The 72,089-nt window shown below is 33.4% G+C and overlaps 3 protein-coding genes across 6 annotated transcripts; 1 reads left to right on the top strand and 2 right to left on the bottom strand.

Annotated features, from left to right (window-relative positions):
• Positions 1–32,928: 32,928 nt before the first annotated feature.
• Positions 32,929–33,261, bottom strand: LOC148573226 (uncharacterized). Its single transcript, XM_088504986.1, has one exon. The coding sequence runs from the start codon at positions 33,238–33,240 to the stop codon at positions 32,929–32,931; it is 312 nt and encodes a 103-aa protein (XP_088361112.1). The 5' UTR covers positions 33,241–33,261.
• Positions 33,262–37,719: 4,458 nt separating this feature from the next.
• On the top strand, positions 37,720–52,848 carry LOC107624998 (uncharacterized). 3 transcript variants are annotated; one of them, XM_088504985.1, is made up of 19 exons: positions 37,720–37,964; positions 38,786–39,116; positions 39,368–39,520; positions 39,691–39,774; positions 40,093–40,152; positions 40,739–40,783; positions 42,026–42,225; positions 43,324–43,794; positions 44,470–44,596; positions 44,674–44,871; positions 47,070–47,159; positions 47,500–47,562; positions 48,932–49,006; positions 49,104–49,154; positions 49,563–49,640; positions 50,467–50,601; positions 50,938–51,045; positions 51,627–51,692; positions 52,638–52,848. In XM_088504985.1, exons 1-19 carry the CDS (start codon positions 37,957–37,959, stop codon positions 52,638–52,640), a joined length of 2,346 nt encoding a protein of 781 aa, XP_088361111.1. In that variant the 5' UTR covers positions 37,720–37,956; the 3' UTR covers positions 52,641–52,848. The 3 variants fall into 3 exon arrangements, with proteins under 3 accessions (XP_088361111.1, XP_016182988.1, XP_088361110.1); XM_016327502.3 differs by having other exon boundaries at positions 52,186–52,848; XM_088504984.1 differs by lacking the exon at positions 52,638–52,848 and adding an exon at positions 52,246–52,468.
• A 13,425-nt stretch (positions 52,849–66,273) lies between these two features.
• On the bottom strand, positions 66,274–71,817 carry LOC107624999 (protein PHOSPHATE STARVATION RESPONSE 1). 2 transcript variants are annotated; one of them, XM_016327504.3, is made up of 9 exons: positions 71,481–71,817; positions 70,202–70,257; positions 69,437–70,085; positions 69,128–69,338; positions 68,967–69,043; positions 68,848–68,887; positions 68,245–68,302; positions 67,449–67,518; positions 66,274–67,070 (listed from the first exon to the last, which is right to left on the bottom strand). In XM_016327504.3, the coding sequence occupies exons 2-9, from the start codon at positions 70,243–70,245 to the stop codon at positions 66,711–66,713; spliced, it is 1,509 nt and encodes a 502-aa protein (XP_016182990.1). In that variant the 5' UTR covers positions 70,246–70,257; positions 71,481–71,817; the 3' UTR covers positions 66,274–66,710. The 2 variants fall into 2 exon arrangements, with proteins under 2 accessions (XP_016182990.1, XP_016182992.1); XM_016327506.3 differs by having other exon boundaries at positions 69,128–69,326.
• Positions 71,818–72,089: the final 272 nt, after the last annotated feature.

The following is a 72,089-nucleotide window of genomic DNA, read 5'->3' as shown; positions in this document are numbered from 1 at the left end:
CCTTTATGTGAGTAGAAGAATAGAAGAGTAGAATGAAGAAGAGAGAAGATGAAGAATTCGAACACAGAGAGAGAGAAAGGGTTCGAATTATAAGAAGAAGAGAAGTATTAGTAAATAAATAAATAGAAAGAGATGAGAGAGAGAGAGAATTCGAATTTTAAATTAAAATAAAAGAAAAATATTTTTTTATTTTAATTATTGGTTAGTATTCGAAAATTAAGGGAAGAAATAAAAGTAAATTGGAAGCTAAATTAGTTAATTAATTAAAAAGATTTTTGAAAAAGTGGTTAGTGATTTTCGAAAATTGGAGAGAGAAAAATAGTTAGGTGGTTTTGAAAAAGATATGATTGAAATAGTAAACTTTTAAAATCAAACAAAAAGTCAACTAGTTAATTGAAAAAGATTTGAAAATCAATTTTGAAAAGATAAGAAGTTAGAAAAGATTTTGAAATTGATTTTGAAAAAGATATGATTGAAATTTATTTTGAAGAAGATTGAAAGATAAATTAAAAAGATTTGATTTTTGAAATTAAAGTTGATTACTTGACTAACAAGAAACTAAAAGATATAATTCTAGAATTCAAAGATTGATCCTTTCTTAATAGGCAAGTAACAACTTGAAATTTTTGTATCAAAACATTAATTGTTAGCAATAATTTCGAAAATTATAAAAATAAGAAAAAGATTTTAAAAATCAATTTTTTGAAGAATTTTCGAAAAATAGGAAAGAAATTGAAAAAAAATTGATTTTGGAAGAGATTTAAAAAAGATAGAATTTTTAATTTGAAATTTTGACTTGATTAACAAGAAACAACTAAATTTTAAAACTTTATGACTAAATCAATCTAAAATTTCGAAAATTATGAGCAAAATAAGGAAAATATATTTTTTTATTTTTTTATTTTTAATGAGGAAAGAGAAAAACATCAAAATGAAACATGACATAAAAATTATGAATCAAAACAAGAAAAATATGCAAGAACACTTTGAATGTCAAGATGAACACCAAGAACACTTTGAAGATCATGATGAATACCAAGAATATATTTTTGAAAATTTTTAAGAAAAGAAAGACATGCAAGATACCAAACTTAAAGATTTTTAAACTTTAGATACTAATAAATCAAAAATGCATATGAAAAACAAGGAAAGACACAAAACAAGAAAATGTAAAGATCAAACAAAGACAATCATCAAGAACAACTTGAAGATCAATGAAGAACACATGCATGAATTTTCAAAAATTTAAAGAAAAATTAAAAAGATGCAATTGACACCAAACTTAAAATTTGACACAAGACTCAAACAAGAAACACAAAATTTTTGGTTTTTTATGGTTTTATTAAATTTTTTTGTATTTTTCAAAAATATTTTGGAAAAAGAAAAATAAGAAATTCAAAATTTTTTAATGAGAATTCCAGGAATCATGCAATGTTAGTCTAAAGCTCCGGTCAAAAAATTTAGACATGGCTTAATAGCCAGCCAAGCTTTATGTGAAAGCTTCGGTCCAAAAGATTAGACATGGCCAATGGCCAGCCAAGCTTCAGCAGAGCATTACATACAACAGCCAAATTGATGGGAATCAAAAAGCTCCTGCAATGTTAAGTGGAAGCCTCGGTCCAAAAAAAATTTAGACATGGCTTAACAGCCAGCTAGACTTCAACAGATCATGATGAAACTCTAGAATTCATTCTTAAAATTCTGAAGAATTTTAGAAAACTAAGTATTATTATTGATTTTTTTTTGAATTATTTTTCGACAATAAAATTTAAAAAAATGCTTAAACATAAAATAAAATTACCTAATCTGAGAAACAAGATGAACCGTCAGTTGTCCAAACTCGAACAATCCCCGGCAACGGCGCCAAAAACTTCGTACGCCGGAATCGTGATTATTCATTCCCCGGCAACGGCGCCAAAAACTTGGTACGCCGGAATCGTGATTATTCATTCCCTGACTATAGCGCCAAAAACTTGTTATGGGAGAACGTGATCTCAAGACTTCTTCACAATTCCGTGTAACTGACCAGCAAGTGCACTGGGTCGTCCAAGTAATAAACCTTACGTGAGTAAGGGTCGATCCCACGGAGATTGTCGGCTTGAAGCAAGCTATGGTCATCCTTGTAAATCTCAGTCAGGCGGATTCAAATGGTTATGAGGTTTTGATTATTAAAATATAAATAAAATACAAAATAAGATAGAGATACTTATGTAATTCATTGGTGGGAATTTCAGATAAGCGTCTGGAGATGCTTTGATGCTTCTGAACTTCTGCTTTCCTACTGCCTTCTTCCAACCATGCGTTACCTCCTTCCATGGCAAGCTGTATGATCCTCTCGGATGAAAACAAATCCATATGCGCTGTCACCGCATGACTAATCATCTGTTGGTTCTCACTAGCGTTGGAATAGGACCATTGTCCTTTTGCACACTGTCACTGCGCCCAACATTCGCAAGTTTGAAGCTCGTCACAGTCATCCCTTCCCAGATCCTACTCGGAATACCACAGACAAGGTTTAGACTTTCCGGATCTCAGGAATGCTGCCAATGGTTCTAGCCTATACCACGAAGATACTAATCTCACGAACTCGGTCCATGTATTAGATATCCAAGAGAGTATACTCCAGCTGTCGTCCAATGACTACGTTGAACATCATGTAGATCGCTTTGTGGTTGTCAGGCACGCGATCCTGGCTAAGCGAGTAACGAAGATTGGGTGATTGTCACGGGTCACCCCTTCATTCTGACTTAACTGAATTAAGTACGAGAGTATATCTTGGAGAAGAAGTAGGCGTGAATTGAATAGAGAAACAGTAGTAATTGCATTAATTCATGAAGAACAGCAGAGCTCCACACCTTAATCTATGGGGTGTAGAAACTCCACCGTTGAAAATACATAAGTGAAAAAGGTCTAGGCATGGCCGTGAGGCCAGCCTCCAAATGTGTACAATGCTCTCTAAGATCAAAGTGATCAAAAGATATTCCCAAAGATGTAAAATAAATCTCTACAAGTAGTTTTTATACTAAACTAGTAACTAGGGTTTACAGAAAATGAGTAAGTAAGTGCAGATAGTGCAGAAATCCACTTTTGGGGCCCACTTAGTGTGTGCTTGGGCTGAGCATTGAAGCTTTTTCGTGCATAGACTGTTCCTGGAGTTAAACGCCAGCTTTGGTGCCAGTTTGGGCGTTTAACTCCAATTCTGGTGCCAGTTTGGGCGTTTTACGCCAAGATGTTTTAGGCTTACTTTGAATACCAGTTTGGGCAATCAAATATCGGGCAAAGTATGGACTATTATATATTGCTGGAAAGCCCAGGATGTCTACTTTCCAACGCAATTGAGAGAGCACCAATTGGGCTTTTGTAGCTCCAGAAAATCCACTTTTAGTGCAGGGAGGTCAGAATCCAATAGCATCTGCAGTCCTTTTTCAGCCTCTGAATCAGATTTTTGCTCAGGTCCCTCAATTTCAGCCAGAAAATACCTGAAATCATAGAAAAACACAAAAACTCATAGTAAAGTCCAGAAATATGATTTTTTCATAAAAACTAATAAAAATGTAATAAAAAGTAACTAAAACATACTAAAAACTATGTAAAAATAATGCCAAAAGGGTATAAATTATCCGCTCATCAGTACCTCATCAAGTAGGCATATAACGGGAGTTTCGTACACAGGATTTAGGTTAAAGTTCGCATACAAACGGGGTACAGACGTTAGCTGGTCTCACAATATATACATATAAACAGATAACGAAGTTCACTCTAGACTCAGAAGACTACCTAGAGCGGAATCCTCTTTGCGGAACGATCATCAATGAACTACGGAAGGGTACTCTTGCTTCCATCTGAAAGGGGAAGGGAGAGAGAAGGGGTAAGAACCGGAGAGTTCTTAGTAGGGTCGGGGTTATTAGTTACGTTCATTAACTTTGTGTTGCTCAGTAGAATACAGAGAAGCAGTTAACAGAAGATACAGATAAACAGAAAAATAGAGAAAATTGAAAACAGAACACAAACAGAAGAATACAAGAAAATAAAACACAAACACAGAGAATAGAATACAAAAAAAGAAAGCATACATTCATACGACAATCATAACAGAGGAAATGCACAACCAAGTATGATGCATGTCTAGCCCTAGTACAGGCCATGAGCTCATGTGTCGGTTAGCTGCCTGCAATCCCGATATTTATCCGGTCACGAGTCCACGATTTCTCGGATACGATTTTCCGTTCCTAATAAATGTGCATATAATAATAGTTACTCATTTGAGACAGCCTCTGCTTTTTATTCGCAGGAAAATATATATGTACTCTGCTTTGCTCTGGGGAACGGAAAATGGCTGTAGGTATATTAGATTCCCTACAGAACTCTGGGTTGCTTCCAGCAACAATCATACAAACAAATATATCTTTGTTATATTATTCTTTTCTCTTTATCTCTTTACTCTACTCTGTTTACTCTTTTTTCTGTATCTCTTTACTCTGCTCTGAACTCTGATTACTCTCTTCTCTGCTCTAATTACTCTGTTTGACGTTTGTATTTAAATCTTATGTAAATTTCGGAATGAATAGTTAGCCTGTCCCAAGTATAGGTTCATTAAGTCTATACTGAAACAGTTTATTAACTTTTCATATTATACCTAACCCTAGGCGCAACTCAAGAACTAACTATGTTGCTCCTAGTTTGTTCACTAATCTCTGTTTGTTTCTGTCACTAAAACTTTACAGACTTTTTCTTCAATTTTTATCTATTCTCTAACTCTTTAACTTTTCTTTATCTTTGTCTCACTAATATGTTATTACCACTCCCTAAGTGTTTTATGAAGGTAATTATGAGATTTTACGCTTAAAGTTGTCTTTCTAAAACTTTTACGAAAAACTGTCTTTTCCACATTATTTTATTATTTTTTATTAATATATTTTCAAAAATTATCCCTTTTCAACTTTTAACCTTTAAAAATTTATTTTTTACTATCCGTAACTTTTAATATTTCTACTTTAACCATCCTAACTTTTGGAAATTACAAAATAACCCCCCAAATACCAAAGTAATTACTTCCTTGCCCTTTTTAAGATCTAAAACCTGTTCTTCATTGTTCTTCACCACACTCAAAGTGTTCTTCGTGTTCTTCGTAAATTCTTCAGATTCTTTCTCTATTTTCACCCATTTTTCAATCTTTTCAGTAACCGATTTTTACCATAATTCATAATAAATTAGTAGCCACCAAAATCCCATATTTTCTACTTGATTTTAACACAAATTAAACCCCAATTTGAGGGTTAGGGTTTTGGTTTTCCAGCAGCTCCAAGAACACAAATTCATAACTTGAATTTCATCAAATTTCATCAAATTTTCATCAAAATTTCAACAAGAATCACTCATAAAAACTATCAATTTCAAGCACAGCCAAATCATATCATAATCACATAACTCAAACACAATTAATTAAGATTAATTTTATCCAACCCTACCTTGATTTGCTGCTCCAAATTCGGTTACTCCTTGAAGTGTTCTTAAAGCACTTTTTCCTTCTAAATCACATCAAAAACAACTTTAAACACAAAATCCCTCAACTGACCGAACCTTTATATGAGTGTTAGGATGAGATTCCTCACCTTACTCTTGCTGGAAATTGAGGTTTCTTAGCCCTCAAGTCAAGTTAAGCATGATTTCTAAGGAAGAACATCAAGAAAATACGTGTTTAAGCATGTTTCCTTGAAACCGAAGCAAAAGGGACATGGTGTAGCCAACTCACCTTGATTCCAGTCTTGATAAGTCATATGGTTATGTAGAGAAAGAAGAGAGGATCATTTTGGTTGGATTGGAATCTTGATTTGAGTTTTAGTTCAGAAGAAATCAAGTTTTGAAGATCAAGTGTTCATGAAGTTTTCTCTCTTTCCTCTCTTTTCAATTTCGGCCAAAGGGAGAAAATGACCAGCCTTGGAGTGTCTTGGGGGTGTAAGGTGAGTTATGATTGGTTGGCTTGGAGGTGGATTAAAATAATATTAAAATATTTCAGGTGTATAACTACTAAAACTAGATGTATCGGAACACTCGTAAAAACATCTCTAAAAATTCTTTTCTGAGCTAGTAGCATAAATGACACTAGTAACATATTTAATATGAGAATAAAACATGTATGATGAGGCATTAGCATTGGTAAAGTCATCGGAGAATGCTGGTGCTAAGCTGCACCAATAAACTGTGAACCCGATTAAACCGATTTTCTATTTTTAACTAAAACAGACCAGGTAACCTTATAATATCATTCAAGCATCTTCTAATACTAATATAATGATAATATTATACTATTATCTTTCTTCTCTCATGAATCGAGTATGGTTCATCAAACTGAGACTATTTACGAAAATCAGAATTAAAACTCCTAACCGATATGGTTCAAAAACTAGGTTTTTCGTGATTGCGTTGTCGAGCTTGCCCCAAAAGAGGTTCTAACTTAAAGATGACATAATGATAATGATAATCAAAATGCTTAATGATACAGCAAAGGTGTTTTTTTTACTGATCTTCCAAAAAAATTCGTGTCTTCAGAAAAGATCTCGCGTACTCGAAAACCGGAGTTGTTATAATATGAGTTTTTTTTATTTCCATTTTTTGTGATCTTATTTCATAGTTTTTTTTTTTTACAAAACTTATTCTTCTTCATATTAAAAATAAGTAAATATTTTCTTTTTCCTTTTTTTTTGGTTGATAAAGCAAAAAATAGCAATTAAAATTTTTTTTTTTTGTATTTATTATTATCGTCTACATTTTACAATAAGAACTAGCTTGAGAACATTTTTACATCTGAAGAAATATATTTGACATGAATATAAGTATGAAGTAAATATGCGTTAACATTATGAAAGAAAAATATCATGTTGATGCTATTCCTTTATTCTGCCTTAACTGCTAACTGTGATCTTTTCTTAAAAAAAAAATATTTGTAGGAATTTTTTTCTTTTTTTATCTTTTTCTTTTTCTTTTTCCTATTTTAGTTCTTCCTGTTTTCTTATTTTTTTCTCGTTGTTCTGATCTCTTTAAAGTTATAGAGTACAAGATGATCGATATCATTGAAATTATTTTTTTACCAATGTCTTTAGCGGTGATATTTGGTAAATTATTCTAAAACTTTTTCACTGGCTACTAGAACATGTTTCGTGTCACTATTACTGCGTCATTTCTCGTCATCATCATCAACTTTTGATTTACTGAATTCTCCTTCTTTTTTATTTTATATATCTTTTTCAATCAAGTTGAATATAAAAATTTATTATTTTTTATTTTTTTAATCAAACTAATCAACAATATAGCAGTTATAAGGATATTCTCATTATTGTTTATCAGTTACTTGTGATGAAGTACTGTTATTGTTGTCTTGTTTTTTTTTATTATATTAAAAACTTATTCAAAAAAAAATTGTTATTATATTTTGAATATATATTTAAATAAGTTCTTGAAAAATTTTGTATCAGACGTTTTCGTCTCTAAAAATTTTTTATTACATTGAAGTCTTTAAACTTTACAAAAGTAAGATATATAAATCACTATCTTAGCTAGATTTATTATTTTTATTTGGACAAATAAGTTTTCAAAAGCGTGACGGAATGACCTATATATCTTATTTTTATAAAATTTAGGGACCTCAACGTAATAAAAAAATTTTGGGGACGAAAATATCTGACACAAAATTTCTTAAGAATCTATTTGAGTATATATATACTCTTATATTTTTTGGATACTAAAATAATAAAATAAAAATATATAATTTGATTAAACAATAAAGATAGATGGACATTTAGATATCAGCAAAGAATGTTAGGACCTAGAACATACACAACCATCATAGTAGTAATAATAGTATTGAATCATGGAATTAGTGTTTCAGGTTCAAATTAGTTATATAAATTAAACTGAAATAAAACAGTTTTTTATTTTCCATAATATTTTTTTTGACAAGCCAATGACTAATTCGTTACAGACTGAAATTCTATTTAAAAATTTTCGGCTAGCTAATAAGTTGCTACATGTACAAGATAAAATTCGAACCCTAACACTTACTTATCAGACAAATGAGCTATCCACGACCAACCCAAAATGATTACAACATCTAATTATACAATTGAAAATAAAAAAAATAAAACTTACAGTTACCAAACTGCTCCATATCAAACAAAGCATTTCTTAATGCAGTCCCTCCTCATTACCCTATTACGTGCATAACTTCTACGACATCCAATGAAACAGCTTTTTTTAGATGCAGTATAATAAGATGGAGTCCAGTACTTTTCTGGAGTAATAATGCCATGAGACTCTACGATAATGGCAGAACAAATAATCACTGCAATAATCAACATTACAATTATGTTTCTAGCTATAGGCATCTTTTTTCTTTTGTCTTACAACAAGTTTACGACAATTGATTAGGTTTATATAGGTCTAAAAATAATTCAAATAATATGATTCTGCTAGAACTAGGATATTGCTTACTTAGGTTGTGTATGTCGCTTTTCGATATATACCAAGAGTTGCAAATTATAAATTGAAACAAAACAAAAGAAGTTCTCGCTATAGTAAAGTGTTGTTTTAGATTTGTTTATTGTTTTGATCAAGTTTAATTGTCTCTTGATGAATTCAATGAATTTTCAAAAGTACTCATTATTATATCATAATGCTAATTGATTTTCTGTAAGAATTTATTATATGGTAGTGATAAAACTTATATATAATGGCAAACTAAAATCCAATTGTCACATTTATTAAAAAATTAATTGCGAAATGATCATGTGATGAATTAAGGGTTAAAAAAAGGGAAATACAATCTAATGTTTTAATTACTAGCGTGTCAATATAGAAATCAATTTTAACGACTAATAAAAATTAATAGCAATCAATTTTGTAATCGATTATATTTTTTCATTTAGAAACTGATTTAACAATAACCACCATAAAATTCATTCTAGTTGGTCGCTAATTTCTTTTTTAACGACCAAAATGAAAACCTAGGCTTTGAGAACTTTTGGTATTAGAAATTAACGACTAATGTAAAACTAGGTCAAAACATAATTAGTCGCTAAATCAGTAGATAAAAAACTGGTTGCTAAAAATTAAAATAGTGACGAATTTCACAACAAAAAATAAGGCATAAAACAGTTAACCGCTAATTTTTAATTTAGCGACCGACATAAAATTAGGTTAAAAATTGTTAGTCGCTAAATCGAGTCTAATGATTAAAATAGCAACAGATTTTGCGGCCAACAAAAAATAACGTATAGAAGCAATTGGTTGCTAATTTTTTATTTAGCAACTAAAATACACTAGGGTAGAATAAAATTTGAAAAATAGAAAATAAACAAAACATAATCTAATCTCCTTTTCTCTTCATAAGTTAGTCTTAGTCATCTCCTCCTCAACAAAATTTGATTTACCTTTTTTATTTATTAAATATATATAACCATAAAATCCGTGGATTTTGGTAGAGTAGGAAGAGTCAGTTCGCTGCGCCAAACGTTATTTATTTATTTTTTTTTTAAATAAAAAAATTATTAGTGTTATAAAAATTAAAAATTATATAATTTTTAAATACATTTTTTTATTCTTCTTTTTGTTATTAAATTTATTTATTTTATTTTACACTTTCATATATTTACTCAAATTATGTGAATTACTTTTTAAAATAAAAATAATTTTATTGATGGATATTCTAAAAAATCCTATTAAGGTTAAAAATTTGGTAGAAGATAATGGAAAAGTTGTATAGTATTCTGACTATTTTTATTTGTATTAATTTTTATATTAAATTTTAATTAATTTTAGTAATCTTTTTGAAAAAATAAAGTTAAGCGGGATTAGTCTATTGGCTAGCTACTTTGCCAAAAATTGGGGCGAGTTAGTATTTTGAGTCTATTTTACTTGACAGAGGGGGGTGGGACAGAACTTGGCGGGACAGACCGGGACGAACTACTTACTTTGTTACTCCTAAAATTTTTCTAAAAAGAGGTTGTGCATCAAAGAGTCAACAATTCACCTCAATAAAAATGTTATTTCTTTATCCTAGCTACGTAAAAATAAGTTTGGATATAACTAACTTAGGTTAGTTGAGTGGCCAGTTTGTAACATCCTAATTACCCTAAGTCTTACCTCATGCCGTAAAGTAAAGAATAATTAAGTGCCACAATAATTCTAAGACTTATACGATAATATATATATATATATATATATATATATATAAAGGAATAATAATAATAATACGAGAAGTCCGATGAAGAATTATAGCTCAAAACAGAATAAGAAAAGCGCGAAGCATTCACACGATAACTAAAAGCGTAAATGCACAAGATACACATAATACTTTAATAATCAAGATAGGTATATAAGTATGATAGTCAAAGGAACACTAGTCATAGCCCGCGGAGTTTAGGCCGACTAGTCATATACAGACAATACAAAATTTTTGAAAAGTTAAACAGCAACATACAACTTATCTCTCAAAGTCAAGCCTCTAAGGCAACAAAGATACAAAAGTGAGAGAGAGTCTATAACAAGGTAAACCAAAATGCAAAATAAAGCAAAAGATCCTTCGTTCCGTCACCATCTCGCAACTTACCGAGATGGGTCACGACCTACATCTGAAAAATAACAGAATATGGTATGAGAACCGGAGGTTCTCAGTATGGTAACAGTGCCCAGTATGTAAGACATAAGGTTCCGGGACGCCAAAGGCAATCCTAGAACTTCACATCAAACTTAAGATTCAACCTTAAAGTAATGCTAAATTTAAGACCATAATTTAAAACCATAATGAAACAGGGTAATCTAACTTAAGGAATTTCTAACTAAACTAACACCGCTATGTCCCACAGCCTACACCAACCTAACCTCCACATGACCCTTTCGTCACCGCCTACCGAACCTCTTCAACACCAGTGGCAAACACAAATAAATACAAACAATTAATACACATGTAATATAACATATACAACAAGGAATTCAAGAAGCATATATAAACATGTTATACAATTAGGCAAAACAATACAAGTAGGCAAAGCATGCAAACATATAGAAAATGCACGTGATGAATACCTGTCCTATTGGTTGTGATATCACATTGTCGGTTCAACTGCCAACTCGATACATTCCCATGGGAATGTAGCTTTCGGTCACGTTTATAAATAGGAACCCTCTGGGATATAGTGCTCGACTCACTTTTCCTGAGATATAGTGCTTGGCCACTCTTATGACCGAAAGTATGTGAGCGGGACTTTTACCACAGCCCTCACACCTCAGCGTAAGCGGGACGAACCCCACGCCCTACGCCTACAACTCAACATAAGCGGGATAAACTACTGCCCTTAAGCCTACATTTTATTAATATTATTCAAAAATAGTTTAATGATTCATAGTAAAATCTCTCAGCTCATTCTGAATCTCATCATGCTCGGCATTCATACCTTAATGTTCTTAATCTCAAAATAAGGTCATCGTTATATCATGTGTCCTCCATGCAATATCAAAAAAATCCCCACCAACTCACTCAGACTAATTCATCCACAATTCATAGTATGCCTAAGTCTTCATCTTCTAAGATTTAACTAACTTTATCTAATTTAAGCCTTCTAACTCTTTCTCATTGCTCTCAAGTGTCAGTTGCTAGTTAGCAATCTTAAACAGTCGTTAAAGGAGTTTGGAAGGCTAGAGAATCCTTGAAAAGTGAAGAAAAATCATTTTTCAGTAAACATGAGTCTCGCGTATGCATGCCCCCTATCCACGTATGAATGCCTTGAAATTTGAGTGTTCATCTACGCAGAACCCATTCGCGTACGCCTGTGTTCCAAAACAGAATTGTATGCTCGCGTCGCGTGTAAAAATTTGCGTACGCAAAAGGGTAAAATTTGGACTTTCACGTACGCATGCGGTGCTCGCATACGCGAGATTCCCAGACATTGGAGAATATTCGCATCGCGTGCATTGTGCCGCATACGCAAGCCTCACCAGACTCAGAAAAATTTAAAAGTTGTAGAATTCAGATTTTTGCACCGAACTTCAAATGCGCATAACTTTCTCGTTTTAAAATATTTTCTGTTCGTTCTTTGAATGCCTTAAAGCTCTCAAACCCAATTTTCATAAAAATTAAGTTTCATAAAAAATGGGAGTCTAGAGGCCAAGTTATGTATCGCCAAATTTCATCAAAAATCAAGTTTTACACAAAATCATCAAAGTTCTCTAGTTTCCAAATTCTAAAATCAAACCAAACCAAAATCTACTCAATTTCATTACAAATCACTACTACATACAACAATATACCATTCCATTGCACTTTAATCAATTCAACACCTATTTCACTCAATATTTCTATCCCTTTCTACCATAATTCCACAATAATCCACAAGTTCTCAATCAAGATTCCAACCTTCACAATTTTACACAATTTGACTCTTCACCAACACAATTCATCATATCTCATCATAAATTCACATAGTTATCATTATTCACCCCAACATCAACAATTATCATCATAATTCATCAAAATCAGCACAAGTATCATTAATCATAATCCACTATCAACAATTCAAACCTATATATCCTATAGTCCACTAGCTTAAGGTTCACGAAACATTATATATTACATAAAGGAAACCGAAACCATACCTTGGCCGATTCTCAATATGCACAACACCTCAAAATTTGGATCCCACAATCTTTCAATCACAACCAAGCCACCAACTCAAATCCAAATGCTTCCAAATAGCCAAGACAACTCCAACAAGCACCAATGCTCAAACTAACATCATATATTTCATCAAAATCAATACCTAATATTTAAAATATGACAAACTACAGTGGTTTTTGAGAAACTTTACCTTATCCACAGAAATTGGGGATGAAACCCAACAATTTGTCACTAATGGTTAGTACCTAAACAACCAAAACACAAAAATCACTCAAAACTCAAACCTTAATTTTCGAAATTCATAGAGCTGCAGAATGGGAAGGGAGTTTCAAAATCTTACCAACAAAATTTAGATAGAACTAACGGGTTCGGCAAGAGTTTTGCATGGCCGTAAATCGTTTGCGAACCGGAGCACCGTACCTCGAGTTATGGTCAAATGAAGGTGAGCGTGAATAGTGTTTGATGAAACCCTTGCTCTCTTTCTCACTTGAGCAACTCAACCTTCATATGTGTGTGTTTAATGAGCTGAATGAGTCTCATTAACACACTTATATATGTTGGACTTGGACTCAATTTGAGCCCGGTATATTCTGTTAGTATTTTTGGCCTGTTTAGTCCAATTTTGGGTCAAACCTTTAGAATTAGCATCTGGTTTTTCAACTTTAATTGTTTTCCTAAGTTTTTCTACAGTTTTTATTACTTTCACGCAATATCGGACAGACTTAAGTCGGTATTGCCGGCTAATTTACCGCTACGCATTTTTACACAATTTTTTCTATAAAAGTACATTTTCTAACTCAGAAAAATTTATTGAGTCCAAATATCATATTTAAATTTTTTAATTAACATTCTAAATTTTGAACCTATTTCAAATAGTTAAATTATTTTAATTAAGCGGTTAATTAATTGCAGTTCTTACATAGTTCACTCGTCTACTTAAAAAAGGATTAAGAGTTCAAATCTCATATTGTGTATTTAGCAATTTATTTGCCAATAATAAACTATTAAATGAACTTTCAATGCACGACAAATTAATCATTAACTTATTAATCAAAGGATACGGTAAAAAACCAAAAAATAACTTTGGAGTTTGGATGCTTCTTTGTTTGTTTATTTCTATAGGACCGATGTAATCCTTTTTAAGAAATAAATTTTAAAAAAAATAACTCAATATTATTGCCAATTATATTAATCCTGCATCCTATGGGCTGCGGATGGTCCTTTGGAGTAATCGAATGCAATATAAATTATTTTGGTCATATTGTATTTAGTTTAAATTAAAAGAGTTAAACTTACTACAGATTATTTATTTTATTAGTTTGTATTATTAAAAAACGATGTAAAATTTAAACTTGAGCAGGCAATTGCGAATTTTTCCAAAATACGAATTAAATATACTTTTTAATGCAAATATTCTAGTGGATTATTTAATACCCCCAAGAGTCACATTGACCAAAGAGATATGAAAAAAAATCCAAAATATCTTGCTCAACATTCGTCACTCGTTGCATAAATGGACTCACATCTGAAAAAGAATAAATAAGAAAAACATAACAATTAATACATGTATATATTAAGCCAATAATATAACATCATATTAATTAAGCCAATAAAAAATAAAAAAGCAAGAAAAGAAAGCACGAATACTACTCTCTCATGGTGTGGACGGCGGGAAGATAGTGTGAATTGTCAGAAATTAATTTATTTATGGAAGTGAAAAACGTGATGTGCAGCAATATTGTATCATGGTGAGTAATTTACAGATGTGAAACTGGTGTATTCAGTAACCTGTAAAATGTAGGTTACGTTTTGACTGAGATGATTTTAAAAAAGCTGCATGCTCTGCAAAACGCAGCTTGCGTTTGGTATGGGAGGAGAACCCAATTTCGAAATGTGTCTCTGTGTTCTTTGTATGCCAACACCTCGAACCTCCAAAACGTAAGATGTGTTTGGCAGGTGCACAGCAAAACACAACCTGCGTTTGGCAGTCTCCTCAGCTACATGTGTGACACGTGTGAAGGAGAGTGGTGGTGGAGTCTGCCTATAAAAATCAAAACGCAGGCCATGAGAGTTTCAGCTTCCCTTTTGTGTTACATGCTTTCCTTTCATGTTACATGCTTCCCTTTCATGTTACATGCTGTGAGTGAGTTTTGAGAGTAAAAGGGTGGGGTTAAGGGCGAAAGGGAGTGAGTTTGTGAAGAGGAAGAATTAGTGAAGATTTGGGATTTTATTTAGTAAAAAAAGAAAAATGGTTCGTAATTTTACTTTACCAGAAGAACACATTATTGAATATTTGAATCATCCTCAATTGGTGAGTAATTTTTTATTTAAGTTTATGATAAATAAATATTTTTATTTTTATGTTCTGTAGTGATATATTTTAACTTATAAATTTATTATTATTATTATTATTATTATTATTATTATTATTATTATTATTATTATTATTATTATTATGATATGAATAGTAGTTGTGTTTTATCATACCGGCATTATTATTATTATATTATTATCATGTCTATTATATGAAAAATAGTTGTGTTTTATCATACGGTAGTCATGAAATAGTTATTATTATTATTATTATTATTATTATTATGTTGTTACTGTTATTATAATAATTATTTTTTAAGATAATAATAGTAGTAATAATACTATTTAATTACCGTATTATTATTATTATTATTATTATGAATGTTACCCATAATAGAATATTGTATAATAATTATTATTATTTTCTAATAGTAAATAAATATTTATTATTTTTTAATAATTTATTATCATTTTTTAATAATTTATGATTATTATTTAGAATTTAATAATTATCATTTTATTTATTGCAGGCTATCAGGAATTTGTTGCCCAGAAAACTCGATCTGCCAGATACTTTTAACGAGGTAGCAGCAGAGGCACTAGCATTAACTGGGTTTCAACATGTTTCGCGAGTAGGCGAAATGAGAGGTCATACTGCGCTACTGAGTGCCTTGGTGGAACGCTGGAGGCCGGAGACTCACACGTTTCATCTTCCTGTCGATGAAGTGACAGTGACGTTGGAAGATGTGAGCTATATTCTTGGTCTCCCGATTAATGGGGAGGCTGTTACCAGTAGATCAGATAGCAGTCACCAGTTTTTGGTGGAGAACTGCATTGCCTGTTTTGGTCGGGAGCCCGGTCCACAAGATCACGTGTTAGGGAAGGTTAATCTCGCATGGGTCCGAAGGTGCAGAGACACTGAGCCTTGTGACACTCAGGAGTCTGTTGAGCGGTACGTCCGGGCGCACATTTTCTGCGTGCTCGGAACAGTAGTGTTTCCGGATAAGTCGACCACTTCATTGAATTCGAAGTTTCTACCGCTACTTCGAGATTTCCACCGGATTTCAGAATACAGTTGGGGGCAGCCAGTCTGGCGCACTTATACAGATCGTTGTGTCGTGCTTCACGACACAACTGTAAAGAGATGGACGGCCCACTGATACTGCTTTTTGTTTGGGCGTGGGAGCGTATGCCGCTCCTGGCACCTATACCCCGCGATCAGCTCGGCGACGTCAGTATTCCACTTGCGCAAAGGTATTGTTTTTTATTGTTATTATTGTTGTTGTTATTATTATTGTTATTATTATTATTATTTTGTTATTCTTATTAATATTGTTATTGTTTTTTTATGTTAGGTGGAGCCATTGGCGCCGACATACACGATATATCTGCGGCTCAGACTCATACACAGTGTAAGCAACTCCTCTAGAGATGGTGTAGCTTTTGATTGCAGATATCACCGACTCTTTCGAACCAAATTCCATTCCGACACTAAACTCGCCATCTTCCGCCGCAACGTTGCCTTCACCTACGACATGCGCACCACCATCAGTCAAATAAGGTAAATAAATTAAGCACTATAGGACACTTGAGTTAATAATCATAACATACCCGTATTCGCATACTCAGAAAATTCCGGGGCATGCATGGCTTCGAGATCTAGAGTCCGCATAAAAGACGGCACACCAAACGGGTGTTGGCTTACAATGGCATCCGCCTCATTCTGCACCGCCGAATTGCCTGCCAAGTCTCCGTCATCATTTTCGTCATCGACTTCATAGTTAACTTCGAATTCCTCTTTGCTGTCATTATTTTCTTCTTCCCAATCTATATCCCCGAGCTCATCAACATTGACCTCGTCGCCGACCGTACCCATCCCCGACTGCTGTTCAAACTCAACGTACAGCTCTATCACCGGCACGTGAAATCGGATTTGTCGATAAATATAGAACATCTACTGCATGCTTGCATCGTCAGTGATAGACATTATTTGAAACTGTATCAGTCCACCAAATACTTGCATAGGATTCCTATACAAAATATTGCTCGCCCTTTTCGAAATGTGACTTTGTATGTTCACACAAAGACCATTTTGCAACTCTATAAAACTCGTGCCGTATGGAATAGCAAATGAAAATGGACATTCACAAACAAAACTCACTCCTTCGTGTGTATTCGGTATAATCTCACCGTTATAATACACTCGTATATTTGCAATATCCTCCATATTCTCACTTTTTTTACCCTTTTAATAACCAAAAAATCTCACAAGCATCAGATACAAGAAAAGAGAATGGGAGTAGAAGTGAAGAAGAGAAGTGAGGTGCGAGTTGAAATTAGCTGTGTTAGCTATTTATATGTAAGGCTCTTTATTAAAATATTATTTCGCATACAAAACGTAAGCTGCGTTTTGTACATTTCAAATAAAAAAATTAGGCCCAAATAAAACGCAACCTGCGTTTTCTCTTCTTTTAAAAAAATTTGAACAGTCCATCTGACAAATCGTAGCCTACGTTTTACTTTTTTTTAAAAAAAATTAATAAAACTTTTCTATCAAACGCAAGTTGCGTTTTTGCTTTTCTCATAAAACAAAAAAAAATTCAAATGCAAAACGAAAGTTACGTTTTGTTTAATCTGAAACAAAAAAAAAATGAAATGCTAGAGAATGAAAAACAGAAGCTACGTTTTTCTCCTGACACCCATAGTAGTGAACATTTTTGGTGTGGCTCCATTTTATGGTGTTACACCATGAGCTTCTCCATTTGCAAAAAAATGAGCCGTGAATTGTGAAATGACACCAAGAATCAATGGTGATTCTCAGTATTCATTATTAGATTATATTTCTTATCTATTATAATTAAATTATAAAGATTGATTTCATCAAAATCACACGGAAGACTTTAAAGTTCTTAACCTATAGATACGTATTTGACATTCATAGAAAAAAATTGATTATACTTGCTTTTGTTTATTCTATTAAGATAGGTTTAATTATTTTAGTGATGGATTATTTTATTTAAAAATATATATAAATATATAATAATTAATTTAATTATTAATTTTTATTTTTATATTTTTAATATATATTTTATATTTTAATATATATTTTATTAGAATTGTATACCATTAATGTGAAGGCTAAATCACTGAAATAGGGAGTGAGCTGGCTTTATGTTTGCTATTGCTATCTTAATCAGGCCTCTTAAATTCCTCCTTAAAAGATAGGTGTATGTTATGGTATCTATATATAGATATATATCTAATTTACTAAAAAGAAATAAAAATTAATATTTAATTTAAAAAATATAAAAATAAAGAATGAATATCCTATCCGATCCCTAACAATTATCTCGAAAGAACAACTAGGGCCCCCCAAAAAAAAACACCCAATTCAACCCCTGATCTTTTTGTTTTTGGGACTGATTAGTCCTTGTGCCAAAAAAAACAACATTAATTTTTTTTGTACAGGAGCCTCGTTGTCCTTTTAAGATAATTGTCAGGGACTGGATTGAGTTTTATTTTTGTCAAGAACCTCATTGTCTTTCGAAGTAATTGTCAATGGCTGTTTTGGATTTTTCTCAAAAATAAATAATTTTTAAATATTTAAAACTTATTATAAACGATAAGTTCGACAATTTTGACACTAAATTTATAGACACAAAAAAAATTTACCTAAAAGGTAATGGCTTGATAGAGAGTCTCTGTTATCTACTCATTTTCCAAATATTCTCTACGAGCCATGTCAGTAATATTGTTGTTTCATGCCTCTAAATTATGTTGTTTTTCATTTTGGTTCTTTTTATTTTTTTATTATTTAGTGTCTTGGGTTTAATTAATTTAAGAGTGCTTTATGGTTATATTCATGGATTCTTTGTAAACTCAAATTATTGGTATTGCAAAGTTTTGCTGAGACTAAACACTTTTTTTTGTTAGTACGCCATGAATTGGTATTATATTTTTATTTTACACCTAAGTATCTTTACATCTTTCATATTTGTTATATTGACTTAGTTATATTTGTTATATTTTTACTTCGCACTTAAGTATTTTTCTCATTTCCAATCTTTCTGTTTTTTTTGCGTTTTTGATCATGCTTCCAAGGTTTCAAGACATATTTCTTGCATTATTCTTGCTTCTTTTACTTTACGATTGGTATTCCCTTTTCTTTATTTTTTTAGTACATATTCTTCTTTATTTTGATGTATCTATGTAGGCTCTGTTTTCTTTCTTTTAAATTTATCCCTTAAAGTTTTGAAAACGCTAATAGGAGAGTTAATAAAAAATGTTGATAGAACACGTTGCTAGCCTTTTTACAATTCTGGAAGCTTTGATAACTTTTTGAAATGAAGTTTTGTTGAAATGAGATCCTGGATGATGTGTTTTGTTTACACGACAAGAAAAACGCTAATTACTATAGGTTTTATTGTCAGATTTAGCATTTAACATGTCAGTTTTACTGGTAGATTTTGTAACGATTGCAACACTAAATTCGTTATCCACAAGACGTTACAGTCGGATTTATATTTTTGACCCTAAATGTGACAATAAAAAATGGCTCGAAAATAAATTTAGTTGGCACACATTTTACTGTCGGATTTAGGGTCGAAAAAATCCGACGATAAGGCAATTAAATGAAATATGTCGTTTTGATCACGGACCCAACATTACCAGCAAATTTTTCTTTTGATAAATCCGATGGTAAAATGGATCCTAAATTCGAATTTGCAAAACCTTCTCCTTATTTTTGCAACATCATCAACATCACTTATTTTTTCTTTCTCTTTTGCCGTCAACCCCACCATCCCTACCATTCGCTGTCGTTTTGCCATTTCTCATGAGTTATTATTGTTGTGCAGAGCCTTTGGGGCTCTCCTTGCCCCTAGTGGTATTGTCACCTCTGATGACATCGTCACTAGTTATTTTTTGAATTTGGTTGTTCATACTACCCCTCCCAGCGTTGAGAATAGCAAATGTTACTTATTTTTAATTGTTAAAGACGATCCAACCTATATGCGATAGACCGACTTCTACTTTTACATGTGTTTTGCTGTTTTTTCTCTTTTAGGTATACCGGCCTATATGTCTCATTCTGTAGTTAACATAATGCCTTCTAATATTCCTAAGGGATTGGATTGGGTAGATAGTACTATACTAAATGTTGTTTTTGTAATGGATAAGGAGACTTTAAAGAGATTCTGACTTGCACACCCAATCTGTGGGAATTGGGAAGACGAAGAAAACTACGTCTTAGTTGCCCCTTAGCAGCATCAGAGTTTTCATGGCAAGCTTTCTTCTGACCCATATTTCCTTACCCTCCTGTAGTCTTTTCTTGCCCGTAACATAAAGAATATTCGTACAGACTATTTGTTCTAATTTACTCTTCTCTGGTTGGTCTATTTGTCCATGTTGCTAATCTCTTTAATGACAAAGCATTATGCTCCTTCAATCCCTCTGATTCTCCTATATTCCGTAGAGAGCAGTTTGATTCTTCCCCAATTTTCTCTTTTCATTCTCAACCATTATGAGTGGCTCTTTTTGTGTAGTAAATTTTCCTATTTGAGATTAGTTCTTCAACATCTCTTCCTCCATTCTCTTCGAGCTACTTTCATCCATTGAAAAACTGGCTAAATCTTTTAGGAGACTAACCGAATTAGGATTTTTCTCCCTCATAGACCACCCTTCTTCATAAGAGAGTGAGTTTGGATGATTGTTCTCCTTTGAATTCTGTTTTCTTCTACCTGCCTGTTTCGATCGGAGCCACTTTCCCCATTCTTACTCTTCCAACTGAATGTTGTAGCCACGTACTTCACGCCCCAAGTGACTGCAATAATTGTAGAATGTTTTGATTCTTTCATATTTGAGAGAAACCTCAATAAATTTTGTTTTGACCTGTAATTCTGGTAGATCTCTTTAGTAGTTTTGTAACATCCAAGTTAATATAGACATTTATAATTCTGTTCTTCTTTTCCACACTTGAAAAATCTCCATCCAACACATCTTTCACAGAATTACCAATTTTTCAGCCTAACTTTTTTGTTTTATAGTATTCATATAATTTGGAATTGAATCCACACTGGCACATAAGAAAAATCTGCATCTTCAATTGGTTCATCTTCCTTCCATCACCGTTTCAGATTCAAAATGTAATCTTTAAATAACCATAGGACTCTCTTATCAATTTGAATCACATCCTTATCCTCCTCAATGAAAAATTAGAATAAGATCTCCCCATGATCAACCCCATAACCCTACAGGTGTCCTCCAGATCGCCTGCATCACCGATTCAATAGTACTTATTGAAAAGGTTCAACAAACTCCTCGTAGAATTTTCAACCCCAACCTCAATATCCTCTGCTTCAAATGTGATAATATCCTCTTGAGCCTACATTCTTCTTCCTGACTTCCTAAGCCACCCCTGCACATGATTCTCATTGCTTCATCGCTCTCTCAGTCGCCTTCTCCTTTTCTCCTTTTTCTGTTTTGTTGTGCTCAAACACATCCTCCATCTGCCTCCATGGAACAAAAAATAATCCACACTAAAACAAATTTTCCCATTCAAAATCCAAATTAATTTCTCTCATGAAGATAATGAAACTGAAAATCATAACAGAACAAAAGCAAAACTACCAACTTCAAATTAGAAACTAACATAGATTTGCATGTGAGAAAAATCACAATAAATTCCACAAATAAAAACAAAAAGATTAAGACTTTGAAAAAAACTCACAGATTTCATGGGTTTAAGAGTGAAAGGTGATTCACCATAAAAAATTTCAATTGACCAAGAACCTTTATTGTCCTCTTGGCAACCCACGGTAGAAAGACCCATATGAACAGCGGGTAAGAAAGTGAGCCACCCATAAAGAATCGCAATCGATTCGAAGAAAACAAAGCACCCAAAGAAGAAAATGAAACCTGAAGAGAAAATACAGCTATAGTAGCTCATGTCACAGTAACCACCGCTGCCACCATTATTAGAACCTATGTCACCGCCACCATTTTCGTTTACATGACCCGTACCCATCTTGCAAAAGGGTCGCCAGAAGAACTCCAAATTAAGGATTTTGAACATTGCAAGATCTCGCAGTTCCACCACAATGCACTACCTCAGACACAAGCATTTCATGCTGAAAAAGAAAGAAAAAAGAGAGAGATTTTTGGAGCGAAAGAGAGGGATGTCTGTTATGAGAGGTGGTGATGGGGAGAAACGTGGCTGAATATCCCATCCTGGACATCAAACGGCATTGTTTCAACCCTTGAAGGCAAAAAGAACAAAACTACGTCGTTTTAGAGTGTGTTACGCTGTCAATTAAGGTTCAACGTCAGCAAACGTTAGCCATGTCATCAACTGAGATAACAGAAGGACGAACTCCACCAACGCAATTATCTTTCGGGGACTAATTTGATTAATTTTATATTTTAGGGACTAAAATGGAGATCGGATAATCTTTCAAGGATGATTTTGACTAGTAACTCATAAGTTGAAGGACAAACATGGAAGAAAAAGAATAACTGCCAGAATTCTTCTCTATAAATAAGAGGGCTGAAATTAACACAAGCATGCATTTCAACCCACTTTAAGCCACATTAAAACTCTACAGACCCACAGAAAAAATGGAGTGCTTGTACATATGAGTATTGAGTGTCATCACTTTTCTTTTATTTTCCTTTATTTTCTATTCATTTCCTTATTTCATTTGTCTTTCTCCTTTTCGTCATATTTGTTTTACTATTAATTTCAGTTATTTCCTTTATTTCGTTTTCTTATTATTTTCAAGTTATCCTTATTACGTCATTTATTATACAAAGTCTTCAAGTGCAAACTATCAACTGTAATTTTTGTCATACATCAATCAATCACTGCAATAAAAACGGTAATTTGCGGCAGTTTTAAACCGCCGCAAAACGAAATTCCAGCGGTTCCATAAGCGTCGCCTATTAGGGGGTGGTTATTTGATTTTACGGCGGTTTTTCAAAACCGCTACTAATCAGGTTGCTGATTTTGCGGCAGTTTATAACCGCCACTATTTTAGAAAGCAGATTTTAAAAAAAAATTGCGACAGTTACAAAACCGCCACAAATTTATGTGCATTTTAAAAAATATTGCGACAGTTTTAAACCGCCGCAATTTTGTACACGAGCTTAAAAAAAACAAATTGATCAACTACAATAGTTTATACCATTTTTTTTACTATAACCTATTTTCTTTACATCATATTTATTAAATATGAGATATTAATATAAAAAAATACTAAATAAATAATATAAAACTCGTAGATAATTCCAAAATATTAACGGAGTGACCTAACCAAATTCAAGTAAGTATCAAAGTAACTTAAAAACAAAAGCTTTGAGTAGCAAGGCTCCGGTTTTTCTTTTTTTTTTGTGGTTGCTGGACAGGATCCAGATTGGGGATTTTCTTATCATTAAAAGACCAAACAAAAGGGTGACACAAATTTTTCACTCTATACAATTTCACTATTAAACATTTCCTTCCAATGTCTCTACTCTGCAAAACATACCCTATGATACATCATATAACTTATCTTGTAGCACTATAACAGTAACTAAGGCAACTAACAATTTGAAAAGAAAATTTTGAATCACTGGCTTCAAGCAGACATCACTCATACATTATGCAAAACAACTCATCTCACTCAGGTTGTCTCATAAACTTGAAGAATACTTTTAAATTTTCTGTTTCAATTCTATTAATATTTACTAGTCCACTTAACAATCTTTTCTAGTTCCACAAAGAGGGGGGAGGGGGGCAATGCCATGACTTTTAGCTTGAATTCAACAGAAGAGAGAGGGAGAGGGATGGAAACATAACCTAAAATACAAAATGAATAACACTGCTACTCATTAAAAATCAGTACCTTAAACCCAAACTATTTCCATAATTTCCTATGAACTCAACTGGGATACCTTATATCCCCTCATACATCAATCTACATATTTTCTAGGCAGTTAAACAAAATGATTTGCCACCATCATGAAAATAAAACTAATAACTCTTTATGTATTATTATTTTATTATACTTATCAGTTGTCTTCTACTCTATCTACACTAATATTCATAAGATTTTTACTTCATGAACTGTGACAAATACCTCATTCTCCAAATAAATTTCAAGTAAAGAAGGAGCAAATGACATAATGGGAAAAACAGCAGTTTAAATATAAAACTGTGTAGTCTTTTAATAATAAGAGAAGTACTACATGATTTTCTATGAAAACAATAACACACCAAATGCACCTTGGAGGAGGACGTAGAATTGCCACCGAATAGATGTGGTGTTTGTTCTTTAAAGAGTTGAATTCCAACTGGTGTTGGAGGTTTAATATGGTCTAGGGAGGGAGATGCCCATGGAGGAAGTGAGCGTATATATGACTTCGCCACATCCATAGGTGATCCTTCATCTGTGGGAACCTGCTTAGAGCCAGGTATACAGATTTGTAAAATATAATCATTGTGAAATCATATAAACATATAGCACGGAAGAGGGATATTTGTCAACAAATTTAAGAGGAAAGAAAAGTCACTAACTTGAGTTAATGTAACCAAATCCAAACTATGTCTTCCATAACCCAAATCTGAGTTTGGTTCTAATCCTGACTTCTTTTTCTGCAGCCATTTCTTGGCCTCCAAAACAGTGGCACTATAGAGTTCAGGTGAAGCTATATCTGAGAAACATTAAAAAATACAAAGTCGGGTAACAATAAGCAGTTAATCATTGACAGGAAAATCGACAACTCGTGAGCGGATTATTTTTATCAATCTATCACCTTATTCCCTGATCAAATACTTTCTATTAGAACCTTATTCCAAACAACTAGAGGAAACAATTCAGTTGCATCCATAAAGTCCAATAAATTGACCACATATTGCACTAATGTAGTTTTACTATCTATTGCTCATATTCCTGCATGTTACTACTATTAGTATGCAAATATTAATGCAGGTTATTGGTACATTCTACATACATTTTGGATAAACATGTTCATTATGGGTTGCCTAGGTTCATTGGCTACTCTTGGAAACTCCCACTTTTAACAAGTTATATATATCAACAAGTTTGAAGAGTTCTGGATGGTGTATAGATATAAATATATAGCATTATATCGGGAAAATAGTACAACTAATATTAAATTCTAATCAAACAACTATCAAGCCTTGTCCTACCATATGATTCCAGGTTACTACTGACCAATTCACATTGTTTAAGAGACAGATCATACCCAGAAGCAAAATGTCAAGTACCAAATAATACATGCAAACAGAAGGGTGAGGAAACTTAAAACACCAATGAAGAACTAGACAAGCTAAAAAATAGACTGAACATAAATTCTTTAGTACATTGAGAATGATTGCTTCATAAGTAGCTGCTCAATGTAAATTCTTTAGTACCTTGAGAATGACTCCTTCAAAAGTAGCTGCTCAATGACAAGCTTGCTTTCGCTATTCGCAACTAATGGCTGGAGCCCCTGCAGAGAAAATTGAACCCTTTCGTTATAAAACCAATATTTCATGTGCAATTCTCTTAGATGATACATACTTTGATACATCCATGTTCCTTTCATCACCCAAGTATCTTCTAGAAGGCAGTCAAGGCACCACCTCATTAATCAACCAATCATGATTTCTGTGGACAAAACCTGAAATAGCGGCTATTGATATACAATTCAGTACCATACTATACATAAACATTCATATGAGTTCGATTAATTATTGTACATTACTTCTAGATCTTTGTTTTCCCTTCTTCCATAAGTAACAAATAGCAACCAATCCAAAAACTAAAACAAGTGCAGTAAGTGTGATGCCAATAGCCTGTACTACTCTATGATTCTTGTTGGAGCTAGTAGATCCTGTGTGTCACCAAATTGATTGTAAAGAACTCCACTTTAAATACTTAATCAATGAGGAAGGAACTTGCAATATCATCATCTTAGCTAAAATGTGCATAACCACTACTATTTAATATTCATGTTATAACAATTAACGATAAGTTCTAGTTTTTTTTTTTTTGTTTTCTTAACATTATCGTTTCTTAAAAACAAATCAGCACTGTTAACATTATAAGTTAATGCATCATGTTTCACTTTCTTTTGATTATTTTTGCTACAACTATAACACCTCATTGGGAGATAGATAATAGATGAATAGAGAGATACCTATATCAGCTGCAGCCAATCTTAAATAGAGATCTTGGCCATCCGTATGGTAGACATTCATGTCAAAGAGTTGACCAATCCACATAACATAGCCAGTTTCTCCGTTTCTGATATCAATGTTTGCATATGCAGTGCATGAACAATTCCTCTTACACAAACTGCCACATTCATCAAGTGTTATACTCATATTCATAAACACGCTGCTTGTCTCCGGCAGCTTCATGTTCTCAAGATGCAAGAACTTGTCAGTCGAACAATTCAAACCCGTGTTCCTCACACACCCATCAGACCCATCTCTCAAGTTCCAAGCTTCTTGGTTCTTAGGCCTGAACCCCTGCATACAAGTGCAAACTGGCGAAGCATTCTTGCAACAAGAAAATAAAACGAGTAGAGTAGCAACCAAAATTAGGGGCATATAAAATAATCAAATCAGGGACACTACACAGTTAAGCATTCAAGTTTAATTCAACAATATAAACAACCAAAATCAACAGGCTAAACCTAAAAGAAATAAAATTTAAGAAAAAATATATGAAATAGAGTTAAATTAGGGGAGAAACAGTAGCTAGAAACTTAAATCAGGGGCATTTGACCTGCATAACTCAAGACTTAGGAGCTCCAATCACAAGCCCCAATTAGTGAGTGTCTGAAGCAGAAGTAGAGACCGACTGGATGGTTGAGACGGAGTCCTGAAGCAGAGCAAAGGTAGGAGAACTTGAGAAAAGGTACGACAAAGACGACGGCCGCCAAGCTCCACGAAGAAGCTGCGAGGTGGAGTGGGGGGCTAGGGCTACACGCAATTATGAAGGAAGAAGATTGGAGAAGGGGATGGGGGCGCATTGGCTCCACGGACGAAGAGAAGCCCCTGCGTGCGATGGATGGCGGCAATGCCTCGACGGACGGACGAACCGATGAGGAGAGGCTAGGGTTCTCAGACCTTGGTTCTGAGTTTTGGAGAAGGGGAGAGAAGGGGCTTGGCTCACTACTGAAATAAAATGAAGTGATTTCTCTTTCTTTAGTGGGGGAGGGGCCAAAACAAAATTTGCTGCGCTCAACAAACCCATCGACTTAACCGCTGCAATCTTTTAATTTGGCGGTGGTTATGTAAACTGACGCTAAATGGCTACCGCAATCCTCTGCTTATTTTATAGTGAATAAAGGTACTGATTAAATAGATTTTGGGTTGAGTCTACTCTTTAAAAGAGGAGTCGTATCTGCTTCCCAAATTAAGATTGTGATATAAACTTAATCAGACACATCCTGTTGAAATTATCAAAAGATAAAGTGAAACAATAATAATAATAACAAGTCAACAACAAAACCAATAATAATAAATTAAGAATTTTTATTATAATTCAATTAAATAGTCATAACTCTCTCTGTATTTATATATTGACTTTTTGAAATTATTAATATAATTTTTAATAATCATATATGATTAAAAATAATTTAAACTAAATTATAAAATAATTATCTCTTAATAATATTATAGTTCATCTTATAATAACAAATAAATCTCAATATTTAATAAAAGAAACTTATTTATTTATCAAACAATACATATTATAATAACAACTACTTATTTGATATATGATAATTAGTTGAATTGTGATCACACTATTATTCCAATGTTACACAAATAGTTTTTTGGCAAAGTTTTGGTGTTGCCCTTAGATATATTGATGAAAACACTTAAAATTAAACTTCTATCAGTTTGAGTAATATTTTATGTAGAGAAATGTTAGAAAACTATTAAAATTTATTAGTTTTGGCCAATGTTCTGAAAATCGGACCGAATTGGCCGATCGAACCGATCGAACCGAGAACCAGCGATATATATGGTTCGGTCCGCTACTAATAACCGCTCATTTTCAAACTGCTATAAAACCAGTGAACTGGCTGAAAATCGGCCGATTGAACCGAACCAGTAACCGGCCGGTTCTTATTAAACGGTGCCGTTTTCTTTTTTCTTTTTTTTTTAAAAAGACACCCATAGTTCAGCCTCACTCACTATTCACTAACCGTCTCACCCCCATCCCCTAATACAACCCCCCCCCTTTTCGTGAATCACTGTGACCCTCTGAACTCTGAAGCAAACCCAAACCCTAGGTTCTCCCTGCAACGGATCTGCCGTAGTGTCGCGTCGTCCGTGCTGTCAGCGCCTCCGCGGCTTCCTCCTTCCAGCTGTGCCGAGCCCAGGCCCTCTCTTGTAGCTCGGTGTCTTCCTTCCCCCTTGTTCCCGTCCTCCGTGGCTTCTCTGTTCGAGGCTTGGAGTAGCTCGCCGCCGTGTTGCCGCTGGCGTCGTCTCCCCAGTCGCCATCCGTGTCTCCGTCGAAGGTTAGTGGTATTGCTTTCACTTCTTTCGTTCTTCTCTTCCTTTTATGCTCTGTTTGCTGATTTTGTGATGCTGCTCTTTTTTTAATTCCAGAAATTTTTGTTGAAATTTTCTTGCTGTTACTAAAAATGGAAATCAAATCATTACTGGAATTTTTTTTTAGGGATTAGGGATTACTTGTTGCGATTTTGTAATATTTGTTGAAATTTCAGGTTTAGTATGATTAGGGATTACTTGCTGCTGATGAAATTTCAAGTTTAGTGTAATTATGGATTACTTGTTACTGTTTTGTAATGTTTGTTGTTGAATGCTAAAAATAGAAATCAAATCAAATGTTGTTTTATATTTTCAAATGGCTGTTGTTAACTTTTGTGTAGAAAGATGTTGATCGTTCCAAGGTTTCAAAGTCCCTTTCTGTACCTGGGAGAAATTTTGTTATTGTAAGATCCATCTCCTTTTCTACCCATAGTGAACATGATCAGCAAGATACAAATGATGATATGTTCCCTCTAAGGCCTCACTAAAGTCATATATATTTTATGTACTTCCAGTTTCGTAGTCCTACTTTCTATTTTTAAATTCACAGTGAAGAAATCTAATCCATTTTCCAAGCTTTACATTTCAAGCAAAAAATGGGTTGTGTTTATTATTCCACCTAGTGTTGTGGTTCCCCGTTCCTGTCATCATTCTTTTATGGGTTAGAAATTATGAATTATCTCAATTAGTTGCTAGTGTTTGAAAATATTATATGTTGATAATAGACAAAATGACTGCCACTTTTATGAGTACGAGTATATTACACTGTTGGGATATTTTACTTAGTTCCTGAGTGCTTGTCTTGTTAGTAACATTTTAGTTAGAGTGCCATTTTATTAGTTTATTGTCACTTTAAATCTTCTACAAAATAGTTTAACACACTAAAACAAGTTTTTCATGTTGGCATTTAATATTTAAATATTTCTTTTTACTATTTAACTTTTGAATTTGTAGTTTGATAAGATCATATGGATTTGGTTGATAATATTTCATGTAGTATTTTAAATTTAGAAGATATTTTAAGTTTTATATTAGACTATAATTATATTTTAGGATGTTTATTTATAATTTATTTATTATTATATTCTAAAACAGTTTTTCTGATTGAACCACCGATTGAACCAGTTAGACCAATAAACCAATAAACCAGTAACTAGAGCAGTTTGATGACCGGTCCGATTTTCTAAACCTTAGTGTTGGCTATTATTTAATTTTTTTAGTCTAATAATTTAATAATATATTTTATCTCATATTTTTAAATATTAATAATTAACTAATAACTAAAAACATGCAATAAATTCTGATAGTTCCTAGCATTTCTCTTTTTAGGCATTAATATAAGTGGTGTTATTAGATAAGGATGATAAGTTTTCCTACATATAACCAATTAGGTACTACTTAATTATGATTCGATTTTATTTCTATTTCAAAGAAAAATGTTGCATTCATCTACGTTTTCAATCAAATCTTAAACTAATTAATATATAACCCTTTAAACAGTTGGTTGATTGGTTCCTTGAAATTAACACATTAAAGCAACAACAGTTGCACCTAAAATGAAGTTGTTGGGAAATAAATAAATAAATAAAAATAAAAATAAAAAATATAGCAAGTAATCCAACCAAGGGAATAAAGCAAGAGAATATAATATATATTGGGCAGCTAGGGGACCTTTATTTTAATTTGTACACAAACAATTGCCTCATCTTGGGATAATGTTTGCATTGCATTAACAATGAGGATAATGTTTGCACCTAAAATGCATGAAAGAATAATGATGAAATATTGTGTCTATTAAACTTTTATTTAGTTTAGTAGTTATCTTAACACATCTATTCTTAATATATAAAAGTAGGTACATAGATTTACTCATATTACTTCTAAGTTATTTCTCTTTTTCTACTAATGCCATATCAGCACCATTGCTTATTTGGCAAAATTTTAGAATCCACCACTCAAATCTTGCCAAATCAACTTTTATTTTCAAATAAAAAAAACACAAAAAATAACTAAAAAACACAATAAAAGCTAACAACTTAACTTTTTCCAAATCAATCCTTATTTCTAAAACAACAAAAACACAAATTAACATTTACCCCAAAAAAAACTCTAAAAACCAAAGAGCTTATTACCGTTGTCATACTTCTCGAAACCCTCTTCCTCTTTGCACCTCTCCGTACCAAGATCCTATTTCCTCCATCCTCTTCTGGTCCCATGAGCCATTGTTTTTTCCTCAAAACAAATTGTCCATCACGATGTCCATCTCCAGTGAAGCCGCATTGCATAAATTGCAGAATCAGGGCAAACTCCATTCCTCCTGTTGCGGTTTTTCTGTCGGAGCTCGATTCTGGGTTTCAGACTAACGTCACCATTTGGCGCCGCCAACGTAGAAAATTTGTCCTAGATATCTTCCTAAAGATTTTCAACTTTGTCGTTTACTCTTCTCATTCTATTGTTCAATATCATTTTTAATGGCCCTATTTATTTGTTATAAATAATAATATTTTAATTATGAACTCATTGCAAGTAGCACAGGTTTATGTATTCCTCTTTTTTAAACGGTTTTGTCCAACACTTACAACCAAAATTAGGTCTACCCACATTACTTCTAAGTTATTTCTCTTCTTCTACTAACGTCATGTCAACACCATTGCTTATTTGGCAAAAGTTTAGAATTCACCACTCAAATCTTGCCAAATCTATCTGTCTATCTATCTATTTATCTATTTATCTATCTATTTATCTATTTATAATATATAAAAGCTGATACCAACTCTCTCCACAATGAGCTTAAGCCATCTTTTCTTTGCTAATGATGCCACATCAGCAATTCTAATGACTTGGCAAAAGATGAAAATCAACCAATCACTATTTAGTAAAATAAAGTGTTTTTAAAAAATTAAAACAAAAAACTCTTATCTATTATTATTCAATTGAAACATCAAGTACTAATTAAATGCAATGAACATACATTAAAAGTGCCATAATAATAATAATAATTATAAAAAATTTCAGTTACAAATATTCAAATTTTACAACTTATACATATTAAGACTCTTACTATTCTTCATTTCTTAATTTCTCATACTAATTGTAAAAGATTTCTTAAATTTAATATAACATTTTTATTTACAAACAAACAAAAAACGTAAGAAAAAGACAAAGTGTAGCAATTAATGCAAAACAAAAAATGAAAATGCAGTTTTATATAACTCTAATATAAATAACCTATGTCTTTTTTAAAAATAAATAAATTCAAAATCTATTTATAATATGTTCTCTAACATATTTTTAATATAACATTTATTAAAATACACTATATAGTATAAATAATCTATCTCTCCGTGAAATCACATCAACCAATCACTATTTAGTAAAATATTTAAAAAAATTAAAACAAAAAATTCTTATCTATTATTATTATTCAAGTACTAATTAAATGCAATAAACATACATTAAAAGTATCATAGTAATAATTATTATAAAAAATTTCAGTTACAAATATTCAAATTCTACAACTTATACATATTAAGACTCTTACTACTCTTCATTTCTTAATCTCTCATACTAATTGTCAAAAATTTCTTAAATTTAATTTAACATTTTTATATGTTTTTCATTCTCATTCATTCATTTTTTTAATTATTTAAAAAAAACGCAAAAAAAAAGACAAAGTGTAGCAATTAATGCAAATCAAAAAATAAAATAAAAATAAAAATACAGTTTTATATAACTCTAATATAAATAATTTATGTCTTTTTAAAAAAAAAATTCAAAATCTATTTATAATATGTTCTCTAAAATATCTTTAATATAACATTTATTAAAATCTATTTATAATATAAGTAATCTACCTCTCCGCGCATTGCGCGGGTCTCACTCTAATAAATATAAAGATATAAAGAAACAATTACAAAAGCAATTTTGAGATAAAATCGATTGCAATATATAAAATGATACCTATCAAATGTAGTACGTGGATGTGTTTCCTCGTCTAAGTGTTCAGTTGGAAGGAGATAATTAGCATCAAGAATTCAAGATGATAGATCATATAATAATAAGAAAATATGTGTGCACTTCTAGTTTCCTCCTAAAGAAGAAAAGCTACGTCAATTGCGGCCTAATGCAGATGCTACCGTCCACAATTTGAAACTATTCCAAAAGTTAATTGAGGTTCAAACATGATGATCAAAGAACTAATCAAAATATATATGCCTTGGTTCAAAGCAAAAGAAAAGAAAAAGATGTTTTTGAACAAACATTATCTAGTTTAAATCAATTTACAATTAAGCAATTTAACAAAGTATGTTACCACCACTTGACTATGGAATAACAAGATGTAAATCAACTATTATTAATCATCATAATAATAATCACTCAAGAAAACAAAGAAAAAAGATCAACAAACTTTAGATGGGACATGATGAATTGAAGGAGGACCATCATCAAAGTTGAGCCAATAGCTATGAAGATCATAGGTATAGTTTGGAGTATCATTGCTCCTTTTCCACCGGAGAGCTTGCTTCAATTTACTCTTCAACTTGATAAAAACCTGCCTCAGAATGCTTGAAGATAAAGGGTAACATCGTCTTTTCACATTATTATTGCCAAGTGTCACTGAAGAGCTAATAACTTTGCTGTTGGGTTTTCTATGAAACATCAACACCTGATGTGGCCTTTGAAAGCTATAGAGCCTTGTTTGAATTTTCATTCTTCTTCAGTTTACTACCACTCTTCTCTTATTAGCTTGTGTTTGTGTTTGTGTGTAAGTGAAAATTTGTAATTGCTAAAACAAATGCAGCATCACGAGGAATAGGACTACATGAGAAACATAATTAATGGAAGCAAGAAATGAAAGGTGAGTTTTCAAAGCTACACCGAATATTTGATATGCTCACTTTATGAGAAAAACATGATCATGATGAATAGTTTCGTCAAACTTTAGTTTAATAGTTTGATATTCGGATACGAGGTGGGCCAAGGGGCTTGTCAGATCATTGCCCTATAGTAGTGGAAGACAACAAGCAGAGGGGAAATCCAAGGCCGTTCCGCAGTCTTGATTCATGGTTTACACATGAGGGGTTCCTTAGCATGGTTAGAGAAGAATGGAGAGCTTTGGGGGAGATCCAATTCACAGAAAAACTGAAGGCGTTGACTACTCCACTAGGAAAATGGCATAAGGAAAATTTTGGCGAGATGGACAAAAAGATTACAAGGTTTGAGGAAGAAATCAAGAGGATTGATGATATGGTCAGCAATGGAGTGTATGATGACACGATGGAGGCTAGAAGAAGAGCGTTGGTTACTTCTTGTGAGCAATGGTATGTAAGGAAGGAGGTACACTGGAAACAGATGTCTCGGTCACGACATGCGAAGGAGATGGACAAAAATACAAGATACTTCCACAACATAGCTTCAGCAAGAAGGCGTAATAATAGGATTGATGCTCTGGTAGTAAATGGCAGAACAGTCAGGAATCAAGCGAGAATCAAGATAGCTGTCAGAGAGTTCTACAAGAAATTATATCATCAGGAAGCTTCGCCTATGATGGGTTTTAGAGATGGTCTGGTCAGTAAGATAGATGAGGAAGATGCTGTGACGTTAGAGATGATGCCGTCGGCTCAGGAGGTTAGAGAGGCTGTGTGGGATTGTGAATCATCTAAGGCGCCAGGTTGTGATGGCTACAACATGAATTTCATCAAAAGATGCTGGGGAGAGATTGGGTCTGAATTCACGACCGCAGTGATGGAATTTTTTCAGACATCTAGGCTATCGACAGACAACAATATAACTTGGGTGGCGCTGGCACCGAAGTTTGTGGGGGCGAAGGAGATCAAAGACTTGAGGCCTATTAGTATGGTCGGGTGTGTTTACAAGGTTATCTCGAAGGTACTAGTTAGGAGGATGGGATCGGTGATGCCAGGTTTAGTAGGGGAGACTCAGAGTGCATTTGTTAAGGGAAGAAAGATACATGATGGGGCACTTATCGCGTGTGAAACAGTTACATGGCTCAAACAGAGGAAAAAGAGGGCAGCAATTATCAAGTTAGATTTTCAGAAAGCATATGACAGGGTCAAATGGAGCTTTGTGGACATTGTGCTGTACAAGATGGGGTTTGGGAAAAAATGGAGAGAGTGGGTAATGGAGTGCGTGTCCACTGCATCTATATCGGTTCTGATAAATGGTTCGCCGACAAAATCCTTCAAAATGGAAAGAGGCTTGAGACAAGGCGACCCACTTTCTCCCTTCTTATTTGTTCTAGTTGTAGATGTGCTTCATCGTATGGTGGGGGAGGCAATCAGGAACGATCGTATCTCACCGTTGCTGGTGGGCAGGGATAGTATAGAGTTGTCTCACCTCCAGTTTGTGGATGATACTATTCTGTTCTGCCCACCAGAAGAAGAGACTATCAGAAATTATAAGCGATTGCTGCGAGCTTTTGAGTTGATGTCAGGCCTCAGTATTAACTTCGATAAATCCAGTTTGATTCCAATTAATTGTGAAGAGCAGTGGGTCCAGCGTATGTGTAACCTGCTGGGGTGCAGGCAGAAAAGTCTCCTAGTTAAATACCTAGGAGTCCCTCTAGGAGCAAACCCGAGGTTAGTGAAGACTTGGAAGCCTATTATAGACAGAGTGGAGGAGAAACTCAGTCTGTGGAAAGCTCAGGTACTAACCAAAGCTGGAAAATTGGTGTTGATCAAGTCAGTCCTAAATAGTCTACCAATATATTATCTGAGTTTGTTCAAGATGCCGAAAGCTGTTGCTGAGAAATTAATCACATTGCAGAGAAGGTTTCTGTGGAGTAAGGAAGATGGTGGGCATGGTGTGGCTTTAGTTAGATGGGAAATGGTGCAGGCTCCTAAGAAACTCGGCGGCTTGGGAGTTGGTGATGCTATGATTCGCAATACAGCTCTGTTGTTTAAGTGGTGGTGGCGGTTTGCTAAGGAAGAATGCCCGCTGTGGAAAAAGGTGGTATGTTCGTGTAATAATCTGAATCCCAATGAACTTCTGTTAACTCAAGTGCTACCTAGGAAAGGAGGGCCATGGAAAGACGTTTGCCAGCTTCAATTCATGAATGACCATGTAAGGGAAAAGATGGTTACGGGCCTATCCATGGAGATTGGTGATGGGAGACGGACTCGATTTTGGGAGGATGTTTGGTTACTGTGTGGATCTCTAGAGAATCGGTTCCCGAGGCTTTTCTCTATCTCAAACCAATGTGGATCTGTGATTGGAGATTGTGGGTTTTGGGATGGGTTAGAGTGGATTTGGAACTTCCAATGGAGGCGAGAGCTTTTTCAATGGGAATTGGAGCTTCTGAATCAATTACATGAGGCTTTGAGACCTGTGAACTTAATACATAGCAGAGAGGATAGAGTGGTGTGGAAATATGATAGGCGAGGTATTTTTTCAACTAACTCATTTGTGCAGGTGTTGCAGGAGGAGATGCTTCCAGAGGGGATAACCAGTTACAGCTTCACCAAAACTATTTGGAAAGGTTTGGTTCCACCAAGAGTGGAGCTATTTACTTGGTTTGTGTTGATAGGCAGGGTGAATACAAAGGATAGATTGAGTCGGTTTGGCATTATTAGACAGGAAGATAACGTATGTGTTTTATGCAATAATGATGTGGAATGGGTACATCACTTGTTTCTAGGCTGTGCATTTACTTGGCAGGTGTGGAGTGCTTGGAAATCAGGACTTGGATACCAATGGTCTTGTCCGGGTACGATGAAAGAGCATTTTCTAAGTTGGACAGAGGAACCAAGGAGTACGGAGGCTCGAAAGCAGCGACTAAGGTGTTTTAGCGCAATTATTTGGAATATTTGGTTGGAAAGGAATAGGCGGATCTTCCAGAATCAAAGCAAAGATGTTGCACAAGTTATCCACATGTCTGCGACTAGCATTAATGAACGGAAAGGTGTTGATTCCCTGGGTTGTTGATGGCTATGCCGAAGATGACACCGGGACCTATTATGTTACTGTTTGCAGTAGGCTTGTGGTGGTTTTCTAGTTCTTTTAGTAGGTTTATGGTGTATTGCTAGTTCTTTTTGCTCCACTTTATTGTGTTGAGCTCTTGTTTTCAAAAAAGAAAAAAAATAGTTTGATACTTTTCCTCGATAATAATAATAATAGTTTATATATATATATATATATATATATATATATATATATATATATATATATATATATAGGCGGAACTTAAAACAAAATTTTGGGGGCCAGATAGAAAATAATTGTCAAAATATTTTTGATATTGACCTCATTTAAGATAAAGTTGTCTAATCTCATCTCTCTGGTTTGGGTGATATCGCCAAATTTAAAGCCGTTTTTCAAGATGTCGTTCCAAAAAGTTAAGGTTAAAGTCATCAGATGTAACTTTTTGAACTTTTGAAGGTTATATCTCACTTTCTTCGTGATTCATTAAAGTAGAAGAACTATCTACAGGTGTTGATATTATAAAAGTTATATGTTCTCCTTCTTAAATATTAGCCTTCCTCTTAAAAAATGTATCAATTTTTTATTTTTTATTATTATTTTATATAAAATTTGAATATATATCCTATAAAATATATAAAGAAGAAGTTAGAAGGACAAATATTAAAATTTATAATATTTATTGAATTTTTTTATCAATTTATACAAATACAATAATATTAATACTTATTGAATATTCTATTATTTGTTATCATATCAAAAATTAAATTAAATAAATATTAAAATATAAAATAATATTAAATTAAATAAATAAAAAATATTTAATTTTTTATATTTGAACTTAAAGATAGAGAATGCTGTTTATTAAATTTATTAGATAATTTAAGTCATAGTAAAGTATTTAAGTCAATTGAACTATTTTTTATCTTTTAAAAAAAATACTACTAAATTTTTTATAAAAAATTTGGGGGATCATGAGCCCTTGTCTGAACTAAACTCTACCAAAATATATATATAATGGTGACATAAAAAGGATTATTACACAACTTTTTTAAATCTCTTTCGATTTATATAATTCAAAAAAAATATTTTTTGTGCTTTTCAAAATTTAGATCCAAATATTTTTGTTAATTTAATAATTTATTATCTCAACTAATTTTGTTTTGATTATTTTTATATATATCTAATAAATAAAAAGTAAACTAATAAGTAATTGAGTGTTTATTAATATACTAACAATAATAATGGCCCCAACAACATGGTGAAAAGATTGAAGACTGTTTTGTGATGGAACATCAAAATAGGGTGTGATCATCAAGTGCTTTTTTGAAGACAATGTAGATCATCATTAAAAAACTTCCGTTATGGTTTACTCAAAGATTTTGGTTGCCTTTGCCTCCGTTCATGGCTACCTGAACTTCCTTTTTTTCTCCACCAATTTTATCTCTATAATTCTTTATGTTCCTATTGTTATTTCCATTCTTCGGCTATGTCTAGGTGAGCATAAAATTTCCTAAATTTCTTATTTTCTATGAGATTTTTTCATGTTCTAATTTCAGCTATGCATTTGTTCAATTCAATCTTTTTTGTTCTTCGGCGTTTCTGATTTTCGTTTTTCTAAATTCCATTTTTTAGAATTTTCCCTGAGCTTTTCTTTTTTTCCTGTTTGATTGTTTTTTTTCTTTTCTCGTTTCGGGATGCTTCAATTTATTTTTTCCCCTGAGCTTTTATATGTATCGTCCAATTTTTTGCTTTCACTTTTCATTCTCTTTTGCATTTTTTAGCTTGTTTAATATAGTAAGATTGTCTAGCGTTGAAGAAGCTGAGTTTGACATAAAGATGACGTTGTTTTGGTCAAGAATTTTTTTTTCTTAATTAAGATATTAGAAATATTTAAGCTTCTTTGTTGATAACAAGTTTTTACGTGAGAGATTTTGCAGCTTTGTGTGTGAGGCATATGGTTTAAAAATGGAAAATTATTCATGGGGGTGGTGGCCCCACAGCATATGCTAGCTTCAATTTTTTATTTGCTTTTGGTATTCAGTTGGTGGCTTGTTACCATTACTAATCAGAAAAATTGTTAATTGCTCTTTTGGAGAGTGATAGTAGAAGATTTTGGTGAATTCTAGGTATACTTGTTTATAACCATCTCACTACGCATTTCTTTGTTGATTTATGTTGCTGTTTGATTTGCATGCTGAATTCAGAATGTATCTGATATATTTTAAGCTTTGATTCCGGTGGATTTTGAGATTCATTGAAGTTATGTTGCTTGCTAGAGAATTTAACTTGTTTGAGTCATTATTTATCGGATTTAGGAAGGAACAAGTAGGTGGCATGGCAAAGGAGGAAGACTCGGGTAGCCCTTCATTTTTTATGCAGACAAAGGAGGATGTGGCTAAAGCTGTCGCTACTGCTATGAATTCTCCAAGGCCGTCTGTAATGTATCCATCAAAAGATAATCCTCGGGGAAGTGGGATTGGAAGTAGAAGTGGAAGTAGTAGTCAACTTCAAAGGCTGCAGTATCAAGTTACAAAAATGATAAAAGGATTTTCGCGGCCTTCTGATGTTAAAAATATGAATTATAATCCCGAAATTCTAACGAGTCAGAAACGTCAGTGGGCTACAAACTTACAGTTGCAGTACATGGTAAAATCTTCTGATTAAATGCATTCCTTTTGATTTTGGTTATATACTATAAAGTGTAAAGTATAAACTTTAAATTATAAAGAAACTTAAGCTGCTTGTGAATAATGTAGGATTATTAGCTGTTGATTTTGAATGCTCTCTTTTCTTTGTTCTGTTTTAGAAGATTTGCTCTACTGCTCTAATTTCACTCGCTAACTTGTTCCCGGTTTATTCTCATACACTGATATGTTTTATCAAATATGAGTTCATAGGACCATAGATCTTGGAAGGAGCCAACGAAACTGTTTGAAAGCATGGTGGTTTGCGGACTTAATCCTAATAGTGATATCCAGGCACTGCAAAGTCAATATCTTTTTAGGAAGTGTGGAGGTCAATTTCGTGTAGAACCCAACATTGAACCTCAGGTTTTGATCTTTGGTTATAGATACTAGATTAATATTATTACTTCCATCGCAATACTCTTACCATTGCTAGCACTTTTTTTTTTCGATTATTTTTTTAATTGCTATTATAATGCTCTGACCACAGTGAATTTCTTTGACCACTAACTGTATATTCCCTTTTCCCCCTCCAGGTCTTATTTGTTTACCCTCCAGAGAAACAGTTGCCACTTAGAGACAAGGATCTTCTCTCTTTTTGCTTCCCCGGTGGCGTGGAGGTTAGGTGTATGCATGATGAATATATTTATATTTTTTTGTGTCATTTTAGTTTCACCACTATTATTATTTCTAGTTTCAATACATCATCATCATTAATGTTGTTCAGCTATAGATTATCTCTAGTATTGTGAGTTATTATGATCCAACATAAGAAAAAAGTTTAGCTTTTGAAGTGATATACTTTCAATTTGATCACATGAAAAACTTCCTTCAATTCATTTATACTGTCTAATCTCAGATTAATTTATTTTCAAGTTGAATAACTTGTGCAGAGATTTTACTTGGTTGTTATTTGTGTCTTGTTAATGTGATTTTAGGTTCATGGTATTGAGAAAAGTCCCTCCTTGAGTGAGTTGAATGAAATTCTTTATGGGCAGGTATTTATGCTTCCATTAGTATGATGCAAATAATTTTCATTGTTGATATTGGACTTACCCTCTTCTGTTTTACATGTCTGATCAATTGTTAACAAACACTAAAATGATATATCTATGTTTGTCAATTTTGTTTCCTTCTGTCTACAACTTCATTCGACATCAATATATATTATAATAAAGTTGGAAACTAAGGTAGGCTTATTTTGGTAATGATACTTATTTCTTAAAATGCTGAAATTAAGGTGTCCTACTTGCAGGGCTTTTAACTCAAAAGATATTAACTATGCCATCTAACTATAACTTGGCATTTTAGGCTTGTTAATCATTTATTCTTGTGCTTTTGTAATTGCTTTCAGTAAATCTTGTCATTCTAAGGGGTTGTAATTATGTGTAATAGACAAAAGATACTTAAATCATTCTTATATCTCTTTTCCCATTTTAATAACCATGCCAAAGCATTTTTTTTAAATTAAAATCTGGTTTAACTGTAATGTTGTAACACCAATTTATCTGAATAATTTGGAGGGATGTCTAAGATTTTTAAATCCTGATACCCAGTGGTGTGTTTGTACATTGATTATTACAGGAACATATTAAACAGCGGGATCTGTCATTTGTATTTAGGTTACAGGTAATGACTTTGAATTTTAATGTCTTTTGTTTACATTTTCTTATATTTTCTTCTTTTATTTTCTTTGGAAGGTTATTTAAAAGGAGTTCTTAGCAAGGTTATTGAATCGCAATTCACATTTCACAAATCGAATTGCCAAGCTAAATATTGCAAATCATAAGATTAAAAAGCACAATGTAAGATTACATGATATATACAAATATCATTAACAAAATAGCATTCTAGAATAAGAAGTTATAAAATGATTAGAGAAATGATATTTGTACTATTCTTTGCGTATACTTCTCTCGTGTATTTTCCTTTTATGGTATGAAAAAGAAAATCTTTTTATCTTATTTCACTTCTTATCCACCATTCATAATACCAAAAGTGAATGGTGTATGAGAGTGGTTTACACAAAAGTGGTGTATATAACATTCCTCAAACCATTAACATAAAGTCATTATCAAAGTCATGTACAAACTCCAAAACACAAAATCATCACCAATAAAAATCTCACAAAAGACACATCTTATATAAGTAGAATCTACCATATAGAAGCTAACAAAGAAGCACAGAAGAAGAGAGTTGCATGCTCTTGATTAGTGCTTGGTAGATATTTTGATTTTTAAATCCTTCGTCTAAATTGTACAGTCTGGTGTATTGATTTCTTTTTTTTATTGAAAAACCCCTTAAACAAAGAATTCGAATGCACTGCTTGTGCATACTTAAGTATTATTTTATAATATTATTCTGAGAAAAACAGAAGTAAGACACATTGTTTAGAAGGAGTTATGAAAAGAAAACACAAGGAAACTGTGTGAAGTTATCATTGGTCATCTTGACCTATTTTTGCAACCTGCAAAACTGGAATGGCAGCACTGTATGAAATTGTTGTTGCAACTGCCATTCACTATTCCGGCTCGTATTCTGTGATTCCTACCTCGAGTTGACCAATTTTGAAGCAACTTCGATTCATATAATGAATTTGAATTGCGATTGTATGATTCGTATCGACTCGTGCAATTCATGGTATGGAATCACACAATTCAATAATAGTGATTCTTAGACCATATTTTTTCTTTCGACCAAATAAACTATGCCTTAGGGCCCAATGGTTGTGTATTTGTTTAATTGGTTCTCAAGTGTGAATGTGAATATTTAATAGCTTCACCATCTTTTGTATGTCCCCCATATTCCGTTTTATATTGTGCTCATTCAAGTACTCACAATTGTTTTTTTGTACTATTATAAACTTCATAGGGTGCTGATAATTCAACACTTTATGGGTGTTGCGTGTTAGTTGAAGAATTAGTGCAAAAGCCCTCTGGACTGCTCTCCCTGATTTCTCATAAGCAGCCGTCTAGCTTATCTCTTAAACGCTATTTATTGAGTACAAAGAGATGTTACTGCATTCTCTCAAGGCTCCCATTTTTCGAGTTGCATTTTGGCATCTTGAACAGGTAGGTGTTCCTAATAATCCCAAGTTCCCTTTATTGGTTATGGGAGAATTGTAGAGGATATTTATGATTTGATTTTCACCTACTTTATTACGTTTTTGGAAGGATGCTTCTGTTCCTTGAACCAAAGCATAAAAAGTGTCTAGCGACTATCTCTAGTCTTATGAAACTTGATGCTAGATTTTTTTTTTGTATGATCTGTGAAATTGAATTATGTCTTTGTGATCAGTTAAATAATTTGAAAAGGAAATGTTTTTCAAATGGAGACAGACAGTACCAATGTAAGCATTTAGTTAAACTAATGAATTATAAAGGTAGAGCTGTTGAAGCAACAATTCAAAGACAAATGAAACCAATGTACTTGGGCTGAAAATACATATCTCAGTTTCGGTTGCTGATGGATAAAATTGGTTAATTGATGGCCAATCACTAGGTGATGCAAACAATATATTGTTTGTCTAATTTATCAGCTTAATCTATTGTGCAAACGACTAGATTATAGACTCTTGTCTCTTGTATTTCTTTCATCTTTCATGGTAGATATAAAACTAATCACATGCCTAATTTATCAGCTTAAACTTCTAAAATATAGTGGATCAAAAAATTATATTGAAGAGCCTTCATGGCTAAGTGCTCTAGAGTTTGATCCTCCACCCATTCCTCTGAGTAAAAAGTGGGCCCGTGCATTGCCCGCACCTGTAGCTTGAGGTTTCTTGCATTGTTAGATAGTGGTTCTTTATTCATTCATATTCATATATGCCAAAGATTAAACCTACAGAAGGTTATCCTTTCCCTTACATTTCAGAGGCATATTGAGTAATGATTCTTCTTTCTATCGTTTACATAAATGGTATTTTATATAGCTTAGTGGCCTTGATAGTTTTGTGTAAGCGATCCCACTTTATTGCATAAGGCATAACTATCATCTTATTCTTGGTACTTTGGTTATTTGGGTATTTAGACACACTTATTTGAATTAGCTATATTTTATTAGCACGTATTCTGATGAATTATACTTGGAGTTATCTGCATTCTGACTTATTGGCTTTGATATGTTTTTATGCTTTTGGTGTGCATCTTATTATGCTCATTGTCCTGTAGCATTTTCATGCAAGAACGGCTAGACAGGTTGACAAAAAGTGTTGGAGATTTAAATTTAGAGTTTGATGATTGTTATGAAGAAACAAACTCAGAGGGACGTTCAGAGTGTGTATTGGTAAATGAAAGACCATTAGATGATACTGATGGAAATCCAACTGTTTCTCAATCAACCTTAGGAAATTCCTTACCTGCGAAATTTGAGGGTTACAGCAATCCTCCTGAGCAACAAATGGTAAATGTGAAGCTGGACACATTGAAGTATAGAGTCAATAATGAAAATTCCATGCCAGTTGGTCCTGAAACACACAGAAAAACTTTGAAAGAAGAATCAATCCCTGCTCATTTTGAGGATAGTGATGTGTATGGAGATGCTTTTGTGACAAACAAGCTTTCAGAAGATAAGCGTTTACCAAATGCTATTCTTCCACTCCTGCGTAATGGCCAGTATGAAAGCTCTGAATCATCCTGCAGGTATTTAAAATTGTGATTGTCCCATCCATTTTTGTCCATATTTGTACGATCTCAGCATAAAATAATAAAGTTTACTATTCACTTGACTCCTGTCATTGATTTTTTCCCCTCCTGTAGCCAGATCTAGAAGCATAAACAAGTTCTTTTGATGAACCTGTTATATGTTGACTTTGCTATTTTTTCCTCGTCTATTTAAATAATTCTTTCTGTTTTTGCTCAATTCTCCTTAAGTGTCTTGTGGATATGCCAAGAGAGTGTGCTTCGACTATCCTCGCCTCCCTTATGCTCTGATCCTCACACGATGAAATTCTCTCCATCTCCTTAGTTTTACTTTCTAGCCTTTGACATTTGGTTATGTTCGAGACTAACATTATGGATATTCCATTTATTTCCATTGTGCTCTCATTACCCTTCTGCGTTGATTCTTTGCTTACACTCATTTCCAGTAGTTTACCTCTTAATTATAGGGTTCTATTACACATTTATCTTCTAGTTATCTTCTACTAAGCTGTTGTCCTTTTCATTCTTACTGGTGCTTCTAGAACAACATGCCCTGCCTTATGCTGTTTCTGGAATTTCATCTTATCAAGATTGCAGTTTTTTGTGATTTGTTTGATACTTTAATGTCCATTTCTTGTAAGTGACGCATCTTAAAACTTTGATCTGCTTATGCAGCTTTCAAAGTTCACCGTGTGAAGATAGGAATTTCAGGAGTGATCCTGATGATACTGAGACAGAAGATGCATCTATCTCGGGCCAAGATGATTTAAATGACCTTCATGATATTCTTGAATGGGCCAAGGTTTGTAGAGTGGAATGTTCCTTTTCTAGTCTTTTGTAATGGTCTTTTTTAGTTGATGTTATTTTATCAATCTGCAGGCAAATAAATGTGCTCCACTACAGATTATTAGTGAATACTATTGTTTAGGTTGCCCTGCAAGGGGTTCAACAGTTAGATTTCATCCGTTGGAGCACCTGCATCCTGTGGAATATCACCGATCACATGAGATAGTTCTAAACCTTGCTGGTTCAATTGTTGATTTGAAGTCTTGCAGTTTAGCTCGGGAATTAGCTGAGGTATGTTGTGATAATCTTGCTAGGATTTGAGTACAACAACAACAACCGCCACCAAGCCTTGTTCCACTAGGTGGGTTGGCTACATGGATTAAACGATGCCATTGAGCTTTATCATGTATCATGTCTACAGAGAGACCGTTTACATGTAGATCTCGTTTGACCACCTCATGGATGGTCTTCCTAGGTCTTTTTCTACCTTTCACCCATTGTCCATCTTCCATCTCATCCACCCTCCTGGCTGGGTGCTCTGTCGGTCTTCTTCTCACACGTCAAAATTGCCTGAGACGCGATTCTACTATCTTTTCCACAATAGGTGTTACTCCAACTCTCTCTCTCTCTCTCTCTCTCTCTCTCTCTCTCTCTCTCTCTCTCTTATATTTTCGTTCTTTATTCTATCCAATCGCGTATGACTACTCATCCATCACAACATCTTTATCTCTACCACACTTAACTTATGTTCGTACTCTCTTTTGGCCACCCAATACTCTGTACCATAAAGCATAGTCGGTCTGGTAGCAGTGCGATAGAATTTACCTTTAAGTTTTAGAGACATTTTTTTGTCATATATAAAACCAGACGCACTCCGTTATTTTTTTGACCAACCTGCTTAGATCCTATGATTTACATCCTGTTCAATCTCTCCATTATTCTGTATGATGCACCCAAGATACTTAAAACTTTTAACTTTTTGTAGGATATTTTCTTCAATCTTCACCTCTGTATTAGGATTTTTCCTTTGACGGCCGAACTTACATTTCATATATCCCGATTTGCTACGGCTTATGCGCAGACCATACACTTCTAAAGCTTCTCTTCATAAATTTAACTTATTATTTAGATCTTTTCTTTACTCTCCCATAAGGAGGATATCATCGTCAGAAAACATGCACAATGACATAGACTCTGGGATATCTGTGACTATTTCTAAAACTAATGTGAAAATGTATGGACTTAGAGATGATCCCTAGTGTAATCATATACTAATAGGAAATTCCTTTGCACATCACCTTGAGTTTTAACACTAGTTGTAGCCCCCATCATACATGTCTTTAATTGCACGAATATATGCGATCCTTACTCTCTTCCTTTCCAAAACCTTCCATAAAACCTCTCTTGGCATCTTATCGCACGCTTTTTCCAAATCAATAAACATCATATGTAGATCTCTTTTATTACTACAATATCTCTCCATCATCCTTCTTAACAAGTATGTAACTTTAGTGGTAGATTTGTCTGACATAAAATCAAATTGGTTCTCTGTTACTTGTGTTTCTTGTCTCAGCCTCCATTCTATCACTCTTTCCCATAATTTCACGGTATGGTTCATAAGCTTGATTCCTCTATAGTTTTTCCAACTTAGTATATCCCCCTTATTCTTGTAGATAGGTACCAAGGTGCACTTTTTCCACTTATCTAACATCTTCTTTGACCTTAAAATCTCATTAAAAAGTTTGTTTAACCATATGATGTCTTTCTCTCCAAGGCCCTCCCAAACTTCAATCGGAATATTATCGGGTCTTACTACCCTGATATTTTTCATCTGCTTTAGAGCATTTTTTACCTTGAAGTCTCGAATTCTTCGATAGTAGTTGAAGTTTTGATCTTCTTCCCTCGTGCATAACCGATCAAGACCGGAAGAGTCTTCTGTCCTTCATTAAATAATTCATAAAAGTAGCTCTTCTATCTTTCATTAATATTCTCATCTTGAGCAAAAACCTCTCCGTCTTTATCCTTTATGCACTTAACCTGATCCAAGTCTCTTGTTCTTATTTCACGGCTCTTTGTGATTCTATATATACTTTTTTCTCCTTCCTTCGTTCCTAAAGACTGGTAGACACCTCATATGTTTTTGTTCTTGCTTCACTTACAGCCACTTTTGTCTCTTTCTTAGCCACCTTATATTTTCCTCAACTATCTGCATTGCATTGCAGCACAAAGATCACTTTGGGTAATATTCTGATAATTGTATGGTCGTGGGCAAAACAAGTTTTGATGAGTGTTGGAGCAATGATATGGTTTGTTGTCAAGTAACCTTGAGTTATGGGTTCAAACCCTATAAACAGCCTTTCCACTTGTGGATTATGGCTGTGCACATATGCTCTCCTGTGACTTGAGTTTAGGTTGGAGTCTTGTGTATAGAGAAACCATCTTTGTGCTCATCATAAATATATTACTAAACTGTTGTTTGCTCCTTTCAGGCACATCGCTCTCTTTTCGCCGAGGAGGAGGCAGCTGCATTATCTATATGGGCTGTTGCATGTATATGTGGTACCTTGAGACTTGAAAATGTAAGTTGTGTTTTGGCATAATGTTTTGCAAATACATGCTCAATTGCAAATGTAGTTAATGTAGGTTCATGCCTGATTGCAAAACCTGTAAATTGCGGACATATATGACTCCATTAATAACTATTTCTTCATGATTCAAAGAAAAGACCCAGTATTAATTATTGATTGTTCACTTCAAATTTTTCCAAAATTGAGGGAAATTATGCACTGAAGTTAAACTGGTTGCTGCACTTCTTTTCCCTCTCGCCCCCACCCCCGTTTTCCAAAGGTGAAATGTAACACTTCTGTAATCCTTGCTTGGGAGTTTTAAACACTAAATAATTGTCTTTTGATTTTACAGGTGTTAACATTCTTTGCAGGAGCACTACTAGAGAAACAGATAGCTGTTGTCTGTTCCAATTTGGTACATCACGTTATCTTGTGCCTTAAAGATAATCTTTCTGACAATGTTTGGGCAAATGTTTTTGGGTGCTTGGTTATATACAATTTGTGCTTCAGATACAATATATCCCTTGATCCATAGTTCCTTGCTCTATTAGTAAAAGTAGTAGGGATATTTGATTTGTTTTCCATCCTCTGTTAGCATTATACTTTGATTTTCTTTTCTTTTTGTCTCTGTTGATGTGTTCATGCATGTTTCATCAATTATGTTGCTGCTTGTTTTAGTACAACTCATGTTAATTCTTAACGATCTTAAAACTGTTCTTATTCTTCAATTTTACAAATCAGTAACTGTTACAATTTACGATTAGATATGGATGCACACATAGCTTGATACCGAATATTCTTTTTGCTGTTTTGGAAAATTTAGGGGTGTTTGGTTTTGGAAAATATTTTCTATTTTGTTTTCTATTTTCATTTTTGGTTCTCCAAGGTTTGAGAACATGTTTGTTTTGTTGTTTTCCGCTTTCGCTTCTTTTGCACTTAGCTTCTTGCTTCATCCACCGTTTCCTATTTCCACACTACCGTACTTCACAAACATACAATAAAGCCATCGCTTCCACATAGCCCAATTATGACACAACAACTTTCTCATCTCAACCACTAGTTGATCAACCAAATTTCATCATCCTTCCTCCTTTCAATCATGTCATAGTGTAGTCTATGGCTTCCTCTTGTTGATCATGGCCATTGATTTACGAACTAGTTATATCAATTCACTAATTATATCAGATGGGAGTCAACCATCAATTAAGCGAATGGAGAATCTGACTGGTAACACCGAATAGGGGAGGAAGATATCTGGTGGTTATATGACCAATCATAACGAGAAGCAATGTCTTTGAACTCAGTAATGCATGTTGTCAATGTTGATTTGTTGACAAAACTTCAACCTCGACATGGAAGGATTCGACTTTTATGGCTACTTATGGTGTGCAACGGAAGCATGAGGTTCGTCATTGCAGCAACATATCCGATGAAACCTCTTCAGCCAGGTGTTGTTGCCGGTGTGAGATTGTGTTATAGATCGGGACAGAAAGAACAAAATTGTTTGAAAATGCAAGTTGTCACTGCTGCAAAGTGAAAACATGGAAAACACCTTTTTATAGTTTTCATAATTTTCTAAAGTTTTGGGTTTTCTCTCTGAAATTGAAAATGAAAATGGATAACCAAAATGTTTTCTAAACCACTTTTCTATATTTTTTGGAAAATGAAAACAACAAACAGCTAAACCAAACAACCGTTTTGTTTCCTAAAATTCGTGCATCTCTTGAATCGTTGATACTTTCTAATAGAGATTGACAGAAACATTTTACATCTCCGATGACCAGGGAATCTTATCTGCTTCAGTTTTGTCGGTTATTCCCCTAATCCGACCCTTTCGATGGCAAAGCTTGCTAATGCCGGTTTGATTTCTTTCCCTTTTCTTAGTTAAAGTGAATATTGATAGTGGCATGTTTATTCATTTTCACCTTACCATTTGATAATGATATTTTCTTCCAGGTTTTACCAAATGACATGCTTGAATTTTTGGACGCACCTGTCCCTTTTGTAGTGAGTATTCTATTTATGCTTGCTTTTAAGGGAAATATCTAATTTTTTTATAATTTATTATTATTATTATTATTATTATTATTATTATTATTATTATTATTATTATTATTATTATTATTATTGTGGTGGGCTGGTATTTGTATTTTGGATTCATTTATTAATTAAATCTCCATGATCTTTGCTTGGGTTGCTCTTAGGCTTTCCTATTCATATGATTGCTAGATACCATATTGAATACATTACTTTGGAATACACATTGAATATTATATTATCCTTAAGAAATTGGAATATAACCTAGAATTTGTTACTAGAGCAACTACTTTTAAATTTGGTTCCAATTTGTTGTTGTATTGACATTTGGTGATATCGTTTCTGGAATGTAACTGGCTACAACATTTGATTCTCTAGGTTGGTGTCAGGAACAAGACCAATGAAGTTCAGTCAAAATTAACCAGTACTATTCTGATTGATGCCAATAGAAACCAGGTGTGTAATTTTTCTTTAGATCTTGCAATGCTGATAGAAACTGATTCTTTCCCTCCTCATCAATTTAGTATTACAATGTTCTGGTTTTGTGATGTATGCTTTAGTATATTAGGTGTGATAAGGCATTCCTTCGTCTTAATTTTTTTAGGGAGTTAATTAGGCATGGGTTGGCAGTGTTCTAGATTTAACTCTTTGAAGCCTTGGATTGAAATGGCCCAAGATAAATTTATCACTAGTTAGTATATTTTATTAGATAAACTGTTTTTTTTTTTTTTTGGTACATTTTACAGCACTTAGCTAAGTGAGTAGTTACTTTAGATGGTTTATATACCTCATATTGATGGGCATTTTTAGTTGATTTCTCTGTTATTTGAGATTTTTGTATAAGAATATCATGTTCTTGCTTTTGTATTGTGTTACCTCCTATAGTAATATTTCTTTCTACCATTTGAAAAAAAAAGGAAACTTTGGGGATCAATTCCTTTTAATATAGGTATATAATAATGGTGCTATCCAAATTTATTGGTTTATGATTCTTAATATCAATCCCAATATCAATCCCAGTATCATATAAAAAAAGTTGAGTAATACCTTTAGCATTTTGAAGAAGTAATTGATTAAGTAGTTGTAATTAGTTTTTACGAGAAGCTTTTTCCATGAGAGTGCTGGCTGCATTTAATCTTGGCCGTAAAATAAATGGTGCTCAGCTTCTATTATTATTTGCTTCATCCTCTTTAACTTCTAGTTTAGCAGTGACAATATATTGAGTTGTAGAAAGGCACAACACATGGTTTCTTATCAAAGTGATATTTTGTTTTTCCTATAGGTAAGGTCTCCGACAATACCTCAACTTCCAAGACAGAAAGAGTTAATGTCTTCTTTACGTCCTTATCATGCAACTCTTGTGGGAGAAAGTTACTTGGGTAGGAAAAGGCCAGTGTATGAATGCACAGAAGTCCAGGTATGCCCTTAATAATTATATTCTCATTTGCATTATTTTTTATCATATTGTTTATTTATTTCCTTTATTTAGTCTCTATTGCCTGTTCTTTCTCCATTTGTGGTAATTATTATATTGAATATTCAAATGTTACCATGATGAAAGAGCAATGTTTTGAAGAATAAGTTATTTAGCTTCCTGATAATTCATGATTATGTTAATTCAAAATTCCAAGTAGTCTGCAAGATTTGTACAATATTTGATATTTTCATGTTAATGACTTTATCAAACATGTTTGTTGTATTCTCTCTCTCTCTCTCTCTCTCTCTCTCTCTCATTTTATTTTATTCTACTCAGGTTGAAGCTGCCAAGGGATTCTTGTCAGTACTAAGATCTTACTTGGATTCCCTTTGCTGTAACCTCCGTTCTCACACCATAACCAATGTACAATCAAATGATGACAAGGTTTGTGTTTTTTTCTTTTGATCTACATCAGTTAAATTCTTTCAACGCATCCATGATCATTTTTTTAACCAAAGATTTACTTGGTATGCACAATATGGAGGGAAAAAGGAATCAGATAAATAGTTAGTCCTTGTTATGGAGTTGTTTGTTAATGATGATTAATTGTGTATTTATTTGTTAATGGGTCCAAATCATTGTGTTACTAAGTTGGTTTTCACTTATAATTCTTCCTTAAAGTTGGTTTCCTAACCCTAACTTTAACACTATTCTGTTGAATATTTTCAACCTTACATAGAACATTTTCAACTTCGGTTATGTAATCAATGTTAGTCCAACAAGTCTTCGCCAAGTCATCTTTGTCTCATGGCTTTGCCTTTTGTTGAAGGAAAACATTATAAGAGTAAGTTTAACATTGAAGTTCGATGAACAAAATTAAATATAAAAAAATTAAGACAAGTAATGAAAATTCAATAATTCTAATTTTAAGTCATCATGAATTCAGAGGTGCAATCAGTTATGAAGGTTGTCTTCTATGGAAAATAGCATGTATTGTTTAGGAACTAACATGTTTGTATCTTCAGGTATCCTTGCTTTTGAAGGAGAGCTTCATTGACTCATTCCCGAACCGTGATCGGGCTTTCATGAAGGTTCGCTCCCTTAATTTTATATCTTGTTAATTATCCAAACAGATTTAACTTTCATTTGAATGATCTGCATTGACTAGCAAAATTTATCCGACTTCCTGCTAGTTCGTCCCTGTTCACAGAATCTATATTAATATGTAAATAAGATCACTAAGTCATGTAAGAAGTTTTTTTGTCTAAACTGAGAGAAGGAAGTTGGTTACAAAGATGCACTAATAATCATTGTAGAAGCTAAGCATGATCACAGTTACAGTGTTGTATGAGAATCGTTGTTGCAATTGAACTTGTTTGTTGGTTGGTTTTCATGGATGAACTCTATAAAATTGCACATAAAACTCATCCATGAAAAATTTCCCTGCATTTTCACTCCGTGAAGCTGCCTTCTTTGTCACTTAGATGATAAATTTCTTTGTATACAAAGCTTTTTGTGAGTTGGCAATTATTTTCAGACAAGCTAATGCAGTTAATTCCTCCTTTGTTGCCTTGCACTAAACAGCTTTTCGTCGATACACAGCTCTTTTCCATGCATACCGATCTTGTTCTCTCCTTTTTCCAGAAGGAGTAGGGCTGAAATGCAAGACACTGTTGAGAATATATCATTGCCTTGCCAAGCTTGAACACAAGTACAATGTTGTATAATTTTTCCCTAAATTAAACACGGGCAAAAATGTCCTCTCTCACCTACCGTCCATTTTGTCCTCTTTAGGCCTTAATGTAGCACCTGTATATAATTAGTTTAATGATAGATCCAATCATAATAAGTGCTATAGGGTTTTATTCTATGTAAATGGCATTTTTTTAACACGCCATAAGCAAAAAGATTTGATTTATCTTCAGGAAAGTTAACATTTGGAGTTTGAGGTTTGGAAGTTGTTGTAAATAGCTTAATGTAATGCTGAGTGTGCTCTGTTAGGTTTCATAGCCCACATGCAAAATGTGGTTTTTCAGTGATGCAGAGCCTTTGGAGGAATCATGAATGAGGCGAGACTACAAATTTAAAATGGCTGCTAAGAAGGCTTTAAGAATACTGAGGTTCTCTGTTGTGTTTAGTGGATTAGTACGCTTTTTTATTTTATTTATTTTTATTCTTTTTTTTTTCGTTGACAAGGAAGTTTGTTCACTGTAAATCTATAATAGTAAATTTTCTCTTTTGGTCCAATTGGTTTTTTCAGGGACGGTTTTGAAGCTTCCCTTATTCTTGTCCAAATGGCTTTTAGTGCTGTTATATTATCTAGTGGATTTCGACCAAAAACTATAAAATAAATAACCAGGGGATTGATATATCGATCCACATCGTTTTTAGTTTTCAAAATAAGGTTTTCTACATATTTATTTTGAACTAAAAAATTGAAAATATTTTATTGGTTTATAGTTGACTAATACATCAAACTATTTAACATTCTATCCATTTTTGTATAAACGCATGCAACATAAAGCAAGATAATTGTATTAAGGAAATTTAAATTTATACAAAAATATACGTTCATTAAAAATCAGTTATCATATTAGTTACTATATATTTGTAGTCTATGATGTATTTTATATGAGTAATTGAATTAGTGACTGATTTTTTGTGTACACTTAGTATGATATTCACTTTGATATCATTTATAACCATGTTCTTGGGAAAGTTGTTGCTAATTTTGGTGACATAGGTTTTGATAATGCTGATTAGAATATAGATCGATAGAGATGTAGAACAAGTTAGTTACACTAGAGAATCGTTGAAAGGTAATTCCAAAAATGAAGTTGGAAAAGTAAATTGTTCAATATAGGTTCTTTTTTGAAAAGGTTTACAATGATATTTGTTGCTAGTGCAACAATGGGTGCTCTTTAGGGGATATAAGGAGGGTAATATGTAGAGAGAAAATACCACTTCTCTCTCCTGGGAGATGTTAAAATAACACTTACCTCTTTTCTATTTATAAAATGTATATTATCCTCCCTTATAACTTTTAAAAAATCTCATTTTAATCCATTTTAATTTTTTTTGTGTTAACTAATGTTAACTTTATTTATTTTCAAGAAAAAATAAATTATTTTTTACAAAATACCCTTTAACAAAAATTTTATTTTTTTGTCATTAAATTTTGCTCAACAAAATACTCTTTAATAAATTATTTTTTTATTAATTAAATTATATTTTTACCAAAATATTTTTTTAATAATTAATAGTTAAATTATTTTTTTCTAAGATATCCTTCAATAATTTTTTAATTATTAAATTATAATTTTACCAAAATTTTTGTTAACAATTATTTTTATATTTTACTATTAATTTTTCGATATCAATATATATTATTTTAACATTAAATAAAAAAACCTTACTATTGTTAATATGTATAACAATTAATATATATTAACATTAAAAAAATAATCTTATTAAGATTTTTTATTTAATGTTAAAATAATATATATTGATATCAAAAAATTAATAGTAAAATATAAAAAATTGTTAACGAAAATTTTGGTAAAATTATAATTTAATAATTAAAAAATTATTAAAGGGTATCTTAGAAAAAAATTTAATTATTAAATTTTTTTAAAAATATTTTGATAAAAATACAATTTAATCAATAAAAAAATAATTTATTAAAGAGTATTTTGGTAAGCAAAATGTAATGATAAAAAATAAAATTTTTGCTAAAGGATATTTTTATAAAAAATAATTTATTTTTTCTTGAAAAATGGATAAAGTTAACATTAATTAATACAAAAAAATTAAAATGGATTAAAGAAGAAGTTTTTTAAAAGTTATAATGGAAGAAAATATACATTTTATAAATAGAGAGAAAAAGAGTATTATTTTAGTATCTGATAAAAAAGGAAAATGGTATTTTCTCTAATATGTAATGAGTGTGCCATGTGTTAAGATATTTAGATTTTTAGTTTCGAATAATAATAATTCTCTGACTTACGACTTATGACTTAGTTCAAAACAATGATTGAATACTTGTGTTTTAGTTTATTACTGTATTGTAAACAATGAATAAATGAATAGATAGTGCCCTTTGGTTTAATTATGCTTTAATTATATTATATGGGTTATTCTAGGTAATTAATGATTTTTTTGAATAATATGAACAATAGATTTTGAAATTGGTCCAATTCAAATAAAATACACTACACTCTAAATTACTCACTTAAATTTTAATATTAGAAATTTAGAATAACTATTCGCACACCTAATAAATTAAACATCTAATATATCTATTGTTCACATTGTTTAATATTTTCATTATCTACCTATACTTTTCCATAAAATAATGACCAGTTTGTTTTAACAATCTAACTAGCAATAAGTAGACTATATGGGAAACTAAATAGAGTCGGAAGTAATAGTAGATGTATAACAATTACTGTTAGATAGATGCTAGTTACTGATCGTCGACGGTCATTCTGACAGCAGGTCAAATCGACGGATTGGATTGAATTGGATTTATCGACGGTCAAATCGTCGACAAATGAAAATGTTGTCGCTAGAATAAAGGATATTTCAATTTTGTTTCAAGGGTAAAACGTTGCCGTTCGTAAACATTGGTTCCAAGTTCGTCTATTAGGCATGTCAATTATTAGCAATGCGTTATACTTATTAGCCATCAGTAAAATTCGGCGTTTTGTAGTGAATTTTATCTGCTATTATATGTGTAATGAATTTAACTTGGTATAAGTATTTTAAAAGTTGGGGGTGAGGAAAAGTGAGTGTCATAGGTTCTATTTGGTTTCTGTCTCGAAATGGAAATACAGAAATAAAAACAAAAATAGAGACAAAAAGATGTTTGAAAAGAGGGATAAGAATAGAGACGGTAAAATATTCTGGTTTAGACACAAAAATTTATAGAATTTTTATCTACTGCAAAATGGAGAACACTAATAAAAAAAAATAGAAATTTTCAATCACTATATTTTACTTATCATTAGGGAAGTGTCCCCTGCAATGCACGGATATGATAAGTATAATGACAAAAACTAATATTAAAATACTGTTAGATTAGGTACTTAACATAGATCTTTTATATTAAATTAGAAAAAAAAATATATGATTTTACTTTTTAGAAGAATGCAAGAGTTTATAAAAAAATAAAAAATATCATTTAATTATAATAAACACATTATAGTATAATTGTATAATAAAGTTGTGAACAAAACAATTTTATATTAAATTCTCGTAAAAAATTTAACTATAAAATTAAAATTTTAATGAATAAATTATTGCTTTAATATAACAAAAAAGATTTGTTATGTCATTTACTATAAAATTACAAAAAGATGACGAAATTCTATTAATAAAAATTATAATATAGTGCAATATAATCATCACCATATTTGGATAATAAACTTTCAAAAGTCATATCATTTGAAGATAAATGATATTAGGATCGCACTACTGTACAGATGTAAGTTCATATAGATTTATAGATATTTTTTTTCGTGCATCTCCTGTTGACGCGTGTTGTCTTCCTTTTGCAAAATGGAGCAGGTTGTCAGCAAGTTGGGCGCTCATGGAATGATCGGCCGAGCCGAGTTGGTAGCGTGCATTGGAACGGGATCTTATTGTGTTGGGTTCGTAGGTGCCAGCTTCGCAAGTTGGGCCTTATTTGTCGTTCAAAAAAAGAAACGGATGAAACAGATGCAGGTTGGGTCTTCAAGTCACTCTTCTCCTCTCGTGAAAGCAAACCCGAGCTTCCTCCAATGCGACCGCCGCCTCTGGTCTTGTCACTGTGGCTGTCAGTGGCGCTCGAGATCTGTGTTTGTTCGTCGTGGTCAAGGTCATCCCCCGTTCGCCAATCGCCATTCTTTGTCGTAGTCGCGTAGTCGTGGTGCCTTGACCCGTCATTGTGGTTACTGTGTTCAGTAGCGCTCTGCCCGCCATCCCTCATTGTGCTCGTCGTCCGCCTTGCTTGTGAGTGGAAGGTAAGAGCTGCTCCACCCATCGATTGATTAGCTTTGACATCTATATCCTTGTAGGGTCCCTTGAATTCTATGGCTCCTAGCCATGATGGGTTTTTTGGAACTCAGCAAAGCATTCATGGGTTGGTAGAGTACTTTCTGTTTCATTTTTAATTTTCAATGAAATTGCTTGGAAGTTAATGACTAAACTAACTTTAACATGGTAGCTTTTTGCTGATTTTTTTTCATTGGTTCATGTAGGGAGGGCAACTGGAATTCCGTCCTGCTACTTCTTTCGGATATAGCCTTCAGGTTTGTTCATGGAATGTGCTATGTTCTAATATTTTGAAATTGGAATAACAAATTATTTTTGGTTTTCTCTTTAATTTATTTATTAGTATTTATTATTTTTGGCACCTTACCTCTCTTCGTTTCTTGCCTCAAATTCAGATCCACCGTTTCAACTAGGTACCCTCATTAAGCTTCAATTCCTCATAATCATGGTTAATTAATAATATTAAATATAATTTTTCTTTAATTTAGTTTGATTTAGGTTTATTTTTCTTTTGCGCTACATGGTTCTGTATTCAGATTCACTGAAGCGATATACCTATTAAGAAGGATGATGGAGAGGTATCGTAGTAATAAAAGGGATCTACATATGGTGTTTATTGATTTGGAAAAAGCGTATGATAGGGTACCAAGGGAGGTCTTATGGAAGGTTTTAGAAAAGATGAGAGTAAGGATCACATATATTCGGGCAATTAAAGACATGTATGATGGGGCCACAACTAGTGTGAAAACCCAAGGTGGTGTGACAGAAGAATTCCCTATTGGTATAGGATTACACCAGGGATCATCCTTAAGTCCATACCTTTTTACATTAGTCTTGGAAGTACTCACAGAGCACATCCAAGAGCCTGTGCCATGGTGCATGCTTTTTGCCGATGATATCGTCCTTATGGGAGAGTCAAGGGAAGACCTAAATAAGAATTTGTAGTTATGGAGAGAAGCTCTAGAAGTGTATGGTCTGCGCATAAGCCGTAGCAAGATGGAATATATGGAATGTAAGTTCAGTCTGAGAATGGAAAACCCCAATATAGAGGTGAAGATTGGAGAAAACACCCTACGAAAAGTTAAAAGTTTTAAGTATCTTGGGTGCATCATACAGGACAATGGAGAGATTGAACAGGATGTAAATCATAGGATCCAAGCAGGTTGGTCAAAATGGCGGAGTGCATCTAGTTTTATATGCGACAAAAAAGTGCCTTTAAAACTTAAAGGTAAATTCTATCGCACCGCTATAAGACCGGCTATGCTGTATGGTACGGAATGTTGGGCGGCTAAAGGGGAGCACGAACATAAGCTGAGTGTGGCAGAGATGAAGATGTTGAGATGGATGAGTGGTCATACGCGATTAGATAAAATAAGGAATGAAAATATAAGGGAGAGAGTTGGAGTAGCACCCATTGTGGAAAAGATGGTTGAATCGCGTCTCAGGTGGTTTGGACATGTGAGAAGAAGACCGATAGAACATCCAATCAGGAGGGTGGATGAGATGGAAGATGGACAAAGGGCGAAAGGCAGAGGAAGACCTAAGAAGACTATCCATGAGGTGGTCAAACGAGACCTACATGTAAACGGTCTCTCTATAGACATGATACATGACAGAGCACAATGGCGTCGTTTGATTCATGTAGCCGACCCCACTTAGTGGGACAAGGCTTTGTTGTTGTTGTTGTTGTTGGTTCTGTATTCAGATTCAGATGATTATGCTTTTTGCAGTGTGCATGACTTCGAGAAAATATATAAGTTCATGAATCAGCTTCTGAGAAATATTTCTTAAGCTTAGAGGAACTTGTTTCAATTTTTACCAAATTTTTCTTTTCCCTTTCCTTCACGTGTAGTAGATTTAATGGTATCAATTATATTATAATTATATATCATAATCCCTGTTTTGGAATTGGATCATGATTGCATTTGATATATCATATAAGTAGCCAAGTTAATGTATGACAGCATAGTTAGTATATAGTGATATGGTGTTAGAGATGAACTTATCAACAATATAACAAGCAATGGTGAAACTTGTTAGTGTTACATACTGTAATCTTGCTAGTACATAGTGCTTGAATTTTCACCCTATTGTAGTTTTTTATGGTTACATGGTTATTGTTTGAATCTATGTGCAGATTATTATCAATGGACTGAATTGCACTTAATAAGTTGGATATTATTCCTTTTCATATTGCAGTCTTTCTTTTTATTTTTTCCGCCCGAAATAGTGCAGTTTTGATGTTGGGAAATTTGAAGACTTTGCTTGAAATAAGTGTAGAATTTTGGCTGAGTCGAGCTCCAGAGTGTCTTTATGTTGGTGCAGTCATGCACCCACAGACGAACTGAGGTATCTGAATTGTCCTTGTGCCATTTAGGACTGCAGAGATGTATGAAATGGCATGCTTAGCTTTTATGATCTGTAGCATTTATTTGGATATTTGAATGGTTCAATTCTGATATGTTGTATAATGAGATGAAAAGGGCCTTCCGACAATCTGCTTTTATCCTGATGAGGGAGTTATCATGGCGTTTCTTTGGCCACAAAATCGACTGGCAAAGATTGTTTCTTCTGGCGGCTGTTTTGACTGTATCTAGTATTTTGTTTCAGATGCTTGTACATAGATATTTACTAAATGATCAGTCTCCTTATGAAAATGATTCATCACACCCATCCTTGAATAGCAGCACCACCAAAGAGGCAATACTTCAGCAGGTTCACTTCAGCCTTCCTTACTCTGTTATTTTACTTAATTCATCAAATGAAGTAGTCCAATCAGTCGCATTTGAGTCTGAGAGAGCAAAAACCTGCCTGAATAGTTCAATCTCTAGGAGTAAAAGGGAGGACAAGCTTGCTGACGCAATAAAAAATACAAGATTTTCACCCCTTCTTAGTGTTCCTTCTTATAAGTAGGTAGAAATTGGTGAGACCTTGAACCTACCACTTTTTTTTTTTATATAAATTCACCAATAAGTTGATACATATATATTTCTCAGAGACACATACAGTTGTTGCCACCTCATGAGGCCTTTGTGTATGCAAAGAAAGAGATTGATAATGCCCCTTTGGTTAATGAAGATCCTGATCTCTATGTCTCTTTAGGGTGAAGATGTAGTTTCGCAAATGAAGATGTAGTTTCTTGTATAGTAAAGAACATATATGAAGTTGAATCGTATATAATATGTATATTTAGTGTCCATAAATCAAGATTTGTTTTCAATATGTTAGAAAACATTGCTTGTGAGCCGTATATATGCCTTGTCCTTTATACATATATAATATGTGAGCCATATATCTATGTTACTTGTGATATTATTTATTTTATGGATTCAGAGACATTACTTGTGATATTGTTCATATGAAGTTAATAGTCAAAAATCAATAGATGGTTTGACTAAATCATTTTCTAATGTTGTATGTGAATTTTCACCATGCCCTAATCTCTCAAGTATGCTACTAGTGTCTATATGTTGGAATGTTGGACAACTTAAAACAATAAATTTAGTTATGATCAAGATGTTTTACCTTGTTGCCTTGGACACTAAAATTCTCACTGTTTCACCTAATAATGAATTGAATCCATACCATCTTAAAATTATAATAAAGTTTGATTTTTACCTGTTAATTGAGTAATTGGCATGCCAAATTTTAAATATCATTGCACCTTATAATTAAAGTGACGCCGGGACGTTGACAATCCCACTATGGTGACATAGTTTAGATTCACCAATCTTGGCGAGGTTAACAACCCCACTATGGTGACATAGTTTAGACCAAGGTTGCGAGAACCGGACCGGTCATCGAACCGGTCAAGTGACTGGTTCAATGGTTCAATGGTTGAACCGGGGTTGAACCGGTTTAATTAAATATATAATAAAATTATAAAAAAAATCAAAACATAATTTTAAAAAGTTAAATGCAATAATTTTTAAACTAATAAGATTCAAAATTTAATAATTTCACAAAATAAACAATACATAATTCATCATTAAAAGGTCAAAGACAACTTCAAATGTCAAAGTTTATAACTAAAGAAATTAAAACGCACATAAATGACAAACATAATGCCAGCAACATACAATTTATTCACTTTATTCAACCAAGAACAGAATTTAATCAACCAAGAACACAGAACTTAATCAATTTATTCAACATACAACAGCCTTAATAATTTGAAGCACAGAACAAAAAAAACCAACAAAATTTAATAACAGAGCAGAGTTCATTATTAACAGAGCATAGTTCATTATCCACCCTAACAACCGAAATTAACAATCAAAAATTAACAGAACAGAAATCATTATCAACCAAGAAGTCAAGAACACAGAACTTAATCAAATTATCCAACATACAACAGCCTTAATAATTTGAAGCATAAAACAAAAAAAAATAAAATTTAATAACAGAGCTTAACAACCGAGCAGGAAGCACAACCCTAAACCCTAACATCAGAAGCCTTAAACTGGTTCAACCCAGAGGCCAGAACGAACTAACCTCGAAGGAGAGAAGACGACCAGCGACGGTAAGCGAGCACGAAGCAGAGAAGACGACCAGTGATGGACGAGCGACGGTGAGCGACCCTGGAAGCAGAGAAGACGACGAGCGACGGTGACCCACGACCCGCGACTCCAGCGTCGACGCAGACAAGACGACCACCTCCGCCGTCTGCAGCTCCGATTAGGGTGGCTGTCTTCGAAACAAAGGTGAAGGGATTTTGGCTTTAGGTTAGTTTTGGAGATTTGGGGGAAAATGGGAAATGTCGAAGGGAAGGGGGAAGCAGCTTCAGATATTGGCTGTTTTAATTTTTTTTTTTTTTTTAAGTTAATACGACGCCGTTTTCAGGGGGCTGGGAGAGAACTGGCGTTGACAAAAACCGGGCCGGTTCACCCCGGTTCGCCGGTTAACCACCGGTTCGGCCGGTTTTTCCACCGGTTTTTTGCAGGGCAGTTTTCCATGTGGACCGGACCGGCTAGGTGACCGGTTTCCGGTTAACCCGGTTGAACCGGCCGGTCCGGTCCGGTTCTCAGAACATTGGTTTAGACACCAATCTTGGCGAGGTTAGCAACCCACTATGGTGAAAATAGCCATAAACCTACCTTGGTCGGCCAAGTCAAGGATGCACCTCTTACTCTCAAAGAGCCTAGAGGAAAATAAGCACACAGCTTATTTCATATTCCAAAATCAACTTCAACTTCTATTTCATAAATAAAAGATACATGAGTTATTTATACTAGTAGGAGAAGGAAAAACCTTCATACCTTGAACGATGTGGGACTAATACATAACACAAAATTCACTATCCTAAATAATATGGGACTTGTATTCCCTTATTACAATTAACTAATATAATTAACCTACTAACTCAACTTGCTCCTGCGTCATTCTCCCTGGGTTGAAAGAACTCTTGCGTGAAAAGACTTGTGACCGCAGATGATCGATCTCATTGATGAATCCACACCAAAAGATCCTATTGGTGACTCCACACCAAAGACCCGCACTCACAAATAAGATAAATTTTACGAGACCTGTGACAGCAAACCATAGTTGTCAAAACCGAACCGGTCAAGTTACTGGTTTACTGGTTTATTGGTTCAACCGATAAGTTACTGGTTCAACCGGTAAAACCGCTCTCACATAAATAAAAAATATAAAATAGTCAAAAACTTAAAATTAAAATTTGAAATACATATTTTTACTAACATTTTAAGAACAGTTAAGTCAAATTCTATAAATAACTAATACAAATATAAACATATAATTAGTTCATACTACTATATAGTATCTTAATTGGATACAATAAGAATAACAATCTTTGAATTATATCCAAAGAATAATTTCAAGGTCTAAATATTTTTATATAATTAAATAATTATATAAAAAAAATTTTCAGAATAAGTAATTTTTATTTTATTTTTTTATTCATTATCATTTTTTATTTTAAAATTAATTAATTTGTACTTCAATTAAAAAATGAGTTAAGTATTTCCATGTTTATATATATATATTAGTTAGAAAGAATCGATATATATATATTTTAAAAAGCATTTAAAATGCCAAAGAAATGGGTTAGTCCCTGACGTCATCGGCACACAGGTTGACCATTGACCACGTTGTTGACCGGACCGGTTCGATTCTGAACCGTGTCGGTTTTGACCGGTTTGATCGGTTCGTACCGGTTTTGACCAGTTCATTTCCTTAAACGATCAGAATACTAAACCGGATCGGTATAAGGTCCGGTTCGCCAGTTTTTCGGTCGAACTGGCCGGTCCGGTTTTTACAACTATGCAGCAAACGGTCTTATTGACGAATCCACACCAAAAGATACCATTAGCGAATCCACACCAAAAATATGCACCACAAATCAAATAAAATTCTACTAAAGTAAGGTGAAGGCCACGAGGACCGACCTTGCTCTGATACCAAACTGACGCCGGGACGTTGCTTGGGCTACCAATCTTGGCGAGGTTAACAACCCCACTATGGTGACATAGTTTAGATTCACCAATCTTGGCGAGGTTAGCAACCCCACTATGGTGAAAATAGCCATAAACCCACATTGGTCGGCCAAGTCAAGGATGCACCTCTTACTCTCAAAGAGCCTAGAGAAAAATAAGTACACAGCTTATTTCATATTCCAAAATCAACTTCAACTTCTATTTCATAAATAAAAGATACATGAGTTATTTATACTAGTAGGAGAAGGAAAAACCTTCATACCTTGAACGATGTGGGACTAATACATAACACAAAATTCACTATCCTAAATAATATGGGACTTGTATTCCCTTATTACAATTAACTAATATAATTAACCTACTAACTCAACTTACTCCTGCGTCATAAAGCCTAAAAAGCGTAATATTCTGTCTATTCTATACTTGTTTTATTTTTAGTTGTTACATATGTTATCGTATGAAACATGCTTTAATTCCTATAACAACTCCTATTTAAATATAGTTACAAAATATGTAACAAAAATTAAATTACATTATAATTCATTTCTTTTCTCATGATATTAAAATCAGAAAATACAATGTAAATATATGTATCAATATTAATATGTTCGGTATATTGTTTTTACTAATTTATTTTAAATGAATATATTAAAAATTAGAGTTTCATGTTAAAAGAATTTAAATTTTGGTATACGTGAGCGTTTAAAAACATAGTAAACATGCAGGTTTTTAAAGATAACAAAAACAAAAAGAGTCCAAAATAGTCCATGTTTACAAAGTTCCATTGATAGGCCCACCAAAATCCTTTTTCCTAAATCAATCAAATGGACTGTGAACCCAAACCATATGAACGGATCAGTATATGTAACAGAGTCCAACATTAGTAACCGTTACACCATTTTATGGAAACTAACGTGGCTTCTTCTGTTTCTATTTCTGCTAATGTCAACCAAGCTCTGTTATATGTTCAGTGAGCCCTGCAAGCTGCTTCCTGAGGACCAGCATGGTACCGTGTGTCATTCTGGTATTCAACCACAGAGAATTTGTATAAAGAGCATCTGTACGCTATAAAAATCCATGATATTATTAATGAAACTAAAAAAGTAACATTCATACGACTGGCAAGATTCTTTGCCAAACTAAAATCAAGTCACACGCTAAGAAAATTTTCATCAACTATCAAACCTTGTCAATTAATGAGACATTAAGCAATAAGCCAAAGCAAAAGTATGACCCGTAAATCACAATCAATTACAATGACAAAATAGAATGTTTGTTTAGCACCCATTAATAGAAATCCAAAACTAAAATTTCAAACTCAATTAATAAAAAAACCAACCAAGAGGATGAGGGTTCCATTACCTGGACCATTATTTATTCAGTGGCGGAGTCACATAGTAGGAAAGGGGAGCAATGGCCCCCTAATTTTAATTTTTTACATGTAAATTATATGTAAATTTCAGTTTAATCCTCCTTAAAATTTTAGTTTAGTCTTATTTTATTGTGTAAATATTTTTGGTTCCCTCTAATATTTCATCTAGCTCCGCTCCTATGTTTATTAATGACATGTATTTAATCCTTAGTCAACGTTTAAGTCTATAAAATAATCCTGCCAAAACTGTTGATTCTCAATTAATTATGCAGTTGGAATATCTCATATAATATAAAGAGAGACTAAAAAGCAAAAGAAAAACAGCATAACCATTTGAAACACAATGGCTCTATTTTTTAGAAGTAATGAATTAAATATTTAGAACATCTTACAATACTAAAAATCTTTAGCACAATTGCAACATATGAATGAAGAATGGTGAATAGAGTGAATGGCCTGGGGGCAGCACTGGTTCCCATCCTTCCTTTCATACTCATAGAAAGGCTTGCACATATGGAAGGCATAAAAATTACATACAGTGAATGGTTCACCGCATATAGTCTTTCCAACATTATCACTATAGATTGACACATTTGTTCACCCAAAGCTATCATTGGCTTTTCCTAAGTAATACCAAAAAACAAAGACATAATTAATGTTATTTAATCTATCATTCAATCACTAAGATATTTGAACTCATAATACCATAAAATGAAGAAACCTCTCCGTGCAATAATATATGTTGATTATTTGAATTAATCATTATATGTTACATAAGTTCAATCACAAAAAAATAATTTGAAAAGAAAACAAACATATATATACTCTAATACATACTCTCACAGATCAAAACATGAGCAAAAGTAATTCCAAATCTTATTCACCATGTCTAACCAAAACTCTGAAATGGAGAGTAAAGGTAGTATTCAACATGATTATCAATTTGTTATTTTTCACTTTTTTTTAATCATAAAAACTGACCTAATATCCTCCTCTGCTGCGATATCTTTCAAGCATACCATAATACACAAAGTAAACCATATAATTTCAAAAAGGATAAAAATAAAATACAAATCCTTACAACATATAGCTCGTATGAGCCTTAACCATCCAACGAAAAAAATAATCTAAAGAACAATAGTCAATCAATCAATGATAAAGATGACAAATAGACCCTTTTTAGTAAAAATGCATAACATAAAATTATTTACCAGTAGATGCTACAGTGCTACAATGCTTTGATTGATTAATTTAAGCCTACAATTTTTTCAAGAAAAACCTGAGACAGATTGACAAAAAATTTGATATTCCACACACGCATAGCGAAAGTTGGGATGACCTTTGAACCTGGAATCTATTATCTGAGAGAGAATTTCTCCATCTTCAATGGGTTATTATCTACGTTAAGATTATGTCATAATAAATAGCTCTTACTGGATGTAACGTTTCACGTATATATATAACGATTAGTGATTGGAGTATATTAAAGCAGTCAAAATCAAATTTTTCTTCCAAACACACCCTAAACATGAAAAACGAAACATGTCCTTACAAGGAAAAGGAAATATCAAACATGTCATGTAAACAACCTACAGCGTGTGGAATTGGTAACAGACGTGATGCCATTGTTAAAGCCACCTGCAAGTTAAGTCCTAAGGTACTTATAATTGACAATGATAAGAACTAGGAAGAGGAAGCATCCTCTTTTCCTCAATTAAAAGAAACAGTTCATATTTATTTGGGATTCCTCACCTATGAAGTATTATTTGATGTCTGCTCATTATCTCAACATTAGAAAATCTCATCCTCACATGACTAGAATACCACCAAATAATGGTGTTGAAGAATATCATAATCAAAATTTCAACTCAAATCACAATAATTTATTTTACATTAGAGGTGTCCTATGGAAGGAAAGGAGATAAGTGACCTAGTAGAGCATTGAACTTACGATATCAATGATATCACCAAGTTCAGCTACAGCAGCATCAATAACAACATAACAATGGTATTTACAGATCGCCTACCATGGCAGACTGCAAATAGCAGAATTCGATCCTAAGCATTTCAACCGATTGAGTCAACTTTACCTAATGTTTTAGAATACATATCCAAGAACTCATGTGGCTAGAGAACTCATCAGGTTATGAAGCTCTATCCATCATTCAGTATAGTATTTCATTTCTTACTAAAATATAATCCATGCATCAATATTGTAAGTTCATTGCAGATGTGGCAGCTCGGATGGCTTACTCATCTTTTCTTTGACGCTTCGAGGCTTGAGCAGCATCGTCGTTAGCATTAGCATGCTGCTTAGGATTCTCAGAAAGTTGTGTTTTGGGAGAATCATGTTTCCCTCTTATTTCCACTGAGCCTTCCACAACTGTGGTGCTGCCGATAGCTTGATCAGGTCCTGGCTTGTAACTGTCCACCATTGATGCGCTTTTGGCTGGAACATCTTGCATGGCATCCAAAGAGGATCCAGATGGATTTTCAGCAGTAGATAATGATGCCTTAAACATTTCAGTCTCGGGTTTACATTGCTTCTCAAACATCATCTGGAGGTACCTTCCTTGTTCTTCTATTCGCAACTGTAGATTTCTTTGAATCTAACAGAAAAAGAAGTGAATCAGATCAAAGAAAAAGATACCACAAGAGAACCGAGTGGGATGTCTCAGACAATGCATTTCGGGAAAGAGCTTACAAAATAGGAAGCAAACAGAGAACAAGCGCAAGGATAGAAAAATTAACTCCTCTCTTTATAGGAGATTATCACCAAGCTAAAACTCACTAATAGTTCATTTCATTTACATTTCAAAGCCTTTAAATGAAGTTTAATCTCTCATCAATGTTATATAACATGAATTTTCCATAGTAAAGACAGTGGCAGCAGAAACAGAGTTTGCAACAAACCTCTGAACAACATATTGGTTTAAATGCAATGCATTAACTACGTCAGGAGTTCCTGAAGGAATAAAATGTCATACCTCAAGTTGTTCATGCAACTGCTTCTGAACCACCATTTGCAGTCGCAGAGCTTCAGTGATATCAATGCCACTGTCAACAATGGAATAGCTAAGACAGCTGAAGAATTACTGTGTGTGACATACGACCAAAAACCCACATATAACCACTCAATAATGACCCAAGCTCCCTATTGCAGCCTTAATCGTGGACTATTGAATACTCTTAACAGATCACTTCTTGATCCTTAATCTAATCAGTTATAGTCCTTGCAAGAACCAGTGTTTGACGATTTCTCTCTTTTATTTTAATCCTTACTTTTGTTCTAAAATCATCCCTTAATTTCCAGCTTATATGCACTTTTCTCATACTTAGTAGTATGGTATGGGCAATAACTCTTCAGAAAGATGAATTTACAGAACTAAATACACATATCTTGCATGAGATTTATGTGTGTAACACTCCAAATGAAACTAACTAGCATTATTAAACTAAATAAACAACAAACTAACATCAAATGAGAGATGACAAAACTTATGGCCACTTATTGAAGAAAAAGAAAAAAAAACAAGTTATGCCCTCTACAGAACAAGCTACACATATAATTTGGGTTTATTTTCAAAATCAATTAGCTTCCACAGATCATAAGCTATTTAATCTTATGTAACATTTGTACCAGCAACGTCACATTAGAGAATGAAACATTGTCTAACAATCTGATGTATCAACCATTTTGATAGGCAATGTATCAAACTATCAATATTTATATTAACATTACATAACAGGAGTATATAAAATAAGAGTACAGAGTTTACTTACGTTTTCAAATCTAGTGATGACATCTCTTCAATGGAACTTGTTTTTTTCTCTGAGACTCCTGTCAACAGTAGTCAACAAACTGTACATTAGCTGACTAAACACTGGAGGAATGGCATTAGATTTGAAGCGTGTGACTTCAGAAAAACCACTCATACCACTTTCAAACATTAAAAGCAGAACTAAAGTTCAATAGCAAAATTTAACAATATCCAGTCCTTAGGACAAATAAACTTCTATTTTTATCCACATTTGTGCAACAGCTTCTACATTTAGAAAACTTGACAAATACAGGGAACGAATCCATGGAGACTTACATCTTAAATTCTTAATCAAAGCCCATTATACAAAATTTAAGACCCAAGGACACCAATTAAAAACCTTACATCATTAAATAATTTGTCAATTCAAGAGGATTTTTCTTAACTAGACACTGAATGAACAGTGTTAGGAATTAATACATATTAAATGAAGTATGGTATATTGATTTTGATCCTACTGAATAATTTGCAAAAGCTCATCCTACGGTCATAATTTACACCAATGTCATAAATATTTGTAATTTATGTATGCAGCTTCACATACTACAATGCATATGTTATGTACCTTCAGATGAGTCGGGTCTATATCTAGCTGTCCTGTATTTCTGCATTTCAAGTCATATACACTTCAGCAAAATAACAAGCCAGCAAATAAATCAAGGGAGTCAAGCAAAGTACACCTACCTGCAAGTGGCTTTTGACATGATATATAGTTAAGCCTTCAACTTTCATGAGCTTCAGCACACCCTTAGGAGTAGCTCCTGTAGATTAGAAAAAAAAAAAGAGCAACACATGAAGGACTGAAGCTTAGAATCTCTGGACTTAAGAAAGAGATACAAACGTACTTTCACTCCCACCAAGTTGGTTGACAGCATCCACGAAGGCCTCATGAAGTTCGGGAGTCCAACGCATTCGTGGCTTGGAAGGAGCAGATTTTGCTGAGAAAGAAGGGGCAGCACCAGCGCAATTTTCTTCAGATGAAGCAGGAAGTTGTTGATGGCCTTCGGATGGATGTCCTGGTAATTGCAAAGATGGTTTTGAAACCTGGAATGGCTCCTAAAGCAACAACATGAGACCCTAAGACACTCCTTGAATAAATTACTAATCTGTTTCCTCTGAAAGCTAATATTGATTTCAGTTATGAAAAGCTTAACCTTTGGCTCAGGATCTGGAACATTATCAGCAAGAAGGTCATTCAAATTAGAAGTTAAAGTATCATCATCACTGATTAGCTGGTCAGCCCACTCCTGCCAATCATTTTGCTTACAATATTCCTCAGATGTCATGATAGTGCAGGCACCACTTTCTACCCTACCACTATCGATGGAAGTATTTGCAGGAAAATCCAGAAAGCTTGGCACAGAATCAGTATGCCAGGAGGCACTGTTTTCATTAGGAAAATGGCTTGATGGTTTGGAAGGTAGTGGTCCACTATTTGAAGAAAATGGTGGCAATGTAGCCATGTTAGTTGATGAATGTGAAATAATGTGAGCATTTCTAGAATGCTTTTCATGAGGTGAAAGGGATGAATGGTGAAGAGCAGTTGAATATCCAGGAGAAGATGAAAAGATATGTCCAACTGCTCCGTTGTTATTTAAATGACCGGAATGAGTTAAAGGTCTACTCATCAGCCCTTCTTCTACAAAAGCAAGAGGTGAATCAGGCAACTTATTATATGTCTCTTCTAGGGGTGTTGGAAGGACTGCCAAGGATGAAGATAGTACTCCAGACATCCCCATGACATTGAGTTCCTCCGCACTTGATCTTTCAATGGATATAGAAGGACGGGCTTCCATTATTTGCCTTAATTTTTTACCAAAAAAGGAAAAACAGAAAATAATAGGTATCAGTTATCAGACAACCAATAAAATCTTAGACTTTGCATTCTCACTCCTAATGCTAACCAGCAAAGTACTTACAAATTGCTTTCAGCTATTGATGCCTGATGCAGACTTGTTGTCATCAATCTTCAGATCTGTGAAAGAAAAGGCACTCTTTAGTCTGTAAGTTAAAAATTTAGAAAATTAGTCCTTTAGTAAATCCTTATTTATCAATCCAATACTATAAACATGCCAAAGCTTGATAGTCAAATATAGATATACTATATGTAAACACCCATGTCAATGTTATATGAAAGATAAATATTCAACAATGATATAATTTGTAGTTCATAACGATTTCAGTCCACAAAGAATTCACAATCCCCAAAATCCTAAACCCTTGTTCTCTATCTGTCTTGCAAGTTTCAGGCTCACGTTCGGTTGTTTTGTGTACTTACAGTATTGAAAAATAAGAATCGTGAAGAAGTTCCAGTAACAAAAATTGTAAGGAAAAAACTACAAGGCACTCAGAATATGGAACCACCACTTTATTCTTGTGATCAATACTGGGATACAAAACAAACCTCATAAAATTTGGGAAATACACAATTGGTCAATGCTTACTTTTCAACCCCAAACAAAATAAACTTCCTGATGGTAGCTAAGAATCTGAATTCCCAAGGTGAAGATTCTGAGACCTAGTCTTTCGTTGTTAGCAATATCTATGGTTGCCAAGACAAGTTTGTCTATGACTGCTCTAGTAAATACAAAATAGAATTGGTATAGCTTCATTTCCATAACCAACTCTCCCTCCAAAGTGTGAGAAAAAAAAATTGTCTTAATTTAGGCATTTGAAACAATAACAACCAACAACTAATTCCTATAAGCTGTTATCAGCTAGACGAATTTGACAACTTTATTCCTTCCAATATCATCATCATAACATAGCGATTTACAAGCCATACATGACCCCCAAAAAAAAAAAATTCTGGTTCCAAATTATTATTGCTATTGAATCTTCTACTTAAAATTAAATAAATAAATAGAACTTAGTACGAGTGTTCTCTACCAATTATCTTTCGTTTCAGCTTCTTACCCTATTGGCTACTATCTCCACGAAGCTCACGTTAGAAGCTCAGAACAAGAAAGAGGGGGAGAGGGGAGGGGGGGTTAAAATAATCCCAAAAAAAAAATAAGCGAATTAAACACTCTCGCATAACAAACAACAAAATATGGCATAGAAATCAATTCAAACAGTCTCACATCACACTAATACAAATTAATAATAAATAAAATCATCACCAAAATAAAAAAGTTGACATGCCTCAAGATCGATTGAATTTCAAACAGAATTGAGAGAGAGAGAGAAAAAAAGCACCAGTTAGCAGGGGGAATCGGAGTGAAGACGCTGAAGAAGGCGATATTGAAGGGGAGGGAAATTGGCGATAAAATAGCGTGAGATTTCGCGGCGAGATGAAGGTGAGATAAAAAAACAAAGGAATTTGGAATACTTTATTTATTTTTCTTAAATTAGTTTTTCGGTCACCGGCGAAAATGAGAGGGGAGTCAAGACTCAAGAGGTTGTGACCGACGACAAGAAAATTAGAAAATGGTGCCCTTTGGAATTTGGATTGGAGAGGGTGTGTTGTTACACGCGCTAGTGAGGGAGGAGGATTTGTTACTTATTTGTTTGTGGCCTTATTGGTGTGTGCGTTGGTTTGTGCCCATGCATTGGCGAATAATTTGTTTGGTCGAGTCTCCAGTGTGTGTCAACTGTCAACAAAACAGTAAACAGTAACAGTGTAACACTAATGACTAAATAAGTCACTAACTCTTCTTTGATCCCCGCAGCTCCCTCTTTCAATCTCAGGCAAATATGTAAAATTCTGTGTAATATTCTTGTATATATTTTTTACTTTTATTTTAATATTTAAAGTAATTAATAAAAAACTTACAAAATTAAAAATGATATAGAAATTTATTTATA

The sequence above is a fragment of the Arachis ipaensis genome, chromosome B2 (genome assembly GCF_059453495.1).
Source record: "Arachis ipaensis isolate K30076 ecotype BB chromosome B2, ASM5945349v1, whole genome shotgun sequence".
Classification (NCBI taxonomy): domain Eukaryota; kingdom Viridiplantae; phylum Streptophyta; class Magnoliopsida; order Fabales; family Fabaceae; genus Arachis; species Arachis ipaensis.
The sequence above is the reverse complement of the archived record's forward strand: the minus strand, read 5'-3'. Positions and strand labels throughout refer to the sequence as shown.

Coding starts and splice junctions, on each gene's coding strand:
- LOC148573226 (XM_088504986.1), bottom strand. CDS start 33,240: ATGAAAATTCAAACAAGGCTCTATAGCTTTCAAAGGCCACATCAGGTG.
- LOC107624998 (XM_016327502.3), top strand. Junction 50,602..50,937: donor ATGAATGCACAGAAGTCCAG/GTATGCCCTTAA, acceptor TATTCTACTCAG/GTTGAAGCTGCCAAGGGATT. Junction 51,693..52,185: donor GTGATCGGGCTTTCATGAAG/GTTCGCTCCCTT, acceptor TGCACTAAACAG/CTTTTCGTCGATACACAGCT.
- LOC107624999 (XM_016327504.3), bottom strand. CDS start 70,245: ATGACAACAAGTCTGCATCAGGCATCAATAGCTGAAAGCAATTT. Junction 67,519..68,244: donor TCATCACTAGATTTGAAAAC/GTAAGTAAACTC, acceptor CATTGTTGACAG/TGGCATTGATATCACTGAAG. Junction 67,071..67,448: donor AGTTGCATGAACAACTTGAG/GTATGACATTTT, acceptor TTTTTCTGTTAG/ATTCAAAGAAATCTACAGTT.